This window comes from Choloepus didactylus (assembly GCF_015220235.1).
Source record: "Choloepus didactylus isolate mChoDid1 chromosome 25 unlocalized genomic scaffold, mChoDid1.pri SUPER_25_unloc1, whole genome shotgun sequence".
Taxonomy (NCBI): domain Eukaryota; kingdom Metazoa; phylum Chordata; class Mammalia; order Pilosa; family Megalonychidae; genus Choloepus; species Choloepus didactylus.
The window spans coordinates 6,591,919-6,642,387 of record NW_023637606.1 but is presented as its reverse complement, the minus strand read 5'-3'; the positions used below and the strand labels follow the sequence as shown (position 1 = coordinate 6,642,387).

At 37.1% G+C, this 50,469-nt stretch overlaps 1 protein-coding gene and 2 pseudogenes across 1 annotated transcript; all 3 read right to left on the bottom strand.

The window, feature by feature from the left end:
* Nucleotides 1-2,563: 2,563 nt before the first annotated feature.
* LOC119525312 lies at nt 2,564-3,629 on the bottom strand (annotated as a pseudogene).
* A 6,803-nt stretch (nt 3,630-10,432) lies between these two features.
* Nucleotides 10,433-39,616, bottom strand: LOC119525443 (adhesion G protein-coupled receptor E4-like). The gene is made up of 10 exons (XM_037824199.1): nt 39,522-39,616; nt 34,589-34,782; nt 28,570-28,728; nt 25,194-25,388; nt 23,362-23,597; nt 21,113-21,179; nt 19,789-19,880; nt 18,805-18,985; nt 12,222-12,317; nt 10,433-11,031 (listed from the first exon to the last, which is right to left on the bottom strand). The coding sequence occupies exons 1-10, from the start codon at nt 39,562-39,564 to the stop codon at nt 10,975-10,977; spliced, it is 1,320 nt and encodes a 439-aa protein (XP_037680127.1). The 5' UTR covers nt 39,565-39,616; the 3' UTR covers nt 10,433-10,974.
* A 7,641-nt stretch (nt 39,617-47,257) lies between these two features.
* On the bottom strand, nt 47,258-49,358 carry LOC119525311 (annotated as a pseudogene).
* Nucleotides 49,359-50,469: the final 1,111 nt, after the last annotated feature.

Genomic DNA, 50,469 nt, shown 5'->3' with positions numbered 1-50,469 from the left:
TGTTGCCATATAATTTTCATATCCATATATTTCATGTTAGCTTAAAAACAGAAAATTCTATTGTAAGAAAATAAGATTACTGTGGCAAAAGTTCCCAGTGCAGTTTCCAGTCACTCACAGAAACTTTTTTTCCAAGTGCTATCAAAGTAGCTCATTAACAATATACCACCAATCATAAGTACATCTAAGCTTCCTAAAGCCACATTCTTGCTTTCCACACTTAATAACAATTGCAATGGCTTTTGACTTTTAAATTTAACTACCAAAATAGGATTTTTTTTATTTCTCAAGAGCACATAATTCAACCCAAACTATTCCATGAAACTGTGGTTGGGCTATTCAGATTCCAGACTTTCACCAAGAACAATTGAAGGACAAACCCCCTAAGTGGCTTCCTAGTGGTGCTGGACAATCTAGGCTGAAATTTCTGGGGAACTAAGGGATCTTATTCAGACTCATATTTTGGAAAACTATAATCAACCAATGTTTTGATAATGAGAGAAAGAAAAGTAACTTTCCAGAGCACAGGGTTAATTATACCTTTATAAACCTACAAAAAAAGGTAACATTGACTTAACATTTGTTCATAAAAAACATGAGGCCCTTGATCTGATTAGGGTTATTGGGAAGTTTAGGTGTGGAGAATAATTAATTTGGAAAGCCATCTGGGAACAAGTACTCAGGGTTAAGAATTCATCACCATTAAAATGACAGGCAAAAATAATAAAATGACAGGCATTCAGCTACAAAAACTGATAAGAGCAGCCTGCCCCAACTGAGTTTGTAAAGTGCCACTAATGTGAGTCATTCACCTGCTCCAGTTTTTGGCCAATTGCAAGAAATCATGATGCTCTTATTTCTGCTCATGATTCTAAGCTTATAACACAATAGTATTGATTACTCAGCTAATTTTAAAAATATCCAGATATAGCCAGCAAATAAATACAAAACACTTCAGCACCCATTACCTTGTTAAATGCATTTTATTGTTAAATTTAACAATTATATATAACAGTGATAATTTTCAAAGTATGACTTTTAAGAAGTAGAGTGCAAATTTCATACAATGTTATCAGTTACAGTTCCACAGTTTCACTTATTTCCTTATTGTAGAATATAAGATATATACAGAAAAGTGATAACTTTCAAACCACAATTTATCAAGTAGTTACATAGGCAATTTCAAAGGGTGTTATGGGTTACAGTTTCACAGTTTCAATAATTTCCTTATTGTAAAATATAAGACATATACAGGAAAATGATAACTTTCAAAGTCCAATTTAATGGGTATCTATGGAGCAAATTGTAAAGAATATAATGGGTTACATTTCCACCATTTCAGTTATTTCCTTCTAGCTATTCTAATACCCTAGCATCTAAAAAATTATATAAAATTCAGTACTCTTTATCCTTTGTTAAATCATATCTTGTCTGTTGCTGCCTCTTCCTCTCATTTAATCACTTTCTCTATCTTCAGGGGTGTCTAAGCAGTGACCATAACTTGTTCATACTCAAAATAGGTGTTGACATTATGGGGAAGGGGGCTGCATCTGGTTGTTCTTCAAGGTCTTTGGCTTCTGGGTTTTAGGACTTGCCTCATATAGGAACACTCATGGATTTATGTATCTGAGAGATAAGTGTAGAGAGTGAAACTTTTATAGAATCTCAGATAGAAGCATAGATGTTTTGGGACTGCTGTTGGTTAGAGCTTGGCATACCATGGCCATTTGTGTTATCTAGATGGGGCTTGCATAAGTGCAACCTCCAGGATAGCCTCTTGACTCTATTTGAAATTTCTTAGCCATGTAACCTTATTTTTACCTTTCTTTTCCCTGTTTTGGACAACAAGGCACTTTCAGTCCCCTCAATGCCAGTGCCAGGCTCATGCCTGGGAGTCATGTCCCACGTTGCCAGGGAGATTCACTCCTGTGGGAGTATGTCCCATGTATGGGGGTGGTTAATGAGTTCATTTGCTGAGTTGCACATCCATCATCTTTAATGTACATTTCCACTACAACAAAAGTTTATATGTGAATTAAATAAACTAAGCTTTCTTAAATTTCCTGTTTTTTTTTCACCGTAAGTGAAGAAGAATTCAATTTATAATCAAAATATATTTAAATACTTCAATGGTATCATATCAGACCTAATTTATCAAAAGATGTAAACAAAATTTTTCTAGCTTATTTTTATGAACTGGGTTTTTAACTTTTTAATTCACCCTGTACTAACCCTCTTAAAAAACTAGACAAGCCACATTTAGAATGAAAATCTGACTTGCATTTTGAAGTGGTTCCTGGGAGAAAACTGCCAATTACTAAAACCGGTATTATTGAATCTAGTGGTTTATTCATCATTCAATTTGATCAAAATAACTCCACTCTGATCTTCCAAAAATGCTTTTTCTGAATGAATCCCTGAATTCTGTTGCCCCAAGTAAATGTGCTGAATGGGACATTCTGCTGTAACAGTCAACACAAAACCAGGTCTGAATATCAAGTAGTCTTATCTTGCCTTCAACTGCACCTGTTAAAAATCCCAAATCCTTGGTGTATCAGTCCAGTTAGGTTGAAATGAACTTCAAGGATGGAAACTTGTGAAGTAGAGATGGGGGACACAGATGGACCTTCAAAAGAAAACCAAAGGATCCATTCATCACCTGATGTCTCCACACTCCACAATCAGACTGTTCTCCTGAAGCTGCCATGACAGTATCTGATGGGAAGACAGAAAAGCCACTCCTCTGTGGAAGAGGATTTCCAGAGTTTCCTCAGCCCAGGAAGGTACACGTTGCCCAGGCAATAGAGAACAGCAACAGCTCCACCTTCAATGTCCTGGCTGGACTATAGAACAGGTACAAATATCCTATGGGCTACAAAGGGAATAAGAAAAGTCAAAATGTTTCCAATTTCCTCATGGACAACCTGTAAAGAATGTTCTGAAGGTTGAATTCCATGAATGAGATTCAGAGGTGCACACATCATGTTGAGAGTAAGGGAGAAGATATCCAAGGATGTCACTGGTTCCATTAGGAAATTAGGGGCAGGCTCAAAATGCATCTGTATGTGATGGCTCATCATTCCATTTGCCACATCGGTGTCCTCCAGAGTAAGAAACACTGGAGGCTGCAAAACAAGCTCCTCCTGAAATTTTTCCACACTCCTCTCCATCTGAGAGGAACTTAAATAGTTAAAATGCCAGTTCACTTTCTAAATGATGCTGTCAAATTCAAGAAAGACATATGGCCTCAGGCTAAACTGGTGCAGGTGGTGTCATAGGAAGCTGTGAATTCCCACCACAGTGTCCCAAGGAGCAGAAGGCCATGGCTGCTGGACACTGGCAGGAGCAGATGGCCATGCAGTCCACAACCCCCAAAGAAGAAAAACTCAAGATGTAGTTAAAAGTAACCCAAATTTTGTTGATAATCTGGAAAAGTGAATATGCTTGTTTACTGTATACTGAGGTCATGTCCTCCTGCAGAACCTCAACCTGGGTACTGGGCCAGCTGCGAGGCTAAACATCTTTAGCCATCTCCTGCATTCCAGGAATTCTTGGGTATGATAAAATTCAGTGGAGGCCAAGAGGGGCAGGCCAGCCCTCACCTGTATTACACAGGAAAAAAGGATCATAGATAGTCAAGAGGACCCCTCATCCAGACAGTGACTTCTGGGAGTCAGCACCTGCAAGTGATTCCACCATGCAAACCATAGCCTCCTCTGCAACCTCAGACCACTGCCAGGACCCAAACCAGGTCCACAGTCAATGCATTGCATTTTGCAAAGTTTATTTTCTCACTTGATTCTCAAATCATCCCTGATAGTGGACAAAGTGAGTACCATTTTATTTCTGTTCAAAAAATAGGCAATGTGTTAGATCCTACTGGTGAGAGCAAAATGAGTAAACTGGTCTCTGCTATACAGGGACTTCCAATGTTGAAAGAGAAACATATATCACCAGCTATGTGCTTGAATCAAGATGGAAACAAAGTGCTTTTTGAGGTCAGAATAATAATGAATAGTGACTGGAAGGAAGAGATGAAACTTTTCTTGAAGGAGTGATTGGAGTTGAAGTGATTGGAAGGGAGTTGGTGGTGATCAGAGGTGAATCTGGAAAGATGGGTTTAGTTTTGCCACAGAGAGATGAATAAGGGGAGCTTGGTTCCAGAGTAAGTGAACTCCATGATCAAGATACAGAACTCAGTTCATGAACCAACAAAGGTACTTTATTGGAAGTTTCAAGTCCAAATGGGACTTTCCCATCTGCTATTTCCAACCAAAATGAACTTTCAATATGTTGTGTGTGAGGGGGCAGGAGAAGCAGATAGGCAGCCACTTTTCTTCTGCTTTTCTAAGTATAGTTTCTTCACTTGGAAAATTACTTAGAACCTAGAGGCTGGTCTTTCTTCAAACTCATCAAGAGGCTTAGCTCTTCTAGTCTGTGGTCCAGATTTTGAGATGTAATAGTGTCTCACCACAGCCTTTCTCTCTACTTTCACTTTCATTGCCTCAACAGGGACCCAGACAGCAGCTTGGTCTCGCTGTACTGTGCACTTCTCAGGGGCTTGATAAATACATATACAGTTATTTCTGCTTTCTTTTACATTTTCCTGTTTTCTTTTTTTTTCATGTTTGTTGAGTGTAACTATCATCTGGTACTGTGTCAAAGTCTTCAGTGTACAATTTGATAAATGTTTACATCTATAAACATTTAACCACCTCCCCAATCACAATACAGAACATTTCCAGCTCCCCAGGATGTTCTCTCACTACCCCTTCTAGTCAGTACTGCCCCCACCCCAGAGTTAACCACCCTCATCGTTTCTGTCTCCATAGATCAACTTTGAGCTAATCTTGAATGTTATATGTATAGACTCAGTCTGATTTTTTTTGCTAATCATTATGTTTGTGAGATTCGTCCATGTCATACAACTGATTGGATTAAATCTAGCTGACTTCATTCTCTCATTGTGGCTTTGTTCTTGTTTATTTCTGCATAGTGTTCCATTATATGACTATGCATCCACCTCTTTATCCATTTTGGCATTGTGCTATTAAGAGACATTTGTCCTAAATTGCCAGGAAGATTTAACCCCCTGGGACTCATGTCCCATGTAGAAGGGAGGGCAGTGCATTTAATTGCAGAATTGCCTTAAAGAGAGAGGACATATCTGAGCAACAAAAGAGGTCATCTGGGGATAAGCCTTAGGCATAATTTTAAGCAGGCTTAGCTTTGCCTGTTATTAAGAGACTTTTGGGTTGTTTCCTTTCTAGGTCTGTTGTAAATAATGCTAAGAACATTTTTGTATATATATTCTGGTGTATACAAGTACTCATTTTCCTGAGATATATGCCCATATTGAGGGAGAGAGCTAAATATAGATAGATATAGATGATATGGATATATAGAGAGAGGGAGACCTAGATAGAAATATAGTAAATGGGACCAAATAATTTTCCAAAGTTGTTGTACCATTACTCAGTTTTTCCCCACATTTCTTAAAGTATCTTCACTATCCAGTGTCATGCTTTAGCTCTGTAAGGGTGAGCACCTTCCTGCACGTTCTTGCAAAACACTATTTCCCTTTTTCCTTCCTTGTGGGTAACTAGCAGAATCCAATGGGTAGAGTCCCATTACCACAGAATTCACCTTTAAAGAATAATGTTAGCTTAAAATACGCTTTATGTATGAATATGTGTTTTGGCATGTAAAAGTATTTAGGTATATATAATGTACAAATTATGAAACTCAGAATCAAAGGATACACACCAGAAAATAATGGTATTTTCCATTGTGGGGGGAGCAAGAAGAAGAGAAATTGAGCTAAGCACTGGAAAGTCAAAGGAAATTGACTTTATCTGTAAAATATCATTTTTTAAGAAGACTCAAATGAATATAATAAAATGTTAGTAATTGTCCATTCTAGGTGATGAGAATATAGATATTTTGTATTTTATATCATACATTCCTGTTTTTTTTTTATTTTAAAAAAGATGTGGAGAATTTTTAAAGAAAGGATCAGAAGTTGGCCATGGCACAGTAAGAGATAAATGGTCAAGATTTCATACCTATGGTTTAAATGACTCTTTTCCTTCCATTTTTCATTCCTTCCTTCCACTCCTCCTTCTTGTCTCTTTTCTTTCTTCATTACCCAGACATTTCTTAAGCTCCAAGCAAATGCCTGTTAATCTGCCTTGGGAACATTAACAAAAAAAATCCTCCTTCCTAAAAATTCAGAGCAGAGAGAAGAAGGAAAAGAGCCATTCAATTTCTGTGGGGCGTTGTGGAAGAGATGACATTTTTGTTTGGTTTAGAAGACACAAAAAAGGAAGAAAGTGACCCCATTTGGGGGTATTGTGTTAACTAAAGCAATGGAACCCAAAGAATAAAATGCTTAAGTGACAGTTAATTAGATGTTTTCAAATATTTGAAGGACTGACAATTAGGTCATACTATGCAGCTCTAAAGAGCAGAACCAGAGTAGCATATTTTGGCCATTATTAAGGAAGAACTTTTCAATAGTTAGATCTGTTCAAAGTAAAATTGTTGGTGGGATCCTGAATGGGATCCTGTAACAAAGAAAGGACATTAGGTTAAAAACTAAGAAATTTGGAATGAAGTGCAGAATTTAGTTAATAACAATGCATCAATATTGGCTCATTAGCTGTAATAAATGTACCACACTAACTTATGATAGTAATTATGGGGGGATCTGGATACTGGTTATATGGCAACTCTACTGTCTTTGCAATGTTTCTGTAAAATCTAAAAGAAATTTTATTAAACAGATAAAGACAGATAGATAATGATAGATGATATAAATGATTTATAGATACATATAGATACATATTGATAGAAAAATAGGGAGATAGATGATATAGATGATCAATAGAGATAGACAAAAGATTTTATAGTTGATCAATAGATATATATACCTTTATAGTTGATAGATGATCTAGATGATCAATAGATATAGATAAATGATCTAGATGATCAATAGATATAGATATATACATACATATATAGATGATAGATGATATGTATGATCAATAGGTAGATATAGATAGATATATAGAAATATAGTTAGATGATAGAGAAAGAAAAAGAAAGAAGAAACAAAGCAAAGGAAAGAAAGAGGAAGGAAGGAAGGAAGGAAGGGAGGAAGAAAGGGTGTCCTTAGTAATGAATTTCTGTCACTGGAAATACTTAAGCAGAGGTGACTTGACTAACTGGCGTATGTGATGGGGATGGGGGCTGTTAAATGTTGGATTATATATGAAACTGGTAAGAATCCCCAACTACAAATTTAGGTGAGCAAAGAATGTATCTTTCCTTGTTCTTACCATCCAGAATTTAATTTATGTCTCAAGTAAGTGCCAGGATCTCCAGTGTTCTTTCCCCCAGTTACTGCTTCTGGGTTCCAAGAGATTTATCAACACCCTATCACTGAAACGTTTCTAAATGTATTGGAGGCATTCTTTTTATATTTCAGAACAGGATTTTTATATTCCGAATAGGATCATGGGGAACCCTGTTTGAGACTGTGTTGATAACTTGATACTGAAACAGTTTCCTTCTGCTCCCAGATTGTCCAAACTATATGATTTGCACATTACATTGCATGCCCACCACAAAAAAAGAGGTAGAGGGAGTAGAAAGGAATGCAAAGAATGTCTAATGTTCTAACTTCCCCAATATCTTCTTTCCCATCCTTGTGCAGAATTTTTATCTAGTCATGTGGTAGAGGTAGAGAAGGAGTCGAAAAATTGTCTGTGATCTTATGTTATGGCCCAAGTAGCCTGCAGAACTTCTAAAATCAAAAGTCTGGGATCTGGGGACTCACAATTCAACAGTCTCTTCTCTGAAGCATCATTTTCCGAGACAGTGACACTAGCTCCTGTCACAGCCAGGATGGAGGGCAGGACACAGGGAAAAGAATAGACCAAGGTTCTTAACTGGGGGTGATTTTTGCCTCACAGTTGTCATGACTGGGGTGTCAAAGAACAAAATCTGCATTTATTTCCCCACACCCCTGACCCTTCCCCATCCTCAGTGTTCTGTTCTCAAAAAAGAGCTCTAAAGTTCACTTACTTGGGCCCAAAACCTTGGATTCCCCTTAAATGACATTTTTTTTCTTCTATCACACATCCAAACCATCAGCAAATGCTGTTTGTTGTTTATTTAAGAGGTATCCCAGATCTGACCACTTCTCACCACCTCCACTGCTCCACCCTCATCTGAGCCATCATTCATTTCACCTGGACAAGTGAAGTAGCCTCTCTTGGCCCTTGTTGATGCCTGATTCTTGGCATCCATGTGCTTCTTTAATCTCCTCCTCTTGGAGTTGTCTACTTCACTTTTAATAACATGGTGTTCTGGTTTGCCAGAGCTTCCATTATGCAATATACCAGAAATTGATTGGCTTTTATAAAGGGGATTTATTAGATTACAAATTTACAGTTCTATGGCCATACAAGAGTCCAAGCTAAGGCATCAATAAGAGGATATCTTCACTGAAGAATGGCCGATGGGTCTGGAACATCTCTGTCAGCTGGGAAGGCATGGTCCTTTGCTCCCAGGTTCTGGTTTCAAAATGGCTTTCTCCAAGATGTCTCTGGGCTTCTGTCTCTTAGCTTCTCTCTCAGCTCTGTGCATCCATGCTTATTTTCTCAGGGCATTTCTCTCTAAGCATCTAGGAGTCCTCTGTTAGCTTCACTAGGGCAAACTCTGGGCTTCAACTGTTAGGTTAGCATCTCCAAACATCTTTCTGTCTGCGTCTCGAAATGTTTGGGTCTGTGTCAGCCACTGAGCTTTCTTAAGGACTCCAGTAATCTAATCAAGACCCACATTGAATGAGTTGTGTCATATCTCCATGGAAATAACATAATCAAAAGGTCTCACTGACAGTTGGATCAAAATATCCCACCCACAATAAGTCTGTACCCACAAGATTGGATTAAAATGACATGGCTTTTGTGGGGGACATAACAGATTCAAACCAGCACACATGGATAGGAAAGTTCTTATACAAACAGGTTTTCTTTGTTCTCTAAATTAGTTATGCAGGATTTATGGCATTCAAAATATATGTTCACATATGATTTTAGGGATTTTAGTATAGAAGTTACTGCTAAGAATTAGAAGTCATGGTCTAATCTTACCTACCACACTAAGTAGCTTGGGCAAGTCACTGTGCAGTTTGGTACATTTCTATTATATATTCTGTACATTCCTCTAAATATTACATGTTGGAGAGAGGGGTACTATAAGAAGTAGGATGTAACAAACCAATATCTCTTTCAGTCACCAGTGAGTAAATAGATGAATGAATCTCATCAACAGCTCCCTTTGAGGACACTGACAGATGTCACATCAAATCTTATATATTTTAAGAATGAGGGATTGGAAAATGTTCTTTGGGGATCCTGCCATCCCTAATATTTCAGGACAGGGATTAACAAACTTTCTGTAAAGGGACAGAGGGTAAGAAATCAACTCTGATATTGTAGTGTGAAAGCAGCCATTGACAATACAGAAATGAGTGGGCTTGGCTGTGTTCCAATAAAACTTTATATATGGATACTGAAATTTGAATTTCATATTATTATCAGGGTCCCAAAATATTATTTGTCTTTTGAATTTTTCCAACCATTACAAAATATAAAATTCACTTATTTTGCAACCATACAAAACCACATGGCAGGCTGGAGATGGCCTGTGGACTAAAAGCTTCATGACTTCTGCTCTGAGAAAAGTTCATCTTTCAAAACTTTATACACTTATAATAATGATACCAGCCCATGGGAGCGTTTGTTGGAAATGATATTACTCTGAGTTTTTCAGTTTGGTAGATTTTTATTGTATATTCTGGACATCCTTCTAAACCTTACAAGTGGGAAGAAGGATAATAAAATAAGAATATAATAAACCAAGTATTTCTTTTAGCTATCAGTAAGTACATAAATGAACAAATCACACCAACAGCCCTGTTTGAAGATACCTACAAATGTCACATTAACCTTCCCATTATCACATATCCTGACAATGATGTTAATTTATATGATGAGCTTCCAAATGTGGGACTGATCTCTTTATTACTGTAAAGCAAGCAAATTACCACACAAATAAAGACCAATTCCTGGCATCTTTGGTCTTAGAACACAAATCTAGATTGTCAGATGCACTAAAAACACAAGGAAGAATATAAAAAATCTGGACTAAATGAGTAATCAGCTCCCAGACTTTTGCTACTAGGAAAAAAATTATAAATGATTCACTTCTCATTATAAATTATATAGAAACTGTGGTGTTTCTATTGATGAAAAAGTAATTTCAAATACCTTAATTTCATACCATGCATGCATTAATTTTACACTGTAGATAAGTCCAAATTCTAATGTTATGTGAATAAAATGAAAAAGTTATTGAAGCACCCAATTGCTAAAAATAGCAGTAATTTCACTGTTGACTATGTCACAGTTATTTTAAAAGTTTGCAAATCAATGCAAACTCTATAGGCTCAAAGCAATAAGTGCATTCTTTAAAGTCTTGCCTCTGTATACTGCGCTTGAGTCTCCAGCCTTGGATGTGCAAAGATCCATTCTTCCATCAAATGACCAGAACATCTAATTTACAAGCAAGAACACAGATTATGAAAATGCACCTAGCAGATGAACTAATACTAAATGATATAATCATGTTGGGAGAATCTATGGCAAAGAGTACTATCCTCCAACCACAAAAATTATTGAAAACCATTTTCTTCTACACCAGATAAGGTATATATGTAGCAAGCATGGGAGTAGAACAGTCAAGAATATAAATGAAGTTTTCCAAACCACAGTGTATAACCAAAACATAATCTCCACTCATATTTCCAGTGTTTGATGGAAGAGTTTCCCAAAGGCACTTTAATAAGTTGCTTAGTTTCTTCCTTTTTACTACCAGGAGAGCCAGGGGATGAACAGGTAGCATTTGTTATTTTCCAGCAGATATGTTGCTGCTTTTCCCAGTAAAGTTCACTGTTTTATCCATCTCCATTTGGGAAATTGAAGAAAGGGAAAAGAAACACATTAGCGATATACGGATTATAAATGAAACAAAAAAAAAGTTAGAAGGTACTCTCTGGATTAAAAACTAAGGGCCATATAATTTATTACATCAAATGTCTCTCTACTATAGGTTTCAAGTAATTTATTTTACATTTTTATTATGAAATATAACATACATACAGAAAAGTGATAACTATCAAATTTCAATTTAGTAGTTAGAGAGCAAATTTCAAAGAATGTTATTGGTTACATTTCCACCATTTCAGTTATTTCCTTATTGTGATGTATCATATATATAAAAAAAGGTGATTACTTTCAAAGTATAAATTAAATAGCTATAGAGCAAATTTTGAAGCATACTGTTACAGTTCCATCATGTCAGTTATTTCCTGCTAGCTATTCTAGTACCCTAGAAACTAATATATATATGAAAATTCAGTATTTGTAATCCTTTGTTAAATCCTATCTTGTCAGTTTCTGCCCCTCTCTCTCATTTGATCACTCTCTCAACCTTCAGGGATATCTGGGCAGTGACTACCCTAACTTGTTCATATTGAAAAGGTGTGTCGACATTATGGGGAAGGGGGATGCACCAGGTTGATGTTCTTGGAGAGGCTATTGCCCCTGGGTTTGCAGACTTATCTGGCTTACGAACACTCTGGAGGATCCAAGTTTCTGAAAAGTAAACTTAGTGAGTGAAACTTTTATAGAGTCTGAGATAGTATTTTTGAAATCAAGTAATTTTGATGTCAAAGAACCCAACTCAAAAGTCACTGCATTTTTTTGATATTATTTAGTTTACATCTTTTTACTGAGTCTAAACACCATGACACTGTCTGTTCTTAACCAAGGATCTCAGTGCACAGGGCAGGTCATCAATGAGTATTTGTTGAATGATCAAGTGGTTTCAGCACCTTCATTTTACAAAATGAATTGAGGACCAACAAGATTAAAGCATCCACTCAAGGTCAAATAAACAGACAGTTGCTGAGCTGAAACAAGACCAATTTTGCTTTCCACAACATCTGTCTATTGGTGACATCCATCTATTTCTCATTCTCCACTACAGGCAGTCATGTTCTATTTCTCTCTTTCTCTTTCCAGATTGCCACAGCTCACAGATCACAGTGGTATCGCATGGTAAACATGAAGTGGGAAAGGGGAAGGGCCTACCATTTTGCTTTGGGTGGTGGAGGCAAACAAGTCATAGCTCTCAGTTTCTGTCCTTTTTATCATCTTCCTAAACCAGTTTTTGTATTCTTCTCGTACCTGAGGATTCAAGCACACATAAACAGGCTTCATGTCAGAGAGTGCATTTGGGAGACAAGAGTCCTAAAATGGGAGCTGGAAGGTTTGAGTTCTTGTCTCTCTTCTCTCACTGGTTCTAAAAGTGATTCTCCACAACCTCATTCATTGACTATATTGAGCTTCATGTTAATATTTGGTAAAATGTATGCAAATCATCAGCTCCTATTTCTATTGAGGAAATGCACTGCTTGCACAGTTTCTATTAGGCTATGAATTAATAAGGCTATGATTAAATAAAAGATATGTGCATATTAATGATGTTATCATAAGATTTTATACTTTCATTATAACATAGGGAACTTCAAGGTATTTTTAATTTAGTTTAATTTGTATTTATTAATCACATTTTTATATCACATTTATGTACCATGTATCATATTAAGCATCACTCTTCAGGTAAGGAAACTTAGGGCTTATTTAAACATGTATTATGAGAAAGTGAAATAATTTTAAATGGATCATTTAGCAGACATATCTAAACGAATGCTAATTTGATTGAGACCTCATGAGCATGTAATCCAGAAAATAAGAATAATAATTAGAGCTATTGAAACACTGCTGACCCTATAGAAATTAGTGAGTCCATATTGATTCACAGAGAATGAAAAGTTCATATAAAGAATATGAAAAAATAGTCAGTATAACATTGGAAACTTCAAGGTATTTGAAGCTACGTACTTTTCTCTGTGTAAAGAGGATTGGGTAACTAAAAGGAAAAATGAACAAAAGAGACAGCTGCCCCCAAAAGTAAGAAAATGTATCCAAAACAGAAATGTTTAGTTAGCTTCTAAGGTCACCAGATAGAAAGAAGGTCCAACTCTATTTTGTGAAATGATGAATTGGAAAATTTTCCTAGACAGAAAAGCTGTCTTAAAAGAATATTTTCCTTGCCACCTCAGATTTGAAACTTCTAGAAGACCTTATTAATTATAACATGCCAACATTATAACTATTATTAAGTATAATATAACCTTGCTGACTATACTAATAATATATGTATATATTTCAATAAAGCTAATAGACCAGGTCAATATATAATAATGACAAGACATTAGGTTACATGCACATAGCCAAGGAAAAATTGAAGACATTATTTGTGGAAAAGTAAGAATCTATGAAGAAAGCATAAACTTATAAAGTCCCATTGAGTCATGAGCAAAGAGCTTTGGTTTGAATTGCTTGGAAGCTGACTTTAGGTACTGCCCCCATCACAAATCCATCATCAAAATTATCCTTTAAATTTTGTTGGTATGAAAAAGTATTTTTTCCTTGTGCGTCTTGTAAAATTAATGTAATCCTCAGAAGTGATCAAAATAAATAAAATATTACTGTAACCTTTGGAATGTAAAGATCAAGTTTGCAGGTAATTAAGTGCTTAATTGAATATTTGGTACTGGTATCTTTAAATACATTGAAGTGTAATAAGGCTTATAATTTATATATTTGTGCACATTTTACATGAATATTTTCATATATTATAAAGTATCAATTGTATTAAATTTGCAATTCTATTTTAATAGTAAAAGGGAGTTACTTAAATTTGTAAACAAATGTTTAAGAAAATTGATACTTCATTTTGATATCTAGACACACACATTTAAAGATTGAGCATTAATTACGTTACATGCTGTGGTCATTGCCCTTCACACCCAAAATTCCACCAAACAGTAAAATATCCAAATAAGTCTCAATGCAAATTGTTTGAAAAGTGAAATTGAAAATCTTGTGAGAATGCACAAGCTCACGAAGGTAATATTGGAGAACTGCTCAAATCACCAAGCAAATAGAGCATCAGCCAGCAAATTATGGCCCCTGGGCCAACGAAGCCCTTTTTTTTAAATAAAGTTTTATTGGAACACAGCCATGCACATTCATTTACATATTGTTTGTGCCTGCTTTTGAACTACAAAGGCAGAATTGAGTAGTGCAGCAGAAATCACATGACCCACAAAGTCAAAATTATTTACTGTCTGACCCTTTAAGAAAAAATTTGCCAACACTTGCTATAGACAGAGAAGAATTTTAAACAAGATAATTTAAAAAGCTAAACTAAAATAATGATGACAGGATATGCATGCCAAAATAAGATGATCTGAATATCAAATGATTCTGAGGCACTTGGGAAATTAGTAAATACTGAATACTTATGCAAAATTGCAGTTTGTGAAAGTCAAATATCACATAAAAATTATCATATCATAGCTGTGATGTGCAAAATTATACTCCACCAAAATCAACATTTGATTCATTCTTTTTTCATGCTAAGAATTAGCACATATTTGAAGTCACTGAAAATGGCAGAGTAGGGATCCTCAAGGGCCCATCCCTCCTAAAGAAAAAAAAGAGCAAAAACTGTCTGAATCAATTTGGTCAGGACTCTGGGAAATACTCAAAGGTTTTCAACAACCAAGTGAATGCTGAATCAAGAGAAAGCTTAGATAAGCATGGTAGGAGAGCTTTGTTGCATTTTAATTACCCTTGCCACATTATCCCAGCCCCTGGCTTCGTGACAGTCTTGAGGAAGGCAGGCCAAATTCCAAGTGTGTGTTCCTGGTTCTGAAGGAAGCAGAGTGGAGTTGGAAGGAGTTGATTTTGTCTGTTTTAACTTGTCTGGGTGCTCCCTGATGGACTGACACAAGAGGCTTATCTTTGTTTAGCTTAACTTGGAATTCTCCAAGCATAGAAAAGTTTCTCCATAGAGGATGATACCACAATGAGGTACCATTTCACACCCACTAGAATGGCTATCAAAAACATTGAATTGCAAATGAACAAACATTGGGCAAAATGTTACAGATGGACTAACAATGGACATATCAATAACCTGGTAGGAAAAGATGAGGATAATGATTAAGAATCTAGAAATCCATGGACATGCCCAGAGTAAAATGCCTGCTCAGAAAATACATGAGAAGACCCTCAGCTTTCCTCCCTGGTTGATATTTAGGCTCCACACTGTAGGAGTGAAGGCTAAGAGAAGCTAAGAGAGAAAGAAAATGCCCCAGGAGAAGGACCCACAGGAGCTGAGAGACAAAGCCATTGAAATCAGAGCCTAGGAGAGAAGGACTAGCAGATATCACCATGTGCCTTCCCATGTGATAGAAGAACCTGGGATGCCATCAGACCTCCTTCAGAGAAAAGTCCTTTATAAGAATAAGCAGAATGAAATTCAGAGAGAGAGAGAGAGAAGAAGCCATCAGAAGCAAAAAGCTGAAATTCAGCAGAACCCAGAAGAGAACTGAGAAGCCAAGAGAGACCACCATGTGCACTAACATGTGACAGACAAGTCAAGGACCCAGGATCACCAGCTGCAGAATGCTACTCTTCAAGAAAAAAGTATCCCCATTGATGGCTCCTTGATTTGGACTTTCTCTCAGCCTCAAAACTGTGGGCTAATAAATTCCCATTGTTTAAGTTGATACAATCCATGATATTTCCTTGGGCAGCCCAAGAAAACCAAAACAAGTGCCGTGTCCAAATTTTGCACTAATTGTCCATTTGTTCTTTTATTTAACAAATAATAAATTCCTGGAAATTTAAAAAAAAAATAGTGAAGACTAAGGCAGAGTTGTAATCAGATTGGGTAAACTTTGAAGGAGTACCCAATACAGAGCCAATTTGCAAAAACCTGCAGATTTTTTTTCTTTTATTTTCTTTCCTTTTCATATTTTATTTTTGGTTCCAAGTAGTTAAGGAAATGTCTGTCAAATCACTAGCTAACCACTATCTGAAGGAACAGAGACTTAAGATACCACACATGACAAAGAATACAGTCCTTTCAGCAATCACTTGGAAAAGTCACTAAAGAAACAACTAAATTCACAACAAGCTATAACAATAAATCCAGAGGAGAGGGAAGAATATGATTCCAGAGTTACATTAAAATATTCAAAATTTCAATATTCAATAAAGTATTCAAAATTGTTGTTAAAAACTTGAAGCATTAAAAGAAACCAGAAAATATGATCTACGTAAGGGGAAAAAAAGAAATTAAAATAAACTATCCCTGAGAAAGCACAGACATTGAACTTACTAGATAAAGACCTAAAATCATGTCTTAAATATTGTCAGTGATCCAAAGGAAACCATGGACAAAGAACTCATGGAAACCAAAAGAGTGATGTATCAACAAATAAAGAATATCAATAAAGAGATAGAAATTAAGAAAAGAGCCAAATGGAAATTCTGGAGCTAAATAGTATAATAACAGAAATGAAAAAAATCACTAGAGAGTTTCAACATCAGATTTAAGGTGAAGAAAGAACCAGTAATCTTTAAGAAAGGTCTATTGAAATTATCTACACTGATGAAGAAAAAGTAAAAAGAATGAAAAAAATGAACAAAGCCTAGGACACCCTGGGTCACCAGGAAGTGTATCAACATACGCATACAGAAGAAGACAGACTAATAAACAAATTTAACTAAGTTGCTAGATAAAAGATCAACACTTGCAAAAAATCAGTTACATCTGTATACATTAGCAATGAACAATCTGAAAAGGAAATTAAGAAGAATTCTATTCAATAGCATCAAAACACTCAAAATACTTATGAATAAAATTGACCATGGTGGTGCAAGAGTTGAACACCAAAAAGTACAAAATAAATTGAAAGATACCCCATGTTCATGTACTGGAAGACTTAATATTGTTAAGATGGCAATACTCCCAAAAATATTCTAAAGATTCAATGCTATTCCTATCAAAACCTCAAGATCTTATTTTTCAGAAATGGAAAACCCAATCCTAAAAATCCTAATGTATTATGAGGTAACCTGAATAGCCAAAACAATCTTGAATAAGAACAAAGTTGGAAGACCAGACTTCCCCATTTCAAAACTTACCACAAAATTAGAATAATCAAAAAAATTCATAAGGACATGAGGATACACATATAGATCAATGATGTAGACATTTGAGTCCAGAAATAAACCCACATACCCATGGTCAATCAATTTTCAACAAGAGTGCCATTACCATTCAATGGGGAAAAAATACTCTCTTCAGCAGATCATGCTAGAACAACTGGATATCCACAGGAGAAAGACTCAAGGTAGACAATTTCCTCATACTATATATAAAAATTAACTCAACATGGATGAATGGATAAATTGGAGTTTATCAAAATTAAAAAAAATGCATCAAAGGACACTTATCAAGAAAGTGAAAAGACAACCTACAAAATTTGAGAAAATATCTGAAAATTATATATCTGATAAGGGTCTACTATCTAGATTATATTTTAAAATCTCTTACAATTCAATAACATAAAAGACAAACAGCCCAATTAAAGGCAAAGAACTTAAAAAGACATTTTTCCAAAGAAGATATACTAACAGCCAACAACAACATGAAAAGCTGCTCAAGATCATTAGTCATTATGGAACTACAAATCAAAACCACAATGAGGTTCCATTTCACACCCATTAGAATGGCTAATATTAAAAAAATAGAAGATATATGTTGGCAAGGATGCCTCATACACTGCTGGTGGGAATGTAAAAGGGTGCAGCTACTGTTGAAAACAATTTATGGTTCCTGAAAAAGTTAAACATAGAATTACCATATGATCAAACAATTCCACTCCTGGGTATCTACCCAAATTCTTTGTGAACAAGTATTCAAACAAATACTTCTAAATGAATATTCACTGCTGCACTTTTCAAAATAGCTAAGTTGTTTTCTTGGTGGAAACAAACAAAATATCCACCAAAAGATGAATGATAAACAAAATGTGATATATTTAGCCTTGAAATGAATAAGGTACTGACACATGCTAAAATGTAAATGAACCTCAAAAACATAAGCCAGATGCAAAAGGTTACATGTTGTCTTATTCCATTTATATAACTTACCCAGAATAGGTGAATCCCTAGAGAAAGAAAGCAAATAGTGGTTGCCAGGGATTTGGGGTCAGGGAAATGGAAGTGATAGCTTAATGTGTATAGGGTTCTTTTGGGGGTGATGATGATGTTTTAGAACAAGACAAAGATATTGATTGCACAGCATCATGAATGTGCTAAATTTAATTTTTATGTTACATGAATTTCACTTCCATAAAAAATAATTAGCATCAATTAATAATTAAAACTAAGTTTTAAAAATATAAGAACCCAGAATTATTCTTGCAGTGAGGGTTTTTTTTTCCCAAGAAGTCCTAAGCAAGGCCTTTTTCAGCATTTACTATTTATTTCCATTTGTGACCTTTTTCTAAGATCAGTTGTCCTCAGATATTTTGGGCCTTGTGCAGTTCTACCCAGTTTCTGTTATTTCACAGCATATTCAAGCAACTGGAAGCAAAAAAGACAAAGCCTGAAAGATGGTGCCTGGGACAAATATAAACTACTCCCACCCATCCAAGAAATGGAAAAATACCCCAAGAAAAGAGAAAAGAATAGAAAGTGAGACATCAACAGATAATAAGAAGTCTTTAATAGTGAGCCAATTTACCTTACGATTGAGGAGGCAGTGGATGAGAAAGATGTACACGCCCTGTAGTACATTAACGATGGTGAAAGAATAGGCAATCACCGATCTGATGGGATCCTTGACTCCTTCAACCAGAAAAAAGCCAAGGCCCCAAGAACAGCCCAAAATGAAAAGCTGAACAACAGCTTTAAATGTCAGCATCCTGCCAAAACCAAGATGCAAAAGGATGTCACTCATCTCAACTCCACATCCATTTCAACACATTTCGTCACATATTAGGATGGTTTTTTTTACTTTATTCAAGGCTTGGCTCTACTTAGAATGTCAGAACTGCTAAATCTTATCACCATTGGCAGAAGTTTTAAAGAGAATAGTTCACATGTGATGTTAGCATAATGTAATGCAAATTATTGTATAGTGCAAATAATTTTTATAGAAGGTAATGCATTATATGCATTCAAAGAAATGCATATTTAGGTGTGATATAATCAAACATCATATGCTCTAGTGTTTAGTAACATGATGACATTATATTATAATTATATACTATAACATATATTTTTTATTGTAATATGTGTTTAATAATAGACTACTGAAAATTATCTCTTGTGTAAGCACATCCTTAGTGTTTGAATATGGTGGCTTAATTTTAATTTCCACATTCATATAGTTCCCCAAATCATAAAAGTGGGAAAATCTTCACACACATCATTACCCTAACATAAGGTTTCTCAACCTCAGCCCAACTGACATTTGGGGCCAGATAATTCTTTGTATTGGGAAACTGTCCTGTGCATTGTAACATTTTTAGCAGCATCTCTGGTCTGTACTCAAGAAGTGACAGTAGCACTCCCACAGAGACAGCAACCAAAAATGTCTCTATATATTGCCAAATGTCTCCTGAGGAACAAAAGTATCCCCAGGTAAGAACTACCACCATATTGTGCAGCAGAGAAATTATGCAAAAACCCTTTACTGGGCATCTCTGGCTCCTTGCTCACTTACCTTGTGTTCTGGATTCTGGAGACTTCATTATTGAGAGAGCTAATTTGGTGTCTTAAAATCCACAGGGTTGTCAGATACAAAGACAAGTTGATCTGTAGAAATGACATGAAGGCTTGCCCTAAAAATAGGCTTAGATGCAATTTTTATAATCAAATAGGAATTTGGTAAAGGAATTTATTCTAGAAATTTTAAAATATGTTTAATATTTCTGAGATGTACTAGAGTCTTTACTAGATTTATGGTATTGCATGGTCATTATCAAAACTTAGGAAAATATAGAAAAATATAGAGAGGTTTATGGAACTTATCTGTATTTCCACAACACAGAGATTACTATTTCCAATTTGATGCTTATCTTTTCAGACTTTTTGTCATTGTTTTTCTCTTTTGCATGCCAAAACTTTAAAATTATGCACTGAATGTTTTACATGGCCATAAAATATCCAGATGGAAGATCAAATTTTGTCCTCAAAACACGTACTATCAAATCATTAATGAAATCCATATATGGTCTGTTGCCTAGTCAATATTATTGCACCAATGTGACTTTCCTAGTTTTGAAATTTTGCTGTAGTTATGCAAGATATGTTACCACAGTAGCAAATGACAAAGAGTACCTGGAACTCTCTGTATTAGTTTTGCAACTTCATGTGGGTCTTAAATTATTTCAAAATCAAAAGTTAAATCATCTAGGTATACATAAGGGAGTGTCTCTGCTCTTAGGAAATGCACATGGCAGTGTTAAGTGTCAGAGCAACTTGGGTATGCAACCTAATCTCAAATGTTTAGAAAATAGAATTATATTCTATCTAGATAGAATGATAGTTGAATGGATGGATGATGGCTGACTGGATGAACAGACACAATAGAGATATAGATAGATAGATAGATAGATAAATAGATAGATAGATAGATAGATAGAAGCAATGATATAACAAATGTAGAAAAATTCTAAATGATGGTAAATATGGATATCTGGGTGGGGTATGTTTTGGAGTTCTATGTATTGTTTTTGTATTATTTTTGCAACTTTCCTGTAAATTTGAAAATATTTCAAAATGGAAAGATTTTTTTTTAAAAAGTTAAAACATCAAGAATGAGGGCAAGGTAAATATATGAAACTTAATTTCACGTAGCTTCTCAGTTTCAACTTAGAAGTGTTCTGTGTCTCCACAAATAAGAGTCTATAACTTCTTGATATGTTCTACTTCTAGTGCAAGAAATCTAAAGAAAGTTTAAACAGGTCTTTATCAAATTACCCCATCACCGCATCAACAAACTATTGTGCTTTTATATTCAAGTTAAGACAAAATTATAAACCCACCAAAATAATAACAAAAACAGGTCCCATGAAACTCCAGATAAATCCACTTTGGAAGTTGAGCCAGCAGCTGAAAAAAAGAATGAATAAACAACTTCCCATCTCTTCATAAAAAGAAGCAAATAAATATATATTTAAAAAATTCTTCCCTATAACCTAGGAGGAAAACTCTGCACAGGAACTGGGTCAGGGAGAAATAAAAAATAATAATAACAGTAACAACAATAACAGTAAAATGAAAATTAGTAATTACTAACATTTATTGAAAACTTAATGTCTTCTATGCATTATGTTTAGCACTTTTGGTACATTATCCTACTTAAACATTTTCACAATTTTCTGAGGTAAGTCTTATAATCTCCATTTCACTTCTTATTTGTTTAATATTTGGAATAAATAAGTCAAAGCTCTGAGAAGTAAAAAAATTACTCAAGCCATTCAATTAAGCATACAATTAAGCACACATACTGCATGTGGTGATATTATTCTGTTGTCAGAATTCAATTACAAAATTGGAACAACGACTTTGAATGAACCAGGGTTTTTCAATCCTGCCACTAGTGACATTTGAGGCAGGATGGGTCTTAAAAGTGGAAAAGGGAAGTAGAAGAAAAAACTCTCTCTCATTCCAAATGTTTTCAAGATCCATCCCCATTGATGCATGGTTCAGAAATTCATTCCTTTTTATAGGTGAATAATATTCCATTGTATGGATAGACTACATTTTGTTTGTCCATTCATCCCTTGATGGACACTTGGGTTGGTTAAACTTTTTGGCTACTGTGGATTTGTGTGTAGGAGGTTTCCAGTGATTTTGCAGACCTGGCCTTACTGTGCTGATTCTTCTGCCTCGGGGGAAGGCATAGCACTGGGTTGCCCCCTGATTTTCAGAGGAGATGCTGTGATTGAAAGCAAGTCAGAAAGAGAGAAGGAATTTTCAGAGTAATACAATGTTGCTGACTTTGAAGATGGAGGGAGCGGGAGAGTGGCCAAGAATTATGGGGAAGGAAACCACAAGGAAACAGATTCAGCCCTAGAGTCTCCAAAAGGAAAGTCAACCTTCCAATGTCTTGGTTTTAGACCAAAGAGACCCATGTTGGACTTACATCTTCAGAACTGTAAGATAATAAATTTGCATTATTTTAAGCCACCAAGTTTGAGCTAATTTGTTATGGCAGAAATGGAAAACAAATACAGTAGGACATGAAGAAATCATATAATACATGGAATTCAAACATTACATCTTAGAGCTCCCAACCATAACCACACTATTTAATATAGCACCCCACAAACATTCCATCTCCCTAGTTTCCTTCCATTCCATAGTATCTATGAAGACCTGATACTATATTTCACATCTGTTTGCTTATTGTTTGTTATTTTTCCCCTGAGATTCACACAGCACCTATAACAGTGCTAGTAGTGCATGTTCAATATATGTTTGTTGAATGAATAAAAAATAAGTGAACTAACCAATGAATCAATAAATGTGAGGTCATATAGACAAAGGACTTGAATATAAATTTCTCCAAAGAAGATATACAAATAGCCAAAAAGCAATGAAAAAGTGCTCAACATCATTAGCCATTAGGGAAATGCAAATAAAAACCACAATGAGCTACCACATTACACCCACAAGGATGCCTATTATTTTAAAAAAAACAACATAAAATAACAAGTGTTGGAGAGGATGTGGAGAAATTGGAACTCAAGTGCATTGTTGGTGGAAAAGTAAAAAAATGCAGGAGTGGTGGAAAACAAAATGGCATTTCCTCAAAAAGTTAAATATGTTACCATATGACCCTACAATTCCACTTCTAGGTGTATACCCAAAGAGAGTGAAAACAGTGTCTCAAACAGATATTTGTGCACCAATATTCATAACACATTATTTGCAATAGCTGAGATGGAAATAATGCAAGAGTCCATCAAGAAATGAATGGATAAATAAAATATGGTACAAATGCACAATAGAAATTATTAGTCCATAACAAAGAAGTTATGAGACATACTGTGACATGGAATAACCTTGAAAACATTAAGCTTGGTGAAATAAGCATAGCATATAAGGACAAAAATTGATATCACTTATAAGAGATGACTAGAAATTGCAAACTCAGAGAGACAGAGAGCAGAGTAGAGGTAACTGGAGGGATGGGAAAAGAGGGAAAGGAGGAATGTGTGTAAAAAAAAATTAGGTGAGGTCATACATTCTCATACATTCCTCTTTCTAAAGGCATGCTTATGCTTACTGAGTACGTGTTCCATAATTGCTGTGTCCAACTCCTGCAGAGACAGCCACAATTACAGCGGGAATCCCATAGCCAAAAGGGTACATGAACCTCTTCTTGAACCTCCCTGCACTGGTGTAGTTGGCCACCCTGAGGTTCCTGACAGTTAAGAAAAGCTGCAGCCCTTCAAGGAACATCCAGGTGAAGGAGGCCAAGTAGAGGTAGTGCAATGCTCCTGCAATGATGGAACACAGAACCTGGAGTGGGGAGAAGAGTTAAAAGTATATGATGGGTGCTAGGAGAACAAGGTCCACCATTAAATTGGGCAAACAGGGTGCAAGTTCAATGGGAGAGAGCCATACAATGCAAGATGCCTACATTGAGTTCTTGTATCTTTGAGCCAGCTCATGGGTGAAAAAACTCAAATGCTTACAGAGAGGCAGGAGACAATAGGTATTTGTGAAGCTTGCCAAGCATGGGGAATAGACAGTGATTAGGACTGTGGCAATTGATCCTTCTAAAGGTGATGGCTGCTACTCAGCTCCAACAATTGTTTCTATGCAGGAATGTGAGCCTAACATTTCCAGTGCTTCCAGTCTCTTGAGAAAGGCTGAAAATCTGGATTCTTACACAAAATCTGTCAGTTCTTAGGTGCTGGCAATTATTTTTTAATTAAAGAACACTGAGAAGACTCAACAACAACAAAAAAGAAGCTGGTCAGATTAGGAATAGGAAACTATTGCACAGCCTTTCATCTATATTCATCTTGCTCATGTATGATTCCACTCATATGAAATGTCTAAAATAAGCAAATTAATAGAAAGTAAATTAGAGGTTACCAGGAGCTGAGGAGGGGGAAATAGGGAGTTATTGCTTAGTAGGTACAGAGTTTCTCTTTGGGGTCATGAAAAGCTCCTTTTTAATGGATGGTCATGATGGTAGCATATCATTGTGAATGTAATTCATGCCACTGAAGTTTACATTTAAAATCTTTTAAATGGGAAATTTTGAGCTACTTATGTTACCAAAAAAAAAAAAAAAAAAATATATATATATATATATATATATATATATATATATATATATATATATCCAAAAGAGACAAAAGTCCTCTGTTTAAAAGCCTTCCATTTAGGAAAGTGCCAATAATGACCCAACAGCCTTGGTCAGCTAGGCTGTCCTGGACATAGTCAGAAATTAGCATTTCATTTTCCTCCTCCATAAGGGAGAAGAGTTGATGTGTATAGATTTGCAGGTTACTATGGAAGCCACTAGTACATGGGGCTATTCAAATCTAAATTAATTAAAATTAAGCAAAATTAAAAATTCAGTTCCTCAGTTCACAGTAGCCATATTTCAAGTGCTCAGAGCTACATTTGGCTAGTGGCTACCATATTGGAAAACATGGATACAGAACATTCCCATCATCACAGAAACGTCTATTGGAAAGAACTGGTCTAGATTTTGGTAAGGAAGGCAACCACATTCCCTGAGCTAAGTGAAGGACACTTCGGCTCTTGCCTTAAATCTCACAACAACCCACTGTATGATTTCAGCTAGGGTACTTGGTCTCCTTCAGCCGCAGGTTTCCCATATTGAAATAAATGAAACTTACCAAAATGAATGAATTTTCACCATTGTATGGCCAGAGAACTCTTTTTTTTTTATAACACTCTTACCCAAAAACCCATCCATGAAAGCAGAAAAATGGGCAGTTGTCAGCAGGTGAAGGGGGTGGGCTATACCATCAAATTCCCAGATCCTCCAGTTGCCCCTATTTGGGTCCCATGCAACATAAATGGAAAATCACTGGAAATTTTAACAGAAAAGTGAAATTGTGCTAATTCTCCTACCTTGGGCTCAGTTCTGTTGATGCTCGTGAGGAAGAGGAGGTGGGCAAAGAGGAGGCAGAGCGAGAGCTGCAGGTGGAGCGAGGTGCTGGTGCTCTGGATGTGTCGGCACAGGAGGAAGGTGAGGGCTGCCAGGAGGAGGCACAGCAGGGAGAGGCTCAGCCCCACATAAGTGATCACGGTCAGCACGAAATCTTCCTGGATCCAGCAATGAAACACATGATGGTCACTCCTTCATGTCCTCCTTTATTTCAACTAACTATGCATTGTCCAACAAAATCCTCTTTATGTGAAAGTCCCACTAATACAGTCAGACATGAGTTCTAGGCTATTTTGACCTGAATCTGGTTTGTTTATGTGTAATCAGAAGGAATTTTTCCCTGAAAGTCAGGACCCTTCCATGAAGTCAGGAAATGAATGTAGGTCCTGGACATGAGAAAGAGAAAGTCTTCCTAGACTTTGAGGGAGCTCAGGGCTGTGATCAACATCAGCCAATTATTTCTGCAGATCAGGGAGGCGCGCTTCATTGTCCTCATTAGCTCTCGAACTCCAAGCTCTGTGGGACAGACTCCTGGATATGCAGACTTTTCATCCCTCGGCCCTGTTGATTTCCTATGCACATGCCAGCAAAGAACCAGCCTGGAGTTCTAATAGGTGTACAGTGAACCACCGAAATGTCACTGCGAATGTGATGAGGTAGAAAAATTACATTTATCAGAACTTCTCTCAGATAGAACTTGGAATGCAATTGGAAAGAATAAGCCATTTAGAAAAGGATGGTGTAATGGCTTGATTTATCTTTCCCCCAAAAAATATGTTGAAGTCTTAACCATTGCTACTTATAAATACGACCTTATTTGTAAATAGGTTCATTGCAAATGGAATTAGTTAAGATAAAATGAGGTCATACTAGTGCACAGTGGTCCTTTAATCCAACACAACTGGTGTCCTTATACAAAGAAGAAACTTGGACACATACACTGAGACAGATACCAGGATGGACACCATGTGATAATGTGATAACTGAGGCAGAGATTGGAGTGATGTATCTACAAGTCAAGGAACTTCAAGGACTTCTGACAACCACCAGTAGCTAAGAAGCAGCAACAAAGATTTTCCCCTACAGATTTCAGAGGGAGCATGGCCCTGCTGGTATCTTGACTTCATACATCTTGCCTCCAGAACTGTGATATAATAACTTTATGTTGTTTTAAGCTGCCCAATATGTGATACTTTGTTACAGCAGTCCTAAGAAACAGAAAGAAACCACCCTTTAATAAGTGTGCTTGAGTCATAAGAGACTGTTGTTATATCTCAGCCAAGATCCCAAGGATATCAACCTGGTTTGTTCCATTATGATAATATTTATTTTTTTTGGACTAAAACCAAACTTACCCAGTTTAGCCATTTACCATATGTGATGGACACTGTTGGAGCTCACCCAGTTTCTTTTAATCATTCTGGTGGTATGGCTATTCCCCAAAGGCTTTGCATGCCACTGCTAATGGCTCAGAGCTACCCTCTCTGGAGCATCAGTCAGCAGTTTATGCCCAGATGGCCAAATCTGCCCCTCTGCCTGTTTATATATGTATATCCCACAAGCTACAAATGATTTTTACCACTAAAAACAGTTGAAAAACCAAAAGAAGAATAATGTTTCATAGCCCATGAATATTATATGAAACTCAAATTTCATTGTCCATAAATGAAATTTTATTGGAATACAGCCACATTCGTTTGTTTGCATATTGTCTATGGCATCTTACATGCTATCACAGTAGAGCTGAGTAGTTGCAACTGATACCACGTAGTGTGCAAACCATAAAATATTTATTGTCTGTCCCTTTATAGAAAAAGTTTTCCTCCCCTGCTCCGGAAAATTGCTCTTGGCTGGCAGAGCTCGCTTGCCTAGAGATATCAAGGAGATTATGCCCCAGAGGGGAGGTGGGATCCAAAGGCAAATACTGATCAATGAGGCATATAAAGGCCCAGTCCCCTTGCCTGACTGGGACATATCTTGGTGCCAATTCATAAACCAGAGATCCCTGTGGGATCAGACTGAGACTGAACTTTAATTCAGCCCCTCCCCTAACCAGCTCCCATCACTTCCATACAGGTTTTACCTAAGAGGCCCCCCTCAATAAATCATTTGCACAAGAATCCTTATCCCAGGAAGCTCAGCTTAAGATGCCAAATCACTTTCAGCTCAAATGTTCCCTTCTCTATAGATCTACCCTAAATCTGCTAATCAGTACCTTATCCTACCCTTTCTGCTCCTGGGACTCCCTCTTGCCCTTACACCCCCACTTCCTTTTTCCCATTGCATTTACTCCTTTCTAACATACTGCATAATTCACTTAGTCTTAAGTTTATTATTTGCTGTCAGTTTCTCCCCGCTCACATGGAGCTTTGCCTGTTTTGTCCAATAATATCTTCCACACACCTAGAATATACCTGGCAGAAGTAGATGCAAAATAGATATTTGTTTTGTGAATGAATTAGTTTGTAAAATGCAAATCCCTAACCTGAACCAGAAGCTTTCAGAATCAGAGCTACTTGGAGGTAGAGCCAGGAAATCTGCACTTTAAAACAAGTGTTCCCTGGTGATTTTTGCCAACAGTAAACTCTGTTTACTAGTTAATAGTTTGTTCTCCTTGGGCAAATTTCCAGTGATTTACATTGAAATTTTTCAAAGGCTTTCAGGAAAGGAGAGATTGCTTTAAAATATATTTCCATTCAGCGTCAAAATGTAATCAATGTAATATTATTCACTTGTAAAAAGGAATGAAATTCTGATTCATGTGACAACCTGGATGAAGATTGAAGACATCATGTTGGGTGAACTAAGCCAGACACATAAGGACAAATATTGTATGATCTCACTTATGGAAAAGAATTAGAATAAGCAAACTCATGGAGTCAGAAAATAGAATAGAGTTTACTAGGGGAGTTATGTGTAATTGGTGCAAAGTTTCTGTCCAGGGTGATGGAGAAGCACAAAATTGGGAGCCTAATTAACACTGCTGAATTATATATTTAATCGTGGTTAAAAGGGGAGATTTTAGGTTGTCTATATGTCACTAAAATTTTTTTTAAAAAAGCATATGACTATACGAAACAATGAACCCTAATGTAAACTATAGACTATGAAAACATAATTACAATAATATTGTTTCATCAATCGTCACAATAGTACCACACTAATAATAGGGAAATCTAGAGGGAGGATTCTCTATTTTCTGCATGATTTTTCTGTGAACCTACAACTTTGCTAATAAATTATAAAAATACCAAAAATTGTAATTAATGCTATTTTATGGAATTTGATAATGTTCTATTTCAATGGGGTGTAAATTTATTTTCCCATAGTAGAGAATACCTTTAATCTGGTTGATGCCATGAGTATGGCAAAGCTGGAGAGGTGGTTGCAGCTGCAAAGGGTTTGATTTTCATCGGAAGAAATGACTTCACAGCCTTCATTAGACCAAAATGAACCATGCCAGTAGACACAGATGGCTTTTTCATCTTCTTTTTTCACCTAGAGAATAATCACGTTACCTCTTAGTTCAATCATTTAATAGCTAACATTTGCCAATCATCTTATACTTACATACTTTCCAATATATACTAAGAACTTCATATATATTATTACTTTTTTATAATCTGTTTTTTTCACCTTTTAAATTCAATTTTATTGAGATATATTCACAAACCATACAATCATGCGCAGTATATAATCAGTTGTTCACAGTATCATCATCGCATAGTTTTGCATTCATCACCACAATAAATTTTTTGAACATTTTTGTTACCACACACAAAAAAGAATAAGAATAAAAATTAAAGTAAAAAAGAAGACCCTAAACATCCCATACCCCCCACCCCTCCCTATTATTCATTTGCTTTTCATCCTCATACACTGGATAAAGGGAGTGGGAGCCACAAGGTTTTCACAATCCCACAGTCACACAGTATAAGCTATATAGTTATACAGTCATCTTTAAGAATAAAGGGTACTGGGTTGCAGTTCAAGTTAATGCATTTTTTTCCTTCTTAAGTTTTATTAGGATTTATTAGGATTTATTAGGATTTTATTAGGATTTATTAGGATTTTATTAGGATTAGGATTAGGATTAGGATTTTATTAGGATTTTATTAGGATTTTATTAGGATTTTATTAGGATTGTTCAGATACCACTGTTAGTTATTCTCACATCTTACTACTGACGTGTCTGTTCATTTCCAAACATTTAAGTTCATCCTAGTTGAACATTCTGCTCATGCTAAGCAACCGCTCCCCATTCTTAAGCCTCATCCTGTATCTTGGTATCTTATATTTCATGTCTATGAGTTTACATATTGTAATTAGTTCCTATCAGTGAGACCCTGCGATAATTGTCCTTATGTGTCTGGCTTATTTCACTCACTATATTGCCCTCGAGGTTTTGTCATCAACCCATTTTTTTTTATATGGTTTTGTTCACTCACCATACATTCCATCCCAAGTAAATAATCGATGGTTCTCTGCATGGTTATACATTTATGTGTTCACCACCTTCACCACTATCTACATAAGGGCATCTACATTTCTTCTACATGGCAGGAGGGAGAGTCAAAGAAGGCAGAGAGGCAAAAGAAAAAGGAAAAAAATGACAGCTAGGAAGCAGCAAAAGGAAAAATAACCTTAAATCAAACTAGAGTAAAGAATCAGACAATACCACCAATGTCAAGTGTCTGACATGCCTCCCCTATCCCCCCCCCATCTGCATTTACCTTGGTATATCACCTTTGTTACATTAAAGGAAGCATAATACAATGATTCTATTAGTTACAGTCTCTAGTTTATGCTGATTGCATTCCTCCCCCAATGCCTTCCCATTTTTAACACCTTGCAAGGTTGACATTTGCTTGTTCTCCTTCCTAAAAGAACACATTTGTACATTTTATCACAATTGTTGAACACTAGATTTCACCAAGTTATACAGTCCCAGTCTTTATCTTTCCTCCTTTCTTGTGGTGTCTCACGTGCTCCCCATCTTCCTCTCTCAACCGTATTCATAGTTACCTTTGTTCAGTGTACTTACATTGTTGTGCTACCATCTCCCAAAATTGTGTTCCAAACCACACACTCCTGTCTTCTATCACTCTGTAGTGCTCCCTTTAGTATTTCCTGTAGGACAGGTGTCTTGTTCACAAAGTCTCTCATTGTCTATTTGTCAGAAAATATTTTGAGCTCTCCCTCATATTTGAAGGACAGCTTTGCTGGATACAGGATTCTTGGTTGGCGGTTTTTCTCTTTCAGTATCTTAAATATATCACACCACTTCCTTCTTGCCTCCATGGTTTCTGCTGAGAGATCTGCACATGGTCTTATTAAGCTTCCTTTGTATGTAATGGATCCCTTTTCTCTTGCTGCTTTCAGGATTCTCTCTTTGTCTTTGACATTTGATAACCTGATTATTAAGCGTCTTGGCGTAGGCCTATTCAGATTGCTTCTGGTTGGAGTATGCTGTGTTTCTTGGACCTGTAATTTTGTGTCTTTCATAAGAGATGGGAAATTTTCATTAATTATTTCCTCTATTATTGCTTCTTCCCCTTTTCCCTTCTCTTCTCCTGCTGGGACACCAATGATATGTACATTATTGTACTTTGTTTCATCCTTAAGTTCCCAGAGACATTGCTCATATTTTTCCATTCTTTTCTCCATCTGCTGCTTTGCATGTAGGCTTTCAGGTGTTTTGTTCTCCAGTTTCTGAGTGTTTTCTTCTGCCTCTTGAGATCTGCTGTTGTATGTTTCCATTGTGTCTTTCATCTCTTCTGTTGTGCCTTTCATTTCCATAGATTCTACTAGTTGTTTTTTCGAACTTTCGATTTCTGCTTTATGTATGCCCAGTGTTTTCTCTACAGCCTCTATCTCTTTAGCAATATCTTCTCTAAACTTTTTTATTTGATTTAGCATTAGTTGTTTAAATTCCTGTATCTCAGTTGAAGTGTACATTTGTTCCTCTGACTGGGCCATAACTTTCTTTTTCTTAGTGTAGGTTGTTAATTTTCTGTTGTCTAGGCATGGTTTCCTTGGTTATCCAAATCAGGTTTTCCCAGACCAGAACAGGCTCAGGTCCCAGAGGGAAGAAATATTCATTATCTGGTTTCCCTGAGGGTGTGTCTTAGAAAATTGTTCCACCCTTTGCTGCCTCAGGTCACTGTTCTTTTCTGCCCAGCAGGTGATGCCTGTTAGCCTATAATTCTTGACTGGTGTGAGGAGGTGTGGCCGTGTTCCCCCAGGCTCTGAGGTCTGGTTCTGAATGGAAAGGGCCCCACCCCTTTCCTCTTAGAGAAGATAGACCCCCTAGGGGGAGGTCATTAGCATTTCAATGGTCTCTCTCTCTGCTTGTGCTGTCTCCACTCTTCTCTGAGTCACAGCCCTGGAAACTGAAAATGACTGGGGCTTTCTCCACTGAGCCAAAAAAGAAACAGATAGTCCCCTTCAGACCTAGTCCAAGGTGCCCCTCTGGCTCTCCAAGGTCAGTCATCACCCAAAGCCTCTGTCTGTTTTTTGGGGATTCGTACCTGTAGTGAGCAGTTCACACTCGCTACTTAAAACCCCAGTTGGAGCTCAGCTGAGCTATATTCGCTTGCTGGGAGAGAGCTTCTCTCTGGCACCACGAGGCCCTGCAGCTCAGGCTTTGGGGGATGGGGTCTCATGACTTGGATCCTCAGGTTTTACTTACAGATTTTATGCTGTCATCTTGGGCATTCCTCCCAATTCAGGTTGGTGTATGATGAGTGGACAGTCTCATTTGTCCCCCTGCAGTTATTCTGGATTATTTACTAGTTGTTTCTGTTTTTTTTCAGTTGTTCCAGGGGGACTACCCAGCTTCCATTCCTCTCTATGCCACCATCTTGCCCAAGCTCCCATATATATTATTTTAATACATTTTTATTGTAAAATTTAACATAAATACATGAGCGATAACTTTCAAAGTATGATGTAACAAGTAGTTAGAGAGCAAATTTCAAAGAATGTTATGGGTTACCAATCCACAGTTTCAATTCTTTCCTGATTGTGAAATATGAAATATATACTGAAAGGTGCTAACCTTCAAAATACAATTTAATGAGTAGCTATAGAGTAAATTTCAGAGAATGTCATGGATTACAGTTCCACCATTTCAGTTATTTCCTTCTAGCTATTCTAATACTCTAGCATCTAAAACATATGTATACTATTTAATTCTTGCAACAGCCTCTTAAGGTAGGTGTTCACATACCATTTACATAAGAGGAAAATGAGGTTTAGACCCAAGTATCACATAATCAGGGAAGAGGGTCAGATTCCAATCCTTAGGTCTCAGCCATTACCCTTTACTGTCTCTCTCATGAATGTCACAAATGAGAAGAGAAAGGGAAAAGGACAATTTTTTTATGTCAAGAGACTCTGACTGCTTATAGGACAGAAGACATCTGTCCTACACTGCCCTTGAGTTCCCAGCAATTAGCTTTGTCACTGTCATCATCACCATCACAGCCAACATTTACAGGGCATCTACCACGTATGGGCATGGATCTAAAGAATTCTTATGGAATAACCTTATTAATCTTCCCAACAACCTATGATGTAGGTACTTCTACAATTCCATTTTATGGGTTGGAAGATGGGAGACACATAGATATTAAGTAATATATACCTCCAAGACATGGTAAGCACACAAAAGTGTTGGCTTGCTTGTTCTCTGATTAACAGCATGAAACAACCTTCTCCTCTTAAGCTTCCACAACTGAAACAATATAACTAATATTGACCTCTCAATACATCCCATCAGGGATACAAAAGAGGCCTTAACCCTACCCTTTGAAGCAGTCACCCAATCACACACACCACACTTGATTATGGGTTGGAGGCAAACATTTGTTTCTTCCCTTGAGCTGGAGTCTAGGGCTGCTTGTAAATACAATGAAAATATCCCATCTTCAACCAAGAGGTGGAAAGAGGGAAGATGATGTCTGCATATTGCTTAACATTGTCTTAGGAAATAAATGTTCACTAAAAAAACACTCTGAATGGTGTCTGCTTCTTGTGCCCTTAATCCCATCTCACTGCATTTTTTAAAAATCAATGGGAGTAGATATTGCAAATTGCCATGGTATGCCAAGCCCCAACCAACAGTATTCCTGAAAACCCTGAAGACAACACAGGGGTCTATCTAAGCCTCTATGAAAGATTTTCATATTGTTTATTTTTCAGAAACTTAAAACCTCCAGATATTCCCTATGCCAGACAAGTCCTGAAACTTAGAGGTAGCAGTCTCTCCCAGAACATCAACCAGTTACATTACCCTACCCCATTATATCAACACCCTCTTTCAATACAAACAAGTTAGAATGGTCATTGCATAAATATCCCTTAAAATTGAAGAATGATCAAATGAGAGGGAGAAGTTGTAACGGAGAAGTTAGGATCCAACAAATGATTACAACCACTGAATCATTTAGTTTCTGTTGCATTAGAACAGTCAGAAAGAAATACCTGAAATTGTGGAACAGTAATCCATAATATAATTTGAAATTTGCTCTATAATTACTTCTCAAACAGTACTTTGAAATTTATCATGTTTCTGCATATATGTTATATTGTGCATTAAAAAATGCTCAAGCAGCCTTCTGGGGAGAGCCAAGCAGCAAGAACAGGTCTTCTGCTGACAGTGATGCAAATGCACCATCTAGAAAGTAGGTTCTTCAGGCCCAGTCAAGCTTTGAGATGATGCACCCCTGATTGACAACTTGATCTCAACCTTCTGAAACACCTTGGGCCAAAACCAACCAGCTAAGCCACTTCCAAATTCCTGACCCAAAGAAGCTGAGTGAGTTGATAAATGTTTGTTGTTCTGAGCAGCTAAATTCTGGAATAATGTGTTACATTGCAATGGATAAGTAATATAACCTTCTTGCAGAAAAGGGAGGCATCTCTAAATTTTGCAAAGTTCTAAAGTCTAGGATGATTTTCTGTTGAAACATGCTTAGTTTGGTGCCTTGATGTGGTATTTTGTAAGCACTTCAAAAAAAGTTAATGATTATTATTCATAACATCAGGCTAACTCTATATTTGTTTGCCTCTTAAAAATATACAGCCCCAGAATGATTGCCTCCTTCAGGTGAGTTATGACCAGTTCAGAGCCAGGGAGGACACTTGAGTTATTGGAACTCAAGTTTCCCAGGTGTCCATATCACACTGTTGATCACTGTGAATCTTCATCACCTTCTCCCAAACTCTTCTAGATGGGTGAGAGCCTACCTCATTTTCAAAGACTTTCTACCCATGAATTCTTTTGCCTGGAAATGTTGCCATTTCATTACAAAAACCCTGCTATATATAATAAAGTCACCTGGTTTTAACACACCTGTTCATGCTGAAACGTGAAGTTAATAGTCATGGAGAGTGAGCCAGTCCTCCCGCGTCCCAGCATTCCACTTACTACTTTGGAATTCAGGTAGAAATTATGCAACTTTTCCTTCATTGTTAGATGTTCTTCAGACACAAATTTCTCACTGATGATGGAGCCAATAGCAGCATAAGATATAAATGCAACAATACCTGTGATAAAGATGAAAACCCCACTTAATTTCAATAATGGCTGTGTTGTGGTTAATGTCAATTATTTAAGGAATCACTTGTGCTCACTTTGATTTGTAAATGGAATTCCAGACCACTGTAAAATATAATTTTAGTTCCTACTTGAGTCCTCATTCTGTGACAATATGCTGAATCATTCACTTGAACATTAGCTATTTTAATTTTTTAAAAAAACAATAGTTAAATCCTTTCAGCAACTATAGAGATAGGGATATTTTCTTATCCATTTCATGGTTGAGGAAAATAAACTTTAGAGACGTTAACCAGCTAGGCCAAGATCACAGAGATAAAAAAGGTGAAGCAGTGATTACATTCCTGAGAAATTTCAACCCAAATGAATGAATTAATGGAATAAAGGAAAAAAAAAATGGAAAGGAGAGGAAGGGAGGGGAGAAGTATTGGGAAGGAGGGAATGAGTAAGAAAAGAATGAAGGAATGGAGGGAAGTAAAGGAAGGTATGCAAATGGTAAGAAAAGAAAACAAGAAAAAGGAAAAAGGAAGGAAGGTGCAGAGGAAGGGAGGAGAGGGTAGGAGGGGAAAGGTAGAATAGAAAGAAAGAAGGGAAGGAGAAGTAGAGTGCGGGAAGGAGGAAGGATGGAAGGAAAGGATGGAGGGAAAGGAGCAGGTATGGATAGGAAGGAAGGAAGAAGGAAAGAGAAAATGGAAAAGGAAGGAAAGAAGGAAGGAAAAGGGGAGAGATCTAAGATGGTGGCATAGAGAGGAGTGGAAGCTAAGTAGTCCCTCTGGAACAACTGAAAAAAAAACCAGAAACAACTAGTATACAATCCAGAATAACTGCAGGAGGACAGACGTGACTGTCCAATCATCATACACCAACCTTATTTGGGAGGAATGCCCAAGATCACAGCACAAAATCTGTAAATAGGAACTGCAGATCCAAATTGGGAGACCCCTCCCCCATAGCCTGAGCTACAAAGCCTCATGGTGCCAGAGAGAAGCTTTCTCCCAGTGAGTGAATATAGCTCAGCTGAGCTCCAACTGGGGTTTTAAGTAGCGAGTGTGAACTGCTCACTATGAGGTGTGAATCCCCAACAAGGAGACAGAGGCTTTGGGTGAAGACTGACCTTGGAAAGCCAGAGGGTCTCCTCGGACTAGCTCTGTTCCTTTTTCAACTCAGTGGAGAAAGCCTCAGCCATTTTGAGTTCCCAGTTCTGTGACCCAGACAAGGGTGTGGCACAGGCAGAGAGAGACCTTTGAAATGCTAATGACCTCCCCCTAAGGCATCCATCTTCTCTAAGAGGAAAGGTATGGGGCCCAGCTTTACTGCCTGCCTTTCATTCAGAACTTACACCAGTCAAGAATTATAGGCTAATCTTTGCATCAGGCAGACAGCCTCCCTGCACAGCCCAGCAACCCAGGGCTTAGCTTGAGGGATGATGTGCACAGCCTTCCCTCAGCAGAGGTCCTGGAAGATCACAGCTGAGAAGGGGGGCCCACTTGGAAAACCCAGGAACGCTATGTCAATGCCAGTGGTATGTGGGTCAGTGACAGAAAATCTGGGGCAAAATTGAAATGAAGGCTTAGACTCTTGCAGCGGCCTTGAATCTCCAGGAACCTGGGGGATTTGAATATTAAAGCTGCCCTTCCTCTCTGGCCACCCGTACACGCACCCCACATTCAGGGCCGATGGCTCCAGCAACACACCCAAACTGAGTTCTCCAACTAAACCCCACAAGAATCACTTCCCCACACACCACAGAGACAGAGTTGGGGAGAACTGACTGGAGGTGTATAGGTGACTTGCAGATGCCATCTGCTGGTTAGTTAGAGAAAGTGTACGCCAAGAAACTGTGTTTCTGAAAAATTAGATTGGTATCTTTTTTTTTTTTTTACAACTTGAAAGAACCCTATATCAAGCAAAGCAAATGCCAACAGGCCAAAAACAACAGAAAATCTTAATGCATATGATAAAACCAGACGATATAGAGAATCCAGCTCCAAACTCCCAAATCAAAATATCGGAAGAAGCACAGTACTTAACAAAATTAATCAAAGAACTATAATCGAGGAGCAAAAACATGGCAAAGGATTTAAAGGACATCAAGAAGACCATGGCCCAGGATATAAGCGACATAAAGAAGACCCTAGAAGAGCATAAAGAAGACATAGCAAGAGTAAATAAAAAAATAGAAGTTCTCATGGAAATAAAAGAAACTGTTGGCCAATTTAAAAAGACTCTGGATATTCACAATACAAGACTAGAGGAAGCTGAACAATGTCTCAGTGTCCTAGAAGTCCACAGAACAGAAAATGAAAGAACAAAAGAAAGAATGGAGAAAAAAAAATCAAAATGGATCTCAGGGATATGATAGATAAAATAAAATGTCCAAACTTAAGACTCATTGGTGTTCCAGAAGGGGAAGAGAAGGGTAACAGTCTAGAAAGAGTATTCAAAGAAATTGTTGGGGAAAACTTCCACAACCTTCTACACAATATAAATACACAAAGCATAAATGACCAGCGAACTCCAAAAAGAATAAATCCAAATAAACCCACTCTGAGACATATTCTGATCAGACTCTCAAGTACTGAAGAGAAGGAGCAAGTTCTGAAAGCAAGACAAAAGCAATTCACCACATACAAAGAAAACAACATAAGACTAAGTTGTAACTATTCAGCAGCCACCATGGAGGCAAGAAGGCAGTGGCATGACATATTTAAAATTCTGAGAGAGAAAAACTTCCAACCAAGAATACTTTATCCAGCAAAACTCTCCTTCAAATTCAAGGGAGAGCTTAAATTTTTCATAGACAAACAAATGCTGAGAGATTTTGCCAATAAAAGACCTGCCCCACTTCAGATTCTAAAGGAAGCCCTACCAACAGAGAAACAAAGAAAGGAGAAAAAGATAGAGAGAATTTTAACAGACATATATAGTACCTTACATCCCAAACCACCAGGACACTCATTTTTCTCTAGGGATCATGGATCTTTCTCCAGAAGGGACCATAAGCTGGGACATAAAACAAGCCTCAAGAAATTAAAAAAAAAAAAATTGAATATACTCAAAGCACATTCTCCAACCAAAATGGAATACAAATAGAAGTCAATAATTTTTGAACTGTAACTCCACTATTTACTTCCTGCATGATATAAATTACACGAACTCTAATAACAAATCAGTGGTTTTGAACTCAGTGTAAAATATGTAATTTTAGACAACTATATAAAGGTGGGAGAATGGAGGTGTATAGGAACATAGTTTATGTGTCCTACTGAAGTGAAGGTGGTATAAAAAAAAACAAGATTGATATGGATTTAAGAGATTAATTTTAACCCCCACAGCAAATACAAAGAAATTATCAGAGAATACAATCATAGAGATGAAAAGTAGAGTATGGGTTAAGAGAAATGGGGGAAGGGACAATGGGGAGTTAAGAAATGAGTGTGGAGTTGCTGTTTGAGGTGAAGGGAAATTTCTAGTAATGGATGGTGGGAAAGAGCATTACACCATTCTAAATGTGATTAATCCCACTAATGGAAGGCTAGGGAGGGGGTGGAATGGGAAGATTTAGGCAGTATATATGTTTCCACAACTGAAAAAAAAAAGTCTAAATAGATGACAATTGAATGCCAAGGATAAACTTGGATGGAATTAGAGGATAGAGGACAGGTGGCTCAAAGGGACACAGTTGAGACATAAGGTAAAGGAAATATAGAATGTAAGCTTTGTATCATTGTTGAATCTCTTGTACTTCGTAGCGGCACTTAATGGGATTGCATAAAAGAATGTTCTTGTTCATGGGAAGTGTATACGTGGATTATAGTGTATGTTCAAGGATGTGTGCAGCTAGCGCTCATATGTTCAGAAGACAGAGCAATAGATGATGGATGATAGGGAGGGAGGGAAAGAAATAGCGATGTGACAGCATGTTAAAGTTGGTGCATTGAGCTATCAGGGGAGGGGGGTCAGGGTATGATGGAATTCTTTGATAGGGTTAGTATTGTTTTTCCAACTGTTCCTATAACTTTGAATTTATTTCAAAATAAAAAAAGAAAGAAAAAAAAGAAGGAAGGAAAAGAGGGAGAGAGGAAGGAAGGGAGGGAAAGATGGATAGAGGAGCGGAGGGAGGGACAGAGGCAAGAGGGAAGGAAGGAAAGAAGGACATAATGAAGGAGACAGAAAAGAGAAGAAAGAGAGCAAAGGAGAAAAGAATTGCTGTTGTGTCCATTTGCAATGAAGATAATTCATATGAAAAGTAGGAAAACAGAGATAGTCTTAAAGTTGATCAAGGATAGATTGCAGACAGCTTTAAAAACTAGCTAAAAGACTGGTAGTTTTCCCATAGTAAATGAAAAACCATTGACAATGTCTGTGTAGGGGAATGAGACATACATTTTAAGGAAATTAACTCAGAGCCTTGTAGAGGATGGAGGCCAGATAGGACAAGGAACTGACATAGGAAGTCATTAACAAATCTTGAATTCTGGTCCCACTCTGACACATCACAGGTAAACAAAATAGGAAAGGGAATTACTGTAAATTTTTCTGGCTGTGAATGCTGCACTTGAGTTGAGAATTTTCCAGATTCTGGCTTTATAAATGTCACCTGAAGAACTGACCCAGATAACGATGGTCAGCTTCTATGGGTTGTTTTATAAAGGAGCAATGTGGGATTTCACTGGGAAATTTTTCAAAGACTGTTTTGTCCAAATTCTAAGGACTCTCTTTTATGTACCTTGGAAGCTTTCTTCCCTAATGGTTGGGCAGTGGATGTCCATTGTTTGGTTTCCTGCACTCAACCTGAGTATCTCTTTCTTCAGTTGTTGGCACTGCCTCTTGACTTTCACTGTTTCAATGGCTAAAAGACAGAAAATGTGTGGTCAGTGTTAGGTTCAGAGCCGTTCAAGAATCCACAGAAACACAGCAAGTCATGGTTTAAGTAGAGAATTTAAGGTTTATTAGAGGAAGAAAGCAGACGAAAGCAGGTGGGAGCCATCAGAAAAGAAAGAAAGGAAAAATGGCTCTGGCCCTCTTTCTGAGAGCAGCATTTTTAAAAGGAAAAACCCACATTGGGTATTGGTGGGGGGGAGGTCCTGCTGAGTGTGTTCTGGGCCTCGATTGGGTGAGGGCTTATCAGTTTCTGCTGACTGGTTACTAGGGTTCTAACACACTACTCTTCTTTGATGTGCACTGTATTATCTATGTGGAGGAAGCAGGCCTTTTGGCTTGTTTGTGGTCATTCATCTTTATGGGCATATCTGATCTTGCCTTGTCTGCCCCCTGGAGTCTAGGTGCCACTGTGACTGGGATTCCTAAAACAGCCTTCAACCCTTAGTTTATGACACACCTGGTATTTATGAGATAAGCAGCAGGGCCCGTGGATCAGACATTCCTTCTATATGTTAGACTCTTTTTCTGGGGCCTGACAGTCAGTATCATGTCCACTCTCCCCCTTCTCCAAGGAGATGCTAAAGGCACAGAAATGCCTTCCCACCTGGAGAACTAACTACTCCTGATTACTCCTGGTTACAGTAGGGAAACTGATCATTTAGCAGAGAACAAAAAGTAAACTGGAGATTTAATCAACCCCCTTAATTCTTTAATCTCCTAGAAGGCAGAGCAGAAGGAACCATTTTCAAATCAGCAAAGAAGGCATTGAGCTCAAAATCGCATTGTTAGAGCATTGTCCTTAGAATTACAGGATCTGTGTTCCAAGCAGTCTGTGTGTGATTCCTATTGTATGATCTTGGGCAAGTGGCTTAATCATTCTCAGCTTCACTTCCCAAATCTATAGGATGAGATGGCAATAGACTGCCTCCAAGAGGAGCGATAGGATTAAAAGAACTCATTCACACCACATTTTGGGGGCTTCTATTATGTGCCAAGTTATACAGCAGCTAATGATACAGATACACCCTTAGTGACATCAAGGAACCAATGCTGTTTACAGTGAATTGTTAGAAATTCACACTCTGCTTTTACTCCCCTTGGGCATTTCTACCCTTGGGCTTTTCTCCAGGAAAACAGAAGGAGCATATTTAACACCTCTTTTGTGTACCAGTGTTCAACATCTGCTGCAAGAGCTAGTTAAAATCTTAACAGCCAGCTGGAGGTAGCAGACATCTTCCTACACCCTCTGCCGTCCAAGCCTGGAACTACCACAAACCAAAAGGGACTTCCCTAACATACCAGGGTGGGTTGAAAATGCCAAAGACTTTTGTATCAACAATAAACCTTCTTTGATTAACAGGGAAATGTTAAATGTCTATGGTAACAATAAAAATTTTTTTAATTTCCAAGGAACTTCACTACACAAACTGTGAACCCTAAGTTAAACCACGAACTGCAGTTAATTACACAATTACAAAAATGTGCTTTCATCAATTGTAACAAATGTTTCACACCAATGCAAGATGTTGGTAATAGGGTCATATAAGGGAATCCTGTATTTTAGGCACGATTGTTCTGTAAACTCACAACTTCTCTAATGAAAAAAATAAACTTTTTGTTGTAAATATCAAAGGACCAATTTCAAAATTAAAATTAATTAAAAAATAAATAAAAATCTAGGCATTTACACTTTTTAGTTTAGTACTGACAGTCGATAGTACAGTATAGGTGAAACTCTTTTAATATAGCACATGTATTTCACAGCAACTTCTTTATACCACAAAGAAAGATATAATTTGGCTAAAGATTTTTCCTTACTGCAATAAGTAAGGGAATATGCGATTGTTAATTTCTTTTTATTTGAGTCTCTATGTCACACAATTGATTTTGTATTCCTTGAATTTTTCTGATTTTCCCAACATTTTTTTTAATACAAAAAAATAAAAGACCAAAGTCATGTTCTTGGCAACAATATTTATCATAACAAAACACAATATGACCTAAGTGGCCAAAGTAGATTTTAGGTAAATACACCACATGGTATTTAGGCAGCCGCTAAAATTATGCTATAGAAAAATATGCAATAACATACAAAATGTATTTTTCAATTTATTTAAAATAAGAATGCTGTGTTTGAAATAAAAATAAAATAATTTAAATGAAAAAGATCATACAGATAGTATGATCCTTAATTTATTTTGAAAAGAAGATGATGGTTAGGATATCTCTGTCCATCTTCACACCTCAGGCAGCACATTAGAATTACTTGGGGAGCTTTGATGAAACAAGCTGCCTTTAGGAGAGGTCCATGTAACAAAAAACTGAGGCAGCCTCTAGTCTCTAGCCAGCAAGAAAGCAATGCCAACAAATGGTCCACAAGGAACTGTCCTTTCAACAACCATATGAGTTTGGAAGCAGACCCTTCTCCAGTCAGCCCTTCAGATGAAACCTTGATCATCCTGATTTGAAACAGCCTCATGCAAAACTCTGATACAGAGAACCCAGCTAAGTCTTCTCCAGATTCCTGACCCACAGAAACTATAATAATAAATGTGTGCTGTTGTGGTTTTATTTATTTATTTATTTGTTTATTTATTTATTTATTTATTTATTTTGGTGTCATGTTTAAGTTTTAAAATTGCAAAATTCCAAACATAAAGTCAGGTTCAAAAATTAACATTTGGTTAGAATAAGAAAAGAAATCAAAACAATAAAGCATTACAAAACCCAGAGGAAAAGAGCACAATATGTTTCATTACTTAACTCTCTGTAAACCCTATCACTTTTTTCACCACACTTTTTTGGCTGTATATTTATTAATTGCTTCTTTTTGTTAGAGAAGTTGTGGCTTTACAGAACAGTCATGCATAAAATACAGGATTCCCGTTGCCATCTTATTATTAACTCCCTGCATTGGTGTGGCACATTTGTTGCAATTGATGAAAGCACATCTTTATAATGGGACTATTAACTATAGTCCATGGTTTAACTTAATGTTCACTGTTATGTAGTGCAGTTACATGGATTTTTTTAAAAATTTTATATCTGAATGTGGTTAAAAGGGGGAAATATTGGGTTGTATGTATGGTAATAGAAAAAATGTGTGTGCTGTTTTCTGCCACTAAGTTTGTGATAATTTGTTATGCAGCAGTAGCTAACTAATACACTAAGCTATCATGGTTTTCTCTGGATATCCAGGTTATATTTTCTTCTTTTTGCTGATCTCTATTAATTCAGTTTTCTATAATAAGAAATAAAGGAATCTCCTCACTCCATAATTAAAGCCACAATGCCTTTGGTATCTTCTGACATTTTAGTAACCAATGAAATTAGTTAACACCAAAACTTAGATTTGGAGTCCAAGTAGAAAAACAATCAAATAGACAGAATAGAAAATGGTACCGAGTGCTCAAGACTGGCTGTCTGTATATTGGTTGGGAGTAGAGTGTGTGTTTAGACAAACTTGAAGTGCTCGGTTCCTGGTTCTGCCACCTTTTAAGCCGTCAGTAATTCCACTGAACTTTTTCTGCAGCTCAGTCCTCCTTCTAAAATAGAGGCAATCACTCTTATATTCCACATTATTAGGGGGATTTTGTGAAGGAGGAATACGCCAACTCACCAGTGCAGAACCTGTCAATGCGCAATGGGATTTCTACTTACCAACCTTCTGAATCCTTACCCATAAATTTCCCGTCCACCCTCTGGCTTTCTTTTGCATCTCTGGATGCAGCCGCAAGGACAGCCTTCTCCACACTTGTCAGATAGAGGGTCACTAGCTTAGCTTTTTCTTCTTGCTTTCCAGTGGTTACTTGAGAAGTAAGATTTGTGAGGACAGGAAAGGAATTCCCAATTCCCTGGTAAAAACAAGGCTCATTATATGAATGGGAATCTTTTTCATGGGAATCTGCTTGCCCTTGTTCAAAGGACTTTTCTGGAATTGTTGACAAAACCACATGCAAGCATATGCGAGTCCCAAAAGGGCCTTGTACTATTCTAAGTCAGGGGGGTGGGGTGGTAGGCAAAATACAGCCCAAGGGCTCAACTCAACTACCACCCTCTTTTCATGTGGCCCATGAGCTAAGAATGGTTTTTACATTTTTAAATGTTTTAAAACATTTTTTAATGGTTTTTACATTTTTAGTGATTTTTACATTTTAAATGGATTTGCATTTACATTTTAAATTATCACTTTAAATGATCCTTTTACATGAAGGAACAATTAGGAAGATTCAGTGTTTTCCTGGATTTTTTCTTTATAGCAGCAGGGCCTCCTTTCCAAACAAATGCCATTATATTATAAAACAAAGAGGCATTTAACTTAGAGCTGCACACACAGGAACAAAGAAGTCAAGTTCACTGTGTGATAATTTAAAAAATAAAATTTTAAATGAAAAAAGGGGGTGGGGCTAGTTTCTCTCACTGATGGAAGTTTGAGGGGTTCGAAGTTCTACTTGGTCTGTCCCATAGCTGTCTGGGTGGGAAGTCCAAGGAATTCTGTGTGCTGAGATTTCCCCTGAATGAAATTGGAAAACCCCAAGGAGAGACCATCCCTGAGAACTCTCACGGAACCCTATCCTGAAAACATCAGGTTTTGTTTTTAAGCATGCATCTGCAACTTGAGTCAAAGGAAGGGATAGCCAGAAAGGACCTCAGACCTCCAAAGAAAGGGCCGTGTTCCCCTCTCCACAGCGGTGGGCCAACCTTGAAAAGAGGGTGCAAATCTGTGTGTTCTTGTCCCGAGAGCTGGTCCCCTTCAACTGAGAAAGAAGAGGGAAAAGACGACTTATTTTTTGTAGTTTTTTTGCAGATGACATACACAGTCTTTGCCATCAAATAGCTGTGTGACCTTGAGAAAGTCACTTAAATATCTCCTGAACTCAGTCTCTCCATTCCAAAACAAAGGTGTTGTAACAGATGATCTTTGTTTTTTGTTCAGTCTCCAAAGTTCTCTGATTTTAACAGGGACAGAAAATTATGTCAGCGCCTATTGGATTTTTTAAATAGCTTTATGGGGTTATAATTCACATACTGTATATTCAACCATTTAAAGTATACAATTTGATGGTTTCTTTATATTCAGAGTTGTGCAACCATCTCCACAATCCGCTTTAGAAGATTTTTATTATGTCAAGAAGAAACACCCTGCACCCCTTAGCCATTATCCCCCAATTCTCCATCTTCTCCCACAGCACAAGGCAACCATTAATCTACTTTCTGTCTCTATATATTTGCTTATCATGGGCAGTTCATATTAATGGATTTACACAATATGTGGTCTTTGTGACTGGCTTCTATCACTTAGCATAGTTTTTTCAGGGTTCATCCATGTTGTAGCATATACCAGTATTTCATTTCTTTTTATTGCTCAATATTCTATTAAATGGATATATCACTTTTTAGTCCACTGTTCAAATGGTGGGCATTTGGGTTGTTTACACTTTTTGGCTATTGTGAATACCTTGAATGTTTGAGTACAAGAGTTTAAGTACATGTGTTTTCATTCATTTTTGGGTTGCATAAATATATATATGCAAATATATACATATGAATATATGTGTGTATGTGTGCATGTATATATATGTATATATATATACATATATATATGAAATTTCTGAGTTATGTGGAAACTCTAATTCAACTTTTTGAGGAACTGACAAACTGTTTTCCAAAGAAGCTGCACCATTTTACATTCCCACCAGCAATGTACAAGGATTCCAATATCTCCACAATCCCATCAATATCTGTCATTATCCACCATGCTGATTATTTTTGATTGTAACCAGTCTAGTGGGTGTGAGGTGGTATCTCTTTATGGTTTTGATTTCCGTTTCCCTAATAGCTACAACCTGTTTTTGTAAATAAAATACCTTGGAACACAGCTACACTATTTTTTTCATGTGTTCTCAATGGCTGCTTTAGTTTTATATTATTTTATTCATACAAATAAAAATATTTATCTGACCCTTTAGAGAAAACCCTTGGATTATATTATTCTTTTTTTTATATATAAGTTGGTCCAACTTTATTGAAAGGTGACTTGTCACAAAAGAGACAATTCAAATAGGAACCACCCTGTGGTTTCAAGACCTGCAGAAATCTGAGTTATGTTTACTACAAAAGAATATAAAATACATTAATTGAAAATTTAGTGCAAAAAGAAATTAGAAAAACAAATAGTATATCTTCATTAAATTAAATGTTTGTGACTGTTTCTTCTTAAGCACTTACAACTGGTTATAGCTGTTTTAAAAACTCAGATAAACAGTTTGAATTTCACGAGAATACCTAAATACTAAGGGTATTTACTAAACACATTTTTTCAAAAGATGTACAAGTCATACCTAAAGCATAAAAGAAAGATGTTCACATTAGCTATTTTGGACCAAATTTGCACAAACCACTTCACTTTTATCAGGGAAAATTATGCTAGACTAGAGTTTTTAAGTAAGCAACAGCTCCACAGAGCATTATAGACAAATCACTTCTTGCCTTACAAATGCAGAATAAATTCTCTAGACTCCTCTCCCTGTAGAGATCAGCTGCTCACTACTAAGGCTCTGAACCTTAGGGGGTATAATTCATTTGATATGGGGTAAAAACAAAATAGACTTCAATATGAGAATTGGCTGAAAAAGACATTTCCTGAGGGAAGCATATCTGATCATTTTGTTAAGTAAGCATTTTCTTGATCTTCAAGCTCTTTAAATCCACTCCATTCCCAAGATCACTCTTAAAATGAAAAGAATAAATCTGATGGCCCTCAGAGCAACCTTCATAATTTCAAGGCAATGTTTTAACTCATCCCTTGTTATTGCATCACATTTCCTACTCATGCATTTGAAGTTCTGAATAGTATGAAATCTTGCTTTCTTTAGCTTTAGGTATAACTTGTACATCTTTTGAAAAACATGTTTAGTAAATACCATTTGAGTCCTGCACTTGCATTTCCTGAAGGACCATATAAAGCATGGACATAATTGATGTCCCCTGGGCTTAACTTTTGTACTATCTTTTTAGATAGGCCTCTTGACTCTTAAGTTTGCCTTTAGAGATGAGAATTCAACATAGAAAACAAATTCAGCTGTCAAACATACATTTCTAATGTAGAGCAAGGCTATACTACATAGCAAAATTCCATTTATTAATCTTACGCAAACTTAAAATTTTAAAAATTATCCAGGCCCCAGTGCAGATCATGAAACTACTTAGACTCAAACATGGCTAAACAAATTTTTTAATTTTTCCAGTCTTCCTAAAAGAAGTGTGATGTCTTTGGCTGACAGATTAATCAACATCATCCATCTAATCTGTCATCACAGAACACAATTTTTGACCTGGTAACAGAAAATCATTCTGGTAATGACACATAGCCAAGATTCTAAGACCAGAACTAAAGGCATTCTTTTGGTTTCTGTCCTTTAATACTTTTCAGAGATGAAAACCATGAAAAGACTTCTAGCTCAATAGAGACACTGAACAAAGGTTGGTAGAAATGGGCTGGTTTGCAGAACTTCAGCATTGCTCTTTCACAAATTCAACAGGCCAAGGAGTGAGTTTTTCACTGATGGGTCTCCCACCCACTCACTGGTTTTGTGGTAGTTTTCCATAGCCTCCTCTCCCTGCATCTTAGTCTTGCCAATACCTGTCACATACCTGGCCCCGAGATCTCCCCCTGCCAAGCTGCCAGCCCTCCTTAAAGCCTGCATCCCAGTCTGTGCAAGTGATCCGGTCATGTAGATGAGCTCCATTCATGTACTGCATGACATTTTCTGCATCTGCTCTGAATATCACTCCACAAAAACAGAATCCCAATGCTGTTTTTTTTTTTTCATTTTATTGAGGGCCCTGATTTTCTTTATGTCATGATTTCTGCTGAAGAGTTCATAGAATTGTTCTCCAGTTGTGTAAAATGAAAGATTTCTGATATACGACATTTAGCTTTCCTTCAGTAATTTTTCTGATTCTTCATAGTCATCCGTTTCTCAGCATTCTGGCCCAGAGCCTTCCCTCTCATGGCCCAGCTTCCCTCACCCAGAACTGCTGGTCCCAGTATATTATACTTTCTTGACCTAACACTTATGAAATGTTTTAAGGGACAGGGTGACACTATAACAACAAGGAGTTGAGCCAAATTCTACTACAGTATGGTCATATAGTGTTTTGCTACAGATAAACCAATACCTATTCATCAGCCACCCTATTGTGAGTGTTTGGGGAATATAACTAACAGTATAGGACATGGAAAGGTAGCACTGACATTCACGATTTAAATGGTTACCATTTCTGAGTATCTCCATGCCAGTCCTCGTGTGGTCACAACTGCAGCCTGGCCAATGAGCTTAGGGGTCACTAGCTATCAAGGTTCATAATCACACAAAAGAGTGAAATGTAAAGGTTCCCTAAAACCAAACCATAAAACCTGAAGGCAACGCATCCTAATTTAGTGGCAAGAATAGAAACCAAAAGCCTTTATTTACAATATTGTAATTGACTTTGGAAATATCCAGCTATCCCTAGAGACATGTTTCATGGAAATTCAGGCAAAATATTTTTTTAGAGATTCAATTAAGTGTGATTCTATTTTTCTATGCATTTACATAGAAAATATCTATTAATCTCCTATTTGTGTGCACTGGGGAAGCAATAGTGAATAAGACAGATCCCCTGCACTTGGAAATATTGCATTCTTGTGGGGGTATGATAGATTGTTTTATTGGTCCACAATTCTTCCTTCACTCCCTGTGTTTGCTGTGGGCTTACTACAGGCTTATTACATCTCTGTTTCACTGACTTTGGGTTTGGCAATATGATTTGGGTCACCCAGTGGAACATGTATGGAAGGAACAGTGAACCAGATCTGAGCTGGTGAGTTTCTTGCAATTCTTCTTGGAGCTTCTGACCCCCACTGTGAGAAAGTTATGTGGTAGAAATGGCTCCTTCAGGGTATGTCCCACATGTAGCAGACCTGAATAAAATCACAGCCTGAAGTTTAGCCTACTCCAGCTACTCCCAGATGAGTCCAGCTAAGATAAGCAGAACCAAAAAGAAATGAGTATGAAATAAATGTTAAAAATCATTTTGATTTAGGGATCATTTGTTATGCAGCATTACCACAGCAGAAACCTGACAAATACAGGAAAAGACAAAAGATAAAGAAACAGATAAATGAAATAATCACAGATTATGAGGATTGTTAAAGGAACCAAACAGTGTGCTGAGATGGAGAAAAACTGAGGCACATCTATTTAAATTGGGCAATCAGGGAAGGCTTTACAGAAGAGGTGATATTTAAGCTACCATGGAGCTAACTGCAGGGAAAATGGGAGGGGTGTATAATAAGCATTGTTTGGTAGGAAGGCTATAAAATTGCTTTCATAGATTCCTGTGCTGGGAATCCATTCCATTCTGTAATCCCCTCCCCTTTGGTGTGGGTTAGAGATAGTGATATGCATCGAATAAGTAGAATAGTGCAGAAGTGTGGAATGTCACTTTGAGATTAAGTATAAAAGACTGTACTTCTGCCTCGTCTCCCCTAGAGCACCATCTGGCTTTTCTTGTTTGCTTAATATGACAAAGCCAGCTACCATGTTATGACATGCCCTATGGAGAGGTCCACAGTGTAAGTACCCAAGGAAAGCTCTGACCAGTAGCCAGTGAAGAGCTGAATTCTGCCAATAGTCATGCAAGTGAACTTAGCAGTGGATTTTTCTGCATTAAAGACTTGAAATGATTGTAGACCTGGATGACATCTCTAATGTAGCCTTGTTAGAGACCCTGAAGCACAGGCCTCAGCTAAGCTATCTCTGGCATTCCTGACCCATGAAAACTGTGAGATCATAAATGTTGTTTTAAGCCATTATATTTGCAGTAACTCATTATGCAGCAACATATAGCTAATACACTTGTACACTGCAGTGAAATATCCCATTCTACATTATCTCCCTCTTCTTTGAGGATAGTTTCCTTCCATATACCGTTTGCCTAAACAGCATGCAAACCCATGAAATGGTGAACCTTACCTGCTTCTTACAGTTTCGAAAAACCGAATCCTTCCTGCTAAGGTTAGAGCAGGTAACTGTGTCAATTTCTAGGACACAAAAGAGATAAGGTGTGTTAATGACAGAAGGTCAGTGCAGGATGAACCTAAATTAGGTTCTGTCCCTTGTAGGATCCTAAAATTCTCAAAACCAAAAATGGGAATACAGTTGAATTTCCCCTTTTAAGTAATCAGGAGCATTGTAGTATGACCCCTTTAGAGCCTTTGAAACAGGTTTTATTGTATCAATGTTAATTTTCTTTTTTGATCATTGCACTGTTTATTTAAGTTGTTAACACTGGGGAAAACTGGAGGAAGAGGATTCCTAAAGACCCTCAATTTCATGGTGCACAGTGTCAAGAACCACAGAGCTACTAAAGTGGTACAACTGGATGTTAATGACAATTCTTTCCCTCATCAGGCCCTAGTGGGAGAAGAATATCTAGGACAACAACTGTATGATCCATAATGTTGGTACAGATTAAATGGACACCACAAGGAGAAGGACTCTGAACAGCCATCCACATCTGGAAACCAGATAGGGATATTAGGGGTAGCCTGGACAAGCTGTGGCATGCAAAGTCTGTGGTTATGACAGCTTCTGAACACCCTCTCTGAAGAAAGAAATCATAAACCCAGAACCTGACCTATTTCTGAGCATCTGGGATTTTTCTTCCATGCCTTAGAAACTATGGACTTGGAATAAAATATTGGATAGCTTTGAGTTCCCGGACACGCTAATGAAAGAGTCTAGTGC

Coding starts and splice junctions, on each gene's coding strand:
- LOC119525443 (XM_037824199.1), bottom strand. CDS start 39,564: ATGGACATCCACTGCCCAACCATTAGGGAAGAAAGCTTCCAAG. Junction 34,783..39,521: donor TAGGGAAGAAAGCTTCCAAG/GTACATAAAAGA, acceptor TCTTTATCACAG/GTATTGTTGCATTTATATCT. Junction 12,318..18,804: donor ACTGCCTCCTCAATCGTAAG/GTAAATTGGCTC, acceptor TTGAATCCTCAG/GTACGAGAAGAATACAAAAA.